Source organism: Elaeis guineensis, chromosome 6, assembly GCF_000442705.2.
Source record: "Elaeis guineensis isolate ETL-2024a chromosome 6, EG11, whole genome shotgun sequence".
Lineage (NCBI taxonomy): Eukaryota > Viridiplantae > Streptophyta > Magnoliopsida > Arecales > Arecaceae > Elaeis > Elaeis guineensis.
Window position 1 is genome coordinate 18,399,283 of NC_025998.2, and position 58,779 is coordinate 18,458,061.

At 38.1% G+C, this 58,779-nt stretch overlaps 2 protein-coding genes across 2 annotated transcripts; both read left to right on the forward strand.

The window, feature by feature from the left end:
* Positions 1–19,752: 19,752 nt before the first annotated feature.
* On the forward strand, positions 19,753–41,566 carry LOC105047029 (farnesyl pyrophosphate synthase). Its single transcript, XM_010925810.4, is given in 13 exon segments — positions 19,753–20,023; positions 21,444–21,468; positions 21,549–21,661; positions 21,800–21,886; positions 22,929–23,045; positions 23,130–23,218; positions 23,466–23,517; positions 37,845–37,889; positions 38,032–38,059; positions 38,062–38,120; positions 38,203–38,274; positions 41,212–41,269; positions 41,272–41,566. Coding segments are annotated over 13 exon segments (951 nt in total). The 5' UTR covers positions 19,753–19,885; the 3' UTR covers positions 41,340–41,566.
* Positions 41,567–42,042: 476 nt separating this feature from the next.
* LOC105047028 (histone deacetylase 6) lies at positions 42,043–52,164 on the forward strand. Its single transcript, XM_010925806.4, is given in 7 exon segments — positions 42,043–43,465; positions 46,286–46,514; positions 46,517–46,725; positions 46,808–46,950; positions 47,575–47,665; positions 47,758–47,897; positions 51,911–52,164. Coding segments are annotated over 6 exon segments (1,332 nt in total). The 5' UTR covers positions 42,043–42,913; the 3' UTR covers positions 47,866–47,897; positions 51,911–52,164.
* Positions 52,165–58,779: the final 6,615 nt, after the last annotated feature.

The window sequence follows — 58,779 nt, forward strand, 5'->3', positions numbered from 1 at the left end:
TAAATCAAAGGAGATAATCAACCATGGATTTGAACAACTCATGCATGTGAGCGCTTCTTTCTTTCTCCTTTTTTTTTTACTTTAGTGAATGACTGATCTGAACCTTTGTCCTGCAGATCATTGTTGACTTCAAAGTCATGTATGAGAACATAGTCTATCTACTAAAGAATAAAGAGGTCATGGACGCCAATCTGATCATTCTCCAAGAGGAGAAGAAAAAGGAGTCCAAACTCGCCGTCGGGCTCAAACATTAACTCGAGGAGAAGCTGAAGGCCTTGAAGGAAAGGAATCAGAACTTACTAGACCTTCAGCAAAAAGTCAACGAGCAGGAGAAGAAAATTTTTGATCTGCATACTATTACAGAGAAGAATAAAGAACTGGAGTCGAGGCTTAAAAAGATGAAAAAGTCCAATGAGGCTCATGAGAAGGCCATAGAGGCCTTGAAAAGTCCAATTAAGAAAGAGCAGAACAAGGCGGCCAAGGTAGTGAAACTGTACAACACTTCCAAAGAGTTCGAGGATGAAGTGTCTGAAAGCTCCAAGGGTGTATATGACTACGCCTTCAGCCAGTGCCGCAACTTGATTAAGAAGTTGTATCCCAAGGTAGGCATCTCTAAGGTCACTCCAAAGATAACCGTCGAGATGAGCGTGAAGAGAGATCTTGAATTGCCCTCCGAAGCGGTAGAGGAGCCAGTAAAGGAGTCTGGTCAGTCTCCTTTCGAGGTAAACACAACTAAAGCCATCACTGTGGAGTCCATATCTGTGGTGCCCCCAGTGGAGATTGAAGTCCTCGAGATCGATAAGAAATCGGAGTCCACCCCAGCCACGGAGCCTGCAATCACCGACACCAGGAAGCTGAAGCAAACTAAAAAGGAACCAACCAAGAAGAGCTTCGACACATTGGCGATCATTCAGTAGCAATTTTTTCTTCTTCTTGGAATGTACTAACCCGATGTAAGTCTTCTTTTTTTTTTTCTTTTTTTTTTGGAATATATAAATCTGATATGGATTCTTGCTTCTGTACTCTTCTTTAAATATCAATGCAAGAGATATTTTCTCAGGCATATTTAAGTTATGTATTCCAGTAAATTTTATCGCTTGCCAGAATAAAATAATCACATATATCTTTATAATTCAACATAACTAAAACTGGTAATCTTAAATTTTCCATCATCAATTAATTAAAAGTAAAGGATCGAGCATATCTTTATTTATATAACCATAGATTGATCAAGTTTAAAATTCGATTCAAAAATTGATATTTTCAAGAGAATCTACAGACAATCTCGCTCTAAAGATCAATATAACATTATGTCAGTTCAAAACCGATATAAGATCCCTTTGGTTTCGTAATCTTATATCGATTTAGTATCCAGCACAAGAGTTATCAGTTGATGGAGGGATCAAGTCCTCTGAAATATTTTTGGACTGAAATTTAGTTGAATACGTATGCCCTTCGAACTTTATCGGACTGTAATCCGGATTGACATATGTGCCCTTCGAAGCTTTATCGGATTGAAATCCGGATTAATATATGTGTCCTTCGAGGTGTTACCAGATTGGAATCCGGATTAATATATGTGCCCTTCGGAGCTTTATCAAATTGAAATCTGGATTAATATATGTGGCCTCTGGAGCTTTATCGGATTAAAATTTGGATTAATATATGTGCCCTTCAGAGCTTTACTAGACTAAAATCTGGATTAATATATGTGCTCTTCGGAGCTTTACGGACTAAATCTGGATTAATATATATGCCCTTCAAAATTTTATCAGACTAAAATCTGGATTATATTCATGCCCTTCGAGGTTTTATCAGACTGAAATCTAGATTAATATTCATGCCCTTTGGGGCTTTATCGATTTGGGCTCTATCGACTTAAGGATCGAATCTCGATAAATGAGGAGGACATGACATACAAGAAAGAGATCGTTAAAATAATTTTATTGATAATATTTTTTGAGATTTTCATAATTCTAAGTGCGGAGAATAATAATCCGTCTAAATTCTCAATTCTATAAGTTTTTGGGCGAACTGCATCAGTGACTCGATAAAATTCTTCCCAATCGGGAGCCAATTTACCTTGCTCGTAAGCTTTGAAACTTCAGCTCGTCTCAGGATGAGGTCACCCTTCTGAAATGACTTCGATTTCATCTAGACATTGTAATACTTAGTGATCCTCTGCTTGTAGGTTGCCATTTTGACACAGACTTGTTTCCTTATTTCATCAAGAAGATTCAGATCGGTCTTCAACCAATCAAAATTGGTTCTCATAAAAATTTCTGACTCTATCAGATGATAGGCCAATTTCAATTGGAATCATAGCTTCAGTCTTATAGATGAGCTTGAAAGGAGTTTCTTCTATCAGAATCCAATACGTGGTTCAGTATATCCACCATACACTCTACAGCTTTTTAGCCCACAAGTCTTTTGCATCAATGAGCCTTGCCTTCAAACCATGAAGGATAGTCGTATTGGTTACTTCAGCCTCACCATTTGACTGTGGATGTCCAACAGAAGTGAGTTGATGTCAATATAAAATTTGGAGTAAAATTTTTTAAACTTAGGGTTATCAAACTGTCGACCATTATTAGTGATAACGATCCGAGATAGATCAAATCAGCAGATTATGAATTTTCAGATAAAATACTGCATCCTTTTCTTTGTGATTTAGGTCAAAGGTTCTGTCTCTATTTATTTTGTAAAATAATCAATGGCTACCATCAAAAAAATTTTTTGACCAGTTATAACTGAGAAAGGTCCCAGTATATCCATCTTTCAAATTGCAAAGAATCAAAGGGCGATAATAGAAATAAGCTTAGCAGCAGGTTGATGTTGGATATTAATGTACCTTCGGTATTGGTTGCACTTGTTGACAATATCAGCTGAATCTTTTTGAATAATCAATCAGTAGTAATCTTATCGGATTACTTTAAAAGCAAGTGATCTATCCCCAGATAGTTTTCATATATCCTCTCATGTACTTCTCAAAGTATGTAGTCAGCTTCATATGATGTCAAGCATCGAAGTAGAAGAAGAGAATAAGATTTTTTATATAAGTAGCCTTCTTGAAGAACGTACCATGGAGCTTATCTCTTAATGCTTCTGGTTTTGGTTGGATCATTGGGCAGAACTCCTTTAGATATGTAGTCTATGAGGGGATCAATTTAACTCGGCTTATGACCGACCTAAAATATAGAGAGCACTTGAATACTAGGCCTGTCCAACTGTTCAATCAATACCTTTTGATTCAGTTCGAAAAAACTCAAAGGGCATGAAATACTGTCGAGCCACCATTTGATCGTCACACATTTCACCAACTCCTTCCTTAGTCGAAAAATATACCAGCAGATGGTAAGTAGAGACAATGGTCCTGAGAGCATTGAGACTAGATTAGTCGAGAATAGCATTATAAGCAAATGGGACTTGGACCATCAGAAGAGTGAGCTGTACCGTTGACTACCTCGGTTCCTATCCTGCTGTAATCGATAGAATAATTTTTTTCTCGATTACTATCGATTTTTTTAAGAACCGACGAGGAGAGTACTGATCCGTCTAAGTTGTTCGATCAGATTTATTTTTGAGAAAGTATCATAGAACAATACATCGACTGAGCTTCCATTATCAACAAGAACTCTTTTTACATCATATTTTGCTATCGTCATAGAGATGACAATAGCATCATTATGAGAATTTAGATTCTCTTTACATTATTTTTTTAAAAAAAAATAACATCTTCAGTTCTTTGCCTCTTGGGGGTTGGATGATGTCGGATACCATATTGATAACACCAACAGTTGATCGGTTGTGATCATCGAAAGTTTCTTCTACTAGAGGTCTGTACTCTCTGATTTTGATTGATCTGATATATTTATCGAGATAACCCCGACGTATCAAGATTTTTATCTCATCTTGCAGCTGTCTACATTCCTCGATGTCATGGCCATGATTTCTATGGAAGCGACAATACTTTCATTTGTCTCTCTTCTCTGAAGGGGCCTTCAAAGGATCAGACCTTCGGAGATATCTTTCTCCTTCAATCTCTATCAGAATTTGAGCTCGAGGGGTGGACAGAGGGGCATAATAATTAAAGCACCGAAGTGGACTTCTTGACCTCAAATTTTTTTGGGGTCGATTTGAATTTCAGTCTGCTCATTATTCTTCCTCGATCATTTTTTTTATTTTTATCCTTCTTTGCCTGTCTTAAAATAGCCTCCTCCTCGATCTGGACGTACTTACACATCCGATCAAGCATCTCATCGTAGGTGTCCAGAAAATTTTTATTCAAAGAAAAAATCAGACAATTACTCCGAAGTCTTCTTTTCAAAGTAGATATGGTAACTGATTCATTAAAATTTTTTACCTCCAGAGTGGCCGTGTTGAAACGAGCCACGTACTTCCAGAGATCTTCTCCTTCTTGCTACTGAACAGAGAAAAAACTATCCACATACCTCAAATGAGATCTGTTAGTACCAAAATAAATGACGAACAGTTTCTCAAGCTGCTTAAAAGAAGAGATGGACCTTTGCGGGAGTCTAAAAAATAAAATTCTTGCTGTCTTCTTGAGGTTTGCAAGAAAAGCAATATACAATCGGACATCAGAGTCCCTTGTAAAGCCATGAGGACTCTATAACCCTTGATATGATCCATTGGATTAGCAGAGCCATTAAAAGACTCGATGGCAGGAATCTTGAATCGACTCGAAATTGATTCACTCAAGATTCCATGAGAAAAAGAAGATCGTAGATTGAAATTATCTTTATTCTGAGATCGATCCTCTATCTGGAGCTCCATCAAATACCTCTCAAGATCCAAAATCTTGTGCTCTAGGTCATCCCCTTTTTGAACTTTTAGCAAACTGGGGACAAATTCACTATCAGTCTTATCAATATGGTATTCATTTTGATGGGCTGGTTGAAGATTGTGCTGAGACAAAGTGTTTGAGGGAGGAGCTTTCTTAGATGGTTGCTCCTCCTTTTAAAGCTGTTGAATAGCTGCTGTCAGAGCTTAGACTTGCTAAACAAGAAAATTGAATTGCTGAGGATCAATTGTAATTGACTGTTGTGGTGGCATCTCAGATGCTCCTTCTTTTGGAGCGGAAGAGGAATGTCGAGCTCGTGCTTTAACTATCTTTTTCACAAAAAAAATCAGAGAGTCCTCTTTCTAGCACCAATCTGTTACTGCAGGGCTCAAAATCTAGAATAGAATGAATTGACTTGGGTGAGATTGGGTGGGAACAATTCTTGCGATCTGGCGAAACTCCTTCAATTTGCAAAATCAGTCAAGAAATCAGATAGGGATCCTTCGGTTCTTGATCCTTCGATGCTTAAGTCAGTTCGAGCTTTGAGAACAGAGACGAAAAAGAGTGAAAGAGTAAGAAAAATTGAATAGAACTAGAGGAGAACTGGGTAGGAGCCAAGAGTCTAGCTTAATTTTCTACTGATAGAGTTTTTTCTAGTTTCTGAGAGTAGAACTTATCAATAGAGAATTTCTGATCCACTATTTATAGAGGGGTTGAGGAGGCTGTTCCAGAGTTTGTTAGGTCGTTAGAGAAGTTTGTTAAGTGGTTAGAGAGCCACCTGTAAGTGAGCTGGCATACATCTGTGCATATGAGCTGGACATTAGATCGTGGCCAACTGTAGCCTAGTTGAGAAAATCACCGTGGACGCTTGCAGAATGATTAAGTCCGTCACAATAATATCTCGCCTCGATAGATGACTAGGATGAAATAGAGATGCCATAACATTCATCCTGGATAAAAAAAAAAGTATCAAGATTTAGGTTGGTAGATATCCGACCTGAACATTTCTTTATCAGCTGAGACGTCATCCGGATAGAATATATAAGGATGTCTTTTATTCAGCTCGATAAAATTTCGAACTGAATCTGCTAATAGATAAATTAGTATACTGGGATCCGATATTTTAAGATTGATATCTCTTTGATCTCGTATGATAATGCTATGTATCTAGAGGCTGGTTTAATGCACCAACAATACGTATTTATATGTCAGCATGCGAATAGAGCATGCAAAATTTTTCATTCCTTATCCAATATTTTTTGAAATGCTATATATAAAATATTTTCTTTACTATTTACAAATTGATCTTGGAAACTTAGTCTAATATTTTAATAACACGTTAGAGATTAGGTTTGCTCGAATAGAATGGTGAATATAGTTTGTTTGAGCATCGAGGTAGGGCTCATATTAGTGGAGTAGAGCATTGTACATCTTTAAATTGCTGCCATTAGAACATAGATGACTATCAAACAACATGTGCCATATATGACATATCATACACTCTGTCTTGTTTGATAACCATCCATCTTTTGATGGTGATCATCCATGGTTATACAAAACTCTGAAATATCCCATGTCCAATGCAAAGAATCCATGCTAGGCCCATAATAACAAGGTGATAAGCTTACCTTGATGGCTTATTCTGGCTTTTCTTGCTTTTCATCATCTTTGTTGTTACTGTCAAAACACCCATGTCCATGGTGCCTCTATTTGTGGACACCCTCAATTGCTTTCTCACCACCCTCCATTGTGTCTTACATTACCCACTATTATTGTCCTTCCTTCCACTTCTTCCCTCCCTCTTTAATTATAAGCAACCGGTCGAACCTCTACTTCCTACTGCTTCTCTCATTCCCTTCTCTTCCTTCCATCCTCTTAATGGCATCTAGAGTAATTCCCCCTCCACCATATTAAAATGGCTCCAAGGAGTTGAAAGAAATGAAGTGAAATAGGATACTAATCAAACAAGAAAGGTAGGCAATTGAGAAGAAAAACAATAAAAGATAAAAGTAGTCTCACATCACCTAATTACTTATAACCAACATCTCTGAATATTTATATCTCTCTCAGCATATCCAACATGACCATTATTAGAGTGGCATGGTTGCAGCCCAGGGCTTGGGGCATTAGCAGATTTGGTGGTGGAGAGGAGGAAGGTGTAGGCATAGGAGGGGTCCCAGAGGTGGATGAGGTCTATTTGTGGGGGGAGCGGGGAGGGCAAGACAAGAAGAGTCTTGATTGCAAGCAATGTGCTAAGACATCGATGCAGAACTTCTTGAGAGGTGGCAATGCTTTTTGAAAAGCTAGGAACCTAGGGGTCACTGTCCCCATTGCCACATTCTGTATCTTTTGTCATTGTTGTTACCATCTATGGTGGATCAGTGATGGTCTTATTGCTAGGGTCGTCACATATAAAATTAGGCATCTAAGAGTGCTTCATCATGGTATGGAAGAAGATGAAGCTTTGTGAAAATGTGATAAGCACAACCTATTGACCATAAAAGGGAGCTATATTTCTTGAGCAACGGTGGGATCTAATCCTATAATACAAAAATATTATGGAAGCTTTTTATATTAAAGAAAACAAAAATCTTTAGCCTGGCGATACGGTAAATGTTGAGCCATCGATAACTCGAAGTGAACCAATATCAATAACACGGTAATCACGATCAACCACTTTCCCTACAACACAGCTCCCATGGTAACGCCATATGGTGCTAACGGTTCGGCGACAAAATCAGCCATCTGCACATAGTCAGACTAGTCAACAGGCAATGTAGGCCCGACGAATCTGAAATTTCGAGCTAGCTCATGATTTAGAGTAGAATTTTAAGACCTAACAATCTGCCAAAGAAATAGGTTCAAGTTCAACAGACCTACATTATTTGTAGATAAAAAGACAAATGCTCCAATCAATTCTTAAGTTGCACCTACTCTTAGATATTTTGAGTCAAAATTATAAAAAAAAAGTACTTAACAACCCTACCACAAACTATAGAAAAACTACAGTCCATTTGGAGAAACCAACTTCCACGCTACCATCTAAAGTCAGAATAAGATTGCATAATAGTTGCAACTTGCTAGAACATTTGGAAAGAATGAAACAAATGTATCTTTGCTTGAGAAGTAGACTTCTCTTTCAGACTTCTCCAAAAATACTACATGCTATTAGATGAATGACTGACAAGTAAAACAAATAGATCAAGGAACTATTCTTGCAGTTGTAGTTAGCTATGATCGATAAGAAAATAACCAATCAGAGTTAATAGTTTCCATAATCTCATCGAAGTTCTTAGCAACAAAGCTAAACCTCTTTTTTTTTCTTTTCTCTTTTCTTTAACCATGATAGATTTCTGAACTACCATGGTTATCTTTCTTTGTTCTTCATGTATATATCCAATATATATTTTTCTTTTAACAAAATGAGTGATTTTAACCTCCATTACAATCAAAAAAAGGGGAAGGATTTGTTTAGACCTCAATTTAGAGTAACCAGTGACAGAATAGTCATTTAGTATATCTAGTTAACTAATTTAGAAATTGTAGTTAAATGGATAATGGAAGGATACCAAAAGAAATTATTTATAATTTAAATTGATATATTTTTAGGTTGACTCGTAAAGTGTAAATAACGATAAGATGAGGTTCTATATGTAGTATTGATAAAATATTTGATGGGATATGCAAAAATTGAAAAAAAAATATCTAAAATATTATTAAATTATATTTGAGATCCTTCTACTCTTGATAGGCTATGGCAACAAAATTTAATTTCTTAGCTATTTTATCCATTAACTATTTTATTTAGATTAATTGTATACTGAGCAAATCACCTAGGTTCAAGCTAGTCTAAGGACCAATATCGGAATAAAATAGCCAGGCCCAAGCCTAAACCGGATTGATCTTGGGCCAAAAATCTAAAACTTGAGACTGTCATAACAACAAATGATATATGGCTCTAATCCAAGTTGACCAACCCAAGATTTGAGCAGATCTGACCCAACATAACTAGATAAAGAAAGGGTGCAGAAAGATGGATGTTGCGGATGACTTACAAAGTGGGTAAGGAAAGAGAGGAGGAGGAGGTGGCTAGTTGAGGAGAAGAGGATGAGAGAGAATAAAAGAGGAGAAATCGGTTAGGATTTAGGAAAGGAGGGTGACAGAGTGGAGGAAAAGGTCAGCTATGGGAAGAGAGAGAGATAGAGAGAGAAAGAGGAAGATAGCATGGGAAGGTGGTTGCTGACATTAGAAAGAGAGATGGGAGGACCTGATGGTGGAGGGAGGCAATGGAGGAAATATGAAGTTCTTTTCTTAATTAATATAAAAAAATATTATTTATTTAAATAACTTAATTTTTAATTTATTTATCAGAATGATGCAAAATTGATAAAACACCATTTTGAATGGCGTTTTATCATCGCCACGTAACCCCTATTTTCTACGTAGACGTTGTCAAAAAAATAAAAATAAAAATAAAAAACACCATATTAAATGGCATTTTTTATTTTTCCCCTAAAAAAAAAAGAAAAAACAACATCAAAAAATTAAAAAATAAAAAAAAATTAAATTTATAAAAAAATAAAAATTTTAATTTAGATAAAAATAAAAATTATCATTTAAAATTAGTATCTCCATTTTAAATTATATTTTAAAAAAAAATATCTGAAAAAATTGGTGTAAAAAAATTAAAAATACCATAAAAATTTGAAAAGAAATAGAAATTATAATTCTAAATTTAAAAAAATTTTAATTTTAATTTTAATTCAAATAAAAATCATCATTTCAAATTACAATATCTTTTTCAAATTAATTTTTAAAAAAAAATATTATAGAAGAAGAAAAAAATGAGAAATAATTGAGAAAAAAATAAAAATTATAATTTTGAATAATTTTAAAGGATAAAAATTTTAATTTTAATTCAACTAAAAAACATAATTTTAAATTATTTTATCTATTTAAAATTATTTTTTTAAAAAAATATCTCAAAGAAAATCTTAAAAAATTAAAAAATTAAAAAATACCATAAAAAAGAAAAAAATGAGAAAAAAATGAGAGCCAAATAAACATTATAATTTTAAATTTAAAAAAATAAAAATTTTAATTTTAATTTAAATAAAAACCATCATTTCAAATTAATTTCTCCGTTTCAAATTAATTTTTAAAAAATAAGATGTTCAAAAAAATAAAAAATTAAACAAAATAAAAGTGCCATAAAAAAGTCAAAAATTTAAAAAATAAGAAAATAATAAAAATAATAATTTTAAATTTAAAAAGAATAAAATTTATAATTTTAATTAAAATAAAAGACATCATTTCAAATTATTTTTCTCATTTCAAATTAATTATTTAAAAAATATTCCTAACATATAAGCTAAATACCTTAAAAAATTTCATAAAAATAGAAAAAAATGGTAAAAATGGGAAAAAATGAAAATAAAAATTTTAAATTATAAAAAAAATAAAATTTGAATTTGAATTCAAGAAAAATAAAAGGAAAAAAAATGCCATAAGAAAAGTGAAAAAAAATTATAAATTAAAATTTTTAAAAAATATTTAATTTAATTAAAATAAAAAATATTATTTCAAATTACTTTCTTCATTTCAAATTATTTTTTTTAAATATCCAAAAAAAGAAAAAAATTGGTGTAAAAAAATAAAAAATAGCATTAAAAAAGGGAAAAATTGAATTGAAAAAAATAAAAATTCTAATTCTAATTTAAAAATAAAAATTATAATTTTAAATTTAAAAAATAAAAATTATAATTATAATTCAAATAAAAAATAAAAAATAAAATTTATAATTTTAATTTAAAAAAAAATTAACTTTAATTCAAATAAAAATTTATCATTTCAAATTACTATGCTCATTTTGAATTAATTTTATTTATTAAAAAATTACAAAAAATAAGTAAAAAATTTAAAAATAAAAAAAAATAAAAAAAATATCAAAGAGAATGGCATTTTTGAAAACGCTATTCTTTGGCATTTTTGAAGCTTAAAATCCAAAAAAAAAATACCCCCTCTCTTCCTCTTCTCCGACGGTTCTCCGATGGCACAACGGCGAGCTCTCAACGATATTTTTTTATTTTATTTTTATTGAATTGATATTTTAATTTTAATTTTAATTTTTTTATAATTTAAAATTTTTATTTTTATTTTTTTCTATTTTTATCATTTTTTCTATTTTTATAAATTTTTTTAATATATTTAGCATATATGTTTGGAATATTTTTTAAATAAATTAATTTGAAATGAGAAAAATAATTTGAATTGATGTCTTTATTTTAATTAAAATTATAAATTTTATTTATTTTAAATTTAAAATTATAATTTTTATTTTTTTTTAAAAAAATTTGGACTTTTTTATGGCACTTTTATTTTTTTTAAATTTTTATTTTTTTGAACATATTTTTTAAAAAAATTAATTTGAAATGGAGAAAGTAATTTGAAATGATGATTTTTTTTGAATTAAAATTAAAATTTTTATTTTTTTAAATTCAAAATTATAATTTTTATTTGGCTCTCATTTTTTTCTCATTTTTTATGGTATTTTTTATTTTTTTTTTAAATTTTTTTTTGAGATATTTTTTTAAAAATTAATTTTAAATAGATAAAATAATTTAAAATTATCTTTTTTATTTGAATTAAAATTAAAATTTTTATCCTTTAAAATTTATTTAAAATTATAATTTTTATTTTTTTCTCAATTATTTCTCATTTTTTTCTTCTTCTATGATATTTTTTAAAAAAATTAATTTGAAAAGGAGATTGTAATTTGAAATGATGATTTTTATTTAATTAAAATTAAAATTTTTATTTTTTTAAAATTTAGAATTATAATTTTTATTTTTTTTTGATTCTTTTTTTATGGTATTTTTAATTTTTTTTACATCAATTTTTTTAGATATTTTTTAAAATGATAATTTGAAATGGAGATACTAATTTTAAATGATAATTTTTATTTTTTTATCAAAATTAAAATTTTTATTTTTTTATAAATTTATTTTTTTATTTTTTTATTTTTAAATATTTTTTTGGGGGGAAATAAAAAATGTCATATTAAATGGTATTTTTTATTTTATTTTATTTTTTTTGATGATGTCTACGTGGAAAATAGGGGTGAGGTGACGATGATAAAACATCATTCAAAATGGGTTTTATCAGTTTTGCATCATTCTGATAAATAAGTTAAAAACTTGATTATTTAGGTAAATAATTTTTTTTATATTAATTAAGAAAAGGACTCGGAAATGTGTGTGTGAGAGAGAGAGTAGGGATAGGACATTTATTATGAAATGAAATAAATTGTAATAATTATTTTTTAGTCAAGTAATTAATCATTAATGCATTTATTATCACAGACACATATATCCTTTTTTTTTTGTGATGATTATCGATTAGTGGTTACTTTAACTATGAATTTATTTCATTCTATTTGGTATTAACCAATGTTAATTCATTGGCATGCTAGTAAAATAACAATGTCCATTATTTGTAACTAGCACATTGATTAGTGCATCTATTGATAGTGTTCTTGAAAATTTCAATTGTTAGTCACATACTCAACCCATCCCAGTCTTTACATCAATATAATTATATAAGTTTTCTTTTATGGATCCAGAAGGGGCTAGTTTTCCTTTTCTGCCTTATGCCCATCCAACCCTTTGGGGGCCTGGATTCTGGGATAGAGGGTAATACCATCTAAATAAGTACATGGTGGTGTGCTATATATATATATATAGGCTTTGGGTTGGGCTTAGCTTTGGATTGGATCCTTGTAAAATATTTCTAATTCAATATTTGGTGCCATTTATTGCATTTATTTATGTGCCCTAGCCGTACACTTGGTCACACATCTCACGTCATAGCATGTGCCAAAATTGGATCCATGTCATGTTTTCCAAAAAATTAATTAATATAAAAATATAATATAAAAAATCAAAATTGAAAAAAGTTCATCAATCATAAGGTTTTTAATGTAGTCTTTTTAGAAGGGCTGAAAATAAATTACTTATTTTGATTTTTTTGACCTCATATTATAGGATAGGTCTTAAAAGATACGAAAGATATCCCTCCAAACTATACATACAATATTCATCGAATATGCTTACCACAAAATTTTATTAATTTGTGAGATTGAATATGCAATTCGTTTTGCTCACTTTAAATTAAGCATTTATTTCCCTCCTTTTCTTACTATGTTTGGAAGTCCTTTATTTTATATATTCATATGATAGAGTTCTTAGGTTTCTCAAATAGTGTGATGTAAAGAGAAGTGTTTTTGATAATTGCTACAAGAATGATGCCCATAAGCAATATATAGACAGATATTGAAAATATAAATACGTAAATATAAGTTCATACAATAGAAGAATAAATATTTTTTTGAGAAATAAAATAAAAATAAATTATAAGTGAAGTGTATCTAATAATTGATGATCATTCTATACACTGGCTAGCACTCTAACTCTTCAATCGCTGTGACACTAACTGGAAAGTAATTTTTTAAGAATTTTTTAGCATATGAAATTTAAATATAGCTCAACAAAAAATAATTAAGAAAAGTTACTATATTTTTTAAAATAATTAATAAGAGTTTATACATTTCTTAAAATGATAAGAAAATTTTGCCCTGCTTTCATATGTTTTGATGAGGATATTTTTTTGCATGCCAATAGGGATTGATAAAAAATAATGAAAAAAAATTTCTATATTTTCTAAAATAATTAATAATTTTTTATTTTTTTAAAATAAGAATTTCTAGGTAAAAGAAAATATTTTCTTAAATAATTAAGAAGCAAGCTTCTTGAAATAATTTTTTTCTCTAAAAAATTTCGAAACGAACAACTTTAAATAATTTTTCCTTATAACTTTTTTCCTAAAATAATTAAGAATAGTTCAATGTCTAGTGATATTTCAAATAGCTTCTGATGCATGGGGACTCTAAACAAATGGTATTCGAATATTTTCTAAACAAATGTATTTCTTAAGATTTCTATGCTTTCCTAAAATAATGTATGCATTGGGATAAATATTTTATCTAAAGTAATTTATATGTATGAACTATAAATGGATGGCTTTTTATCATTATATTTTTTAAAAAATAATTTGGAATATTTCCAAGCATATTTCTAACGTATATAGATAACTTTAACATACAAATATGCCTAACATATTAAGATAATTTAACATGTTGATTGTTTTTTAAAAAATCATATATTTTAAATATTTTTTTTATAATTTTTTTCTGAATTTTGGAGAGGAGTTCAGTTTTCCATCTTCTTTCCGTTTAATAGGCATAGATATGTTTAGCATATTTAGATATTTTAGATTTTTTAATGATTTTTTTTATTTTCTGAATTTTGGAGAGGAATTGAGTTTCTCTCTCCCTTCCGTTTAATAGGTAGAGAGAAGAGATAGAAGATTCAAAATAAGGTTACCTCCTCCACTTGGCATGTTGAAAAATAATTTTGATAGTTCCATTATGGCTAAGTTTGCTAGTATAGTATAGGGTATGTTATTAGACACTATATAGATGCTATGTTTTTGGCACGGGGTTGACGACTTCCTAGGTGTTTGGTGCCATGATCTTAAGGCAGCTTGGGAGGGGATGCACTTGGCTGCTTTCATGTTCCAAGCATCCCTGGTGTGATTGAAGAAAGCTCCTACCACTTTTCTTAATAAGATTCTGTTGTGGGCAGGCCGGGGGGATCTGTCTTAATAGTCCCACATCGGATAAACTCTGATGTATTATGTGCTTAAGTGGGATACGAGCACGCATTCCCTCACGAGTACTTTTTGCCTTTCGGTTGAAGGACAAAATCGTGAGGGGCGGCGCTGTGGTTTCTTGTAGCAGCACACGTCATTCCAGAGTGGACAATACTTCGTGGGGTCTGAGCGGCTGACTCTGACGACCCTTGACACACTGACGCATCAGTGGCACCCCAGGTAGGGGGCACCCGCCCCCTGAACTGCAGTACATGCACCCTCCAGAGTGGGGGGCTGTGTTGTGGGCAGGCCATGGGGGATCTGCCTTAATAGTCTCACATCAGGCAAACTCTGGTGTGTCATGTGCTTAAGTGGGATACAAGCACGTATTCCCTTACGAGGTGCCTTTTGCCTTCCGATCGAAGGACAAAACCATGAGGGACGGTGCTGTGGTTCTCTGTAGCGGGCACACGCCGTTCCAGAATGGACAATACTTCGTGGGGTCTGAGGCGGCTGACTCCGACGACCCTCGACACACTGACGCATCAGATTCAAAAGTGCCAGCTCTCATATACTCTCAATTTTTGTTGACGGATGTGTTATAATTGAAATAGGTTTTTGTGTTTCAAGGTTCCTCGCATCTTTAGATACGAAAATCGAGTAGCAGATTGGTTAGCCTCCATTGTGAGAGATGGTAATGTCGATGGGAGGAGGGATGTTCTTTTATCCCAACTAGTTGCTTTGCCAGCGATTGATGTATATGGGCTGTCTCTTATGCCCGGTGGTGATGAGCTGTTGATCTATTATCAATTGGTTGTGTCATCTCTTGTGATTTCTTTTGCTTATAGGACCCAAAAAGTTGGGGAATTTCCAATAGCCATCCTATGGTCATAAATGCATCTTACCCAACCTACGACCACATCTACTGTATTGACCCCTTATTTAATATGAACGGTGGATTGGAGGAAGGATGAATAAAAGATAAATGATGGATGAGGAAGAGGATAGATGTATTTGGTAAACTATGGAAGGATGGATGGGAATGATTCTCTTTTTTTATTTGGTATGGAAGGAATGAAAGAAAGAATGCATGATATTTTTATCAAACCATCCTTCGATGAAAAATATATTTTATAACACCTATTTAGGTAATACACAAATTTATAATTTTTACAATTTATAATCATGTAAAAGTAAAAATATAAATATTTAATTTTAACTTAATTTATTTTAATAAATAATTATATAAATTAATTATATATGAATTAATTTATATATGCTAATTATATGACTAATTATAACATTTAAAGAGTTAATTAGTTTTGTATAGATAGTTAACTAAAAATAATAAATATAAATAAAAAATAAAAGATAATTTTGATTATTTACTTAAAATTATGAAAATTATATGCTAAACTTAAAATATTTAATAGCAAAATTTTAATAGTAGAAGATCAATAGTTTAGGTGAAATAAAAATATATAGATAAAATGGATGAAAAAATGAAAAGTGTTATGATTTTATCAAAAAAATGAATAAGGGATAGCTCTATCAGTATACAAACCTACCCCTCGTATGCTCTATTAATCATTTATTGCATCCTCTTAATTTACAAGGACATAAATTGGTAGCCAAAATAGATAAGCAATTCTTCATTTTTATTTATGCTTTCTAACATTTTTTTAAAATAAAATAATGGATGGAGATATGGTTGCAATCAGATCAAGTATGGATCGGATACTAGCATATCCGTATTCATATTTGTTTTGTTCGACGAATACAAATATGATATGAATATTATTCAGATATAAAAATTTATATCTATATTTATTTTAAATGGATATGGATAAGAAAAGTATGGATATAAGTTTGATAATTAAACTTTATGACTATAGAATTAAAGATATTATTAAATAGATGATAATCAAGTTAATATTATATTTATATGGATATATATATATATTTAATTAATAAGTACTATATAAAATTATATAAGGTTACAGATAGATTTGGATATAGGTCGGATAATTGTCCATCCATATCCATATCCACTTTTATAAATATAAACATTACTCGGATCCTCAATTTCTTTCCATCTAAATTGATTCGAATGGATATTATTCATATTATTTTTATTCCTATATAAAGATTATCTATCCTTCTAATTCTATCCATCACTCTTTTTATAAATCTAATATATATATATATATATATATATATATATATAAGCAGAAATTTAGAGAAGATGGATTAGCCATTTAAGTACTGTTTGGTAGGGGTGATATTTCACATCACCCTAGTGATGTGAGTTAGGTGATATGATCACTTTGTTTGGTATTGCAAAATTCCATCTAGTGATGAAGGATCCAATGATAAATTCGGTGATAGCATCATTATATAATATAGTAATGCTATCACCACACATATACCAGGTGATAGCACATCACCAGCTACTGATGATGTGTTGATATTATTTTGGGATAAAAATATCCCTAATCAGTAAATTGAAAAGAAAATAAAAATTTTCTCGTCTTTTTCTATAGATGTCTATTATTAGATATGTTTTTTATTTTTATTGACAGATTTAGTTAAATGATATAGATACCTTTTATTTCTATAGGTAGATATGGTTAAGTGGCATGAATGGATCATGCTAAATCCTTCATGCTTTTTTTTCTCAATTTATTTTGATGGACTAAATCATTCATAATGGCAGCTCCGATATTGATGGTCAAAATTGACTGAGCCTAATCAAGCATGATTATATATAATATTATCGTAATATCATTTTAATAACTTCATCAATATAAATATCTATAATAATAATAATAAATAAATAAATATTATTATTATTACTACTGCTACATATTTTTGTGAGAAGTTATAAATGAAGAATGTTTAATCAAGTTGTAGAGTAATTATTATGCACTAATGTATAAGGCTATTTATGATATTTTATACATTATTGCCATCACTATTTGATGATATATCAAACATAATGAAATTTTATTTTCAGTGATATTCCAGTGATATACCAAATACAATGATCATATATCATCTCAGTATTTACACATCATTCCAATATTCATATTACCCCAGTGATCACATCACTCCAATGATTATATCATTGGTGATATACCAAACAGTACCTTAAGTTATCCACATAAGCAATATATTACTATCTATGAATGTCATTTGGATCAAAATCAACCTACAATAAGCCACATGTCTAGACTCTCCTATCAAATAATTTTTAATTCTTCAAGCATGAAATTAAAGTATGATGTTATTAAAGCCCATTTATGTGACTTAAATGATATTTTTAAAGCCTGATATTATTATCCTCTTGAAATAAAAATCACTCATATATGTAATTTAAAATATGAATGGATATAAAAAATTAAATAGATATTATTTTATTATTTATATATAATTTTTTTAAAAAATAATCCATGATTTAGAATCGTGCAAAATATATGGGCTCAAAACTAGTATTAGATAAAAACAAAAAATGTTACAAAGATCCCGATAGCCTTCTGAAAGTACACAACGTGTCACCATGGAGGATCGATTTGTTTCTACCTTAGCAAGCACATCGGATTTTCGTGCCCACAGTGAAATGGAAACATGAAGTAATTTCTCCCTACATCTAATATATATATAAATAAGCAAAAAGTGAGAGAAACTATATTACCAATCTAATCTATCCACATAAGTAAAAAATTTTATCTCTTCATGCTGTCTGGTACAATATCAACTTCCATTATCCACATCAACATAGAGCGACATAAATATTATGTTATTAATTACGGTATTGAAAGTACTTAAAAGTTATTTAAAATATTGAAAGCAATGGGTTGGTGTCTACTTCCGTAGACCTGGTTTCATCCTGATTGACCCCGCCTCTCACTTTCTTGTTAATGAGTTTCTTTGTCAGTCAACCCCTCAAGTGATTCCAGTTTTTTGATTTTAGGATCTCTAATCGTAAACTACTGAGGTGGGGTGGAGTCGTACCGTGGATCAACTTGTGGTGCGTTTCCTATTTCAATGGGCCGCACTTCAACCAACAGAAAGGGCCCGCCTTCTATTCAAAAGGCGAGCATATGGTCTTTCAATTCGATCTATATTCTGCTCCATTGATGAAAGGTTGGTCCCCCTATCAATTCTCAATCTATTAAGGGATGTTGGTGAAGTAGTCGACCAGTTGTACAGTCTGAAGGAAGCAGACATCTGGAGAGACAGACTGATCGACATTAAGACATTAAGGGGTCCAAAAGTGATGAAGAAAATCAGGTTCATTCTTATTTCATGTCTGGTTTAGACGATCGATGCGAATGTCCTGCAATATTCGATAAAGCTTTGAATAGAATGCTTCGTTTAGTGGTTTCTTGGAATTCTATTAGGCTCCTGAAAATTCTCAACCTGCCATATTAATGAGCTTGACCATTTCATTTTCCTAGAAGACCCTCAACTCCCGTGCTTCTCCTTTTGTATTTTCATTTGAATTCTATTAAGCTGCGCTCAACCTTCCATATATTAAATACACATTATTATCATTATAATTTTTATTTTTTCTCAAATAATAACTTATATGATTTTATAATCATGGCAAAAAATATTATAGTATTAAATGACTGAATGAAATTCATGAATGCGAATTAAATGATATGATTAAAGTATGATATTATTATATTTTTATAATTAAAATTTACTCATATATATATATATAAAGTGAATATATGGATTAATATTAAAAATTTAGATAGATATTATATTATCATATTAATTTATTAATTTAAAAATAATTAATTTTAAAAAATAATAAATGGTATGATCTAGAATCCGCATACAACGGACTCAAAACTAGTTATAATTAAGAAACAACAAGAATCCGGACGGCGATTCTTCCACGTATGTATTTCACGTGCTCCTAACTCTTGCGATTGGATGAATAACCCGGTTTGGCGCTAATTCCGGGTTAAGGCTTCGCCAAGCAATGCAATGCAATGCACATGACCCTCCGAGCCCTCCCTCTTTACACTCTCTTGACCCGCCCCTGCGCCCAGTTTTGCCTTGCCTGGCGCGCTGGACAGCTGCGTCACAACACACCAACAGCCATTTCTGGTTATCGTGTCAGGTTTCTGTTCGCTAGAAGAAGCCTTTTGCTGCTTTCAACGATACTGCTGATCGCCCTCTCGGAGAGGGCGGTGGCATTCCATTCCCTGGACGCGGTTGTTTCCTATCTCTGTCCCTTCGAAATCCGCGCATCTCCTTTTCCCTTCACCTCTTTGAGGAATTCCAACTTCCAAACTCCCCCTCCCCTCCCCTCCATTCCCCGTCTCTCTGTCTCTTTGTTGCTTGGCTGCAGCCGGTGTCATGGCGGACGCGGGGAACGGGAGGGCCGGAGGAGATGTGAAGTCGACCTTCCGCCAGATCTACTTTCGCCTCAAAGCCGAGCTGCTTGAGGATCCGGCTTTCGACTTCACGGACGAGGGCCGGCAATGGATCAACAGGGTATGAGAATGTAGCCCTCCTCTTTATCTCGCCCCCGCATTCTCTTATTTCCGTGATTTCGAGCGCTTTCTTGGGAATCCTTCGGGTGGAATGATGGAAGAGATTCTGGGATTTGGAATCTTGCTCGCTCTGGTTGATTGGCCCTCGGGAATTCAGCTTCCCTCTGGCGTTCTCTTGACAAAAACCGAAGTTTCGGTTTATTCTTTTTCTTTTTATTAGCCATGATTCTTTCCTGTTATTTCCGTGTTTTAGATATGGTCCACATGTATACCAAAGTATTCTGCTTCTTGATCTGGTAGTTCGATTGTTCTTATTTTTGGCGTTTAATCCTTTTGTTCTATTTCTGCTTGTTTTAATTTGATTTTAAGTTCTGTTGGAAGGTGAGGTTCCGACAAATCATTGATGATTATTGTTTGAATGGCAATAGATAGATTTTGTCAATACATTATGAATGAAATGCGAAATCACAGCTCATCTTGTTTTTTTCATCCTGTGAAATCATTTGTTAATACTGAACTAGAAGCTGATTAGGATAAAAAGTATAAGCGACCTTGGAGGTTTGGTCCCTAGTTGCATGTGATCAGGAAAGTAATTAAGAAGCATTAAGAAGCTAGGTTTGACAATTTATGCTTCATAGAAGGCCCTTCCTTTGTCTAACTTTTCCTTGCCTAGTAATTTGACATGTGAATTTTGATTGAAGTCGCCATGGCGGCAAATTAGTAACTTTCTCAAACTTTTTCAAAGTGCTAGTTTTTTGGTCCATAAGATATATGAGGCGTAATCAGGGACTTGATAAGTTTATTAACTCAGAGCCTGTGTTGATGCCAATGTTTTCCTGGTTCTTTTTTATTTCACATCATTAGTCTGGTTTCAGAAGGTACCGTTGATATTTGGGACTCTGGAGAGTGATGTTTACATGTGCCGTATTATCAGACGTGTTTTACATGATATTCTGTATCTCACGTAAATGTAGTAATGGATGAAAAAAAGGCAATACACCATACTCGACAGGTTTCACAATTATTAACTAACCTTTTCTTCAACAACTTCAACAGTTATTTGGCTTTGTATAGCCAGAATCAGTGACTTAAGTGTTGGGGAGGCACGGCATCCTAACATCCTGACTGTCAGGTCAGGGATAGGGGCAGGATGGCAGCTCCACTGTCCTGGAATATGGTGTGTCCCATTCCATGGAAAAACTGGGACTGCCCTCCCTTAGAGGATTTGGATCATTGGCCAGAATATATTTTTATAACTGCTCATTTTTTTTTCCTAACCGCTCATTTTTTTCCAACCAGTAACACATCTCATGGTTGTGGTTTTTAGTTTGTTTTTTCCCTCTTCAACATGTTAACAATGCAATACCATCTGTTTAATATCTCTGAGTGACTCTGTTTTCATCATGTGCATCCTGTAACAGATGCTAGACTACAATGTGCCTGGAGGTGAGAGAGCATACTGCCTACAAGGAGATGATGTGAAAACACATTTTTAAACGGTTCTTAATTTATGTCTTTACTGCTAGGGAAGCTGAATCGTGGGATCTCTGTGATTGATAGCTACAAGCTTCTAAAAGGAACTGAACTCAGTGACGATCAAGTGTTCCTAGCATGTGCCCTTGGTTGGTGCATTGAATGGGTAAGTAGCTTTTTTTTTTTTTTTTTGTTTTCTGTTATAGCCTTGCCACATTGTTTATTTGAGCAATTATGTCACAAATTGATTCAATGTTTTCTAATGGATTGGAGCCTGAACACTTTATGATTAAAATGTCTGCAGCTTCAAGCATATTTTCTAGTCCTTGATGATATTATGGACAACTCTCACACAAGGCGAGGTCAGCTTTGTTGGTTTAGAGTAGATAAGGTTTGTTATTTAGTTTTTCTTATAGCTTCCAAGGCTTATTACATCCAATTGTATTCTTACAACTTTCATATTCCATATACTGTCCTTTGTGTTCGTTATATATTATTTTTGGCTATCAGTTTATCATCAATGATAAAGATCAAATGTGTTAACCACTCCAAACATGGTTTTCTTCTTATGCTACCTTTTTTTTTTTTTCCAGTTATTGGCTCCTCTATATTCTGGTGTAGAGTTGGCTAAACAACTTGTAGAATTTTGTGGATATATGAGATTCACTGATAAACCTGGGCTGACTTATGGACTAATTTATGAGATGTGAGCTTTTTGTTGAAAAATCTGGGCTAATTTACTGTCAGTGACCAACATGGATATTTTGAGATGTGTTTGTGCTCATTAAGCAGCACATAGGAAGCCTGCTTATCAGTGGCCACATGATAGAGATAAATCAGAAATATCTCTTTCTAATAAATAGCCATTTGTGTCTGTGGGACCTGCTTATCGGTGGCCACATAATAAAGATAAATCAGAAATTTCTTTCTCTCTCTGATTGCCACATGTGAGGCCTGCTTGTCGGTGGCCACATGGTAAAGATGAATCTGAAAATTCTTTCTTTCTCTAATAAGGATCAAAAGTCCCATGTTCCTGTCACTAGACTGTCCGCTCCCTTTTTCCTTCTTGTTGTCTTTATGCAACCTTCTTTTCCTTTCTCCATTCCATTTTGTTTGTATTTGACCCTTGTTGTCATGAAAATTTCTGATCTTTGACTTACCCGCCTCTTTTTCTGCTTCCATGATTCATTTTCAGAAGGCATGGGGGTACTGCTGGTCATCATGATTCTCTTGTAATTTGTTGTGATTGTGGTGTCTTTTGCTAAAGCCATATCTGGATGTCGATAACCTTTTCAATTGCTAAGGCCATATCCAGTTGACACTAACTTGTTCAATTGCTACGAGCATGGGCATGCTTTTTTGACATATACTCTTTTGTTTTACTCTGCACATAGCTATGCAAGCTATTGATTTATCTTAATTTCTTATAATAGGTTGGTCTTATTGCCGCAAATGATGGGATCATACTTCGCAATCACATTCCCCGGATTCTTAAACGGTATTTTAGAGAAAAACCTTATTATGCTGATCTCCTTGATTTATTTAATGAGGTAACCATCTTCACATTGGTTCTTAGGATTTGATTTAGTTTGCAGATTGCAGGTTCTCTGACTAATTATAATGTATCCTTATAGGTTGAATTTCAGACAGCTTCAGGGCAGATGCTGGATCTGATTACTACTTATGAAGGCAAACAAGATCTATCAAAATACACAATGCCAGTGTATGTGAGGAATTTACTTATCACTATCTAGAACATGCCTAATGTGCTGTCACAATGTTATATGATCTGGTGTAACCATAGAGTTCTGTGAAAGTGATATGAGCTGTTTCCTGTACCATTGGATGATTTCAATGTTCCTGAATTAGATAAATATTTAATCATTTTATGCTAAATTCTCTTTATTTTACCCAATCTTCTGACCTACTTTGGTTGTTGCTAATCTATTTATAATTGAACTGGGATGCAGTTATCACCGCATTGTTCAGTACAAAACTGCCTATTACTCATTCTACCTTCCAGTAAGTTCAGATGAAAACTGTATTACATTGTAGGTGATATGATGCATCTGTTTACACATAATTTTTTCTTTACCTCATAAACATCTCAAGGATAAATGGTTCTCTTTTCTCACAGTGATATTTTTTGGCTTTTGTTTGTTGAACTTCATGATTGTTCGTGGTTATTAATGCGTGTGCAATATGCTTGTGAAGTCAGTTGGATTATAAGGTATTGATTGATGTGAAATATGCTTGTGAAATCAGTTGGATTATAAGATATTGATTGATGTGCGATATGCTTGCAAAATCAGTTGGATTATGAGATGCCTATGCAAATGAACCCTTGACATATTGTAACTTCACATGAGGGTCTGAAATGACTTGTGATTCATGGTATGTGCATGCATACATAGTGTATGTACTAGATATTGAAGCCAATCTACACATGAAATTTTCACATTTTCTTTTAGAGAGCAAATTTATTGCCATCTCTTTCTATTCTTTTTTTTTTTTTTCCATGAGTTGAGGGGAATGCACCTAATCCAATGAATCTTCACAGCTTCTAGAAGGAAAGGTTTTGGTAGAGAGAGAGATGTAACCAATAGATCTTTCATTTGAACAAGGTGGTCCTTGGCATAGATGAATTTCACTTGTTGCTGGTTGGTTAAGCCTGATTATGTAATATATAGTCGTAATTGATAATAGTTCTTGCAGTTGCTATGTGGTCCTAACTCCATCTGGTTTGAGCATTCCAATTAGTGATGCATGGGTTGGGCCAATCAAAAAAATATGTTGGGTGGCGTCTGTTTTTAGGCCTTTTGAGTTGGGTCATGTTAGGAATATAGGCCTAAAACCATTTTGGGTAGAGTTTGAGTTGACCTGACACAACCATGGCATGGCCTGCATATATGTAGTTTGTTATTAATATATTCATTGTGTATATTATAAATATATTTTAACAATGGACATAAATGACCGTCAAAATTTTAGTTAAATTAGGATTCAATAGATGCTTGTCTATGGTGATTTGTCCCAATTTGCATCATGTTTAAATATCGATCTTGCTAAGTTAGTACGAAACATTGACTTATTATTATTTTCATATGTTAAATTAACCAGTCTTTAGGTTTCTATTTATATATATTTTTTTATGATTTATTATTTTTGGGCTGCCTTCATGTCTAGGTGCTCGCCTAGCTCTGGCATTGGGTGGCCCCCTAGATGCCTTTTGCCGCTTGATATCCCATAAAATAGTGCATATTAAATTCCAAGTACTAATGAGATTGCATTCTCCTTTTTTGTTGTTTCCACACCTAGGCTGCCTTTTGAATCCATCGTTTCTTTGTTGGTATTAACGTTGGCTACTACAAGTGCAACTTGGGTTGGATTGATCCAGACATAATTTGATTCGATAATTTAGGTCAGATTTGGCCAATATAAACATTATAAACCTAATTTGGCTTGGGTTTGGGTTGAAAAATGTCAGTTAGATTTCAAATCGGATCAGGCTCAAGTTGAGATGCTTCATGGCCTAACCAAGGTTCCCGCCTAGGAACTGGATCCGTATAGGTTGGCTGGTGGTATGGGTCAATACGCCCCCATACCGGACCCCAAGTGACACAAAAATGAAAGTAGGGGAGAGAGAGAATCGGAGAGAAAGAGAGTGTGTGAGAAGGGGGAGGGAGGGAGAGGGATGGAAAGAAAAGGAGGCTAGTGGAGATGGTAGTGGTGGCCATCGGAGGGCTGATGATGCCTTCGAGGCTCCGCCCTCCTCCAGAGGAGAAGAGAGAGATAAAGAGGGAGAGGGAGAGTATGGATGGAGGTGAAGGTGGCGGGGAGGCTATTGAAGGATCATTGAGGCACCCGGACAATCGAAATCGACCCTACGACGCTCATGGGGTCAAAATGGGGGTGACCTACCCCTTTTTCATGCGTAATTTTTTTATGTATTCATAATGAAGTCGGCAATCCTATTGAGACTTATTATGAATTTGCAAAAATAAATTTTATGCATGAAACGGGGGTGGGTCGCACCTGTTTCAACCTCACGGACGTTGTGAAGTTGATTTTCGCCCTCTGAGGGCCTCAATGGCCCTTCGATGGCCTTCTCATCACTTTCCTCTCCGTCCATTTTTCTCCCTCCTTCTCTATTCTTCTCTCTCAGAGGAGGATGGAACTCGGAGGCCTTGGGGGCATCGTCGTCCTTTTTCTTTCTTTCCCTCCCTCTCTCTTTCTCCTTCTTAAAAATGGACATTAGTGAATGGCTGATCTGATCGGTGGAAAAAAGATCTCGACAACAGAAAGGCGCTTGCGGAGAGCTAGTTGACTGAAAGGTGCTGGCTTAGACCTATCAAAATGAGACAATATCCGTGGGAAGGGAGGATTGGTCCACGAGAGGGGGGAATTCCTAACTGGAGACCTAAGAAGGATTCTCTTTCTTGGGCTTTTACACGTCATTTCTAATGAGTTTTTCGAGTTTGGCCTTCCTCTATCCAGAAAGTTGCACAATTGTCCATGGATTTGGAGAGCTGGGAGTGGTGGAAATGGATAGATGCTGCATTTTCATTGATGTTCTGAATCAAACGCCTGAATTGGACCAGTAGGCTGTCGGTATGGTTCAGCATGTGCCGAACCTTCTAGTTTGAGGTGGTTCGACATTCCATGGATCTAACTAACCCCAAAGTTTTATGGTAGACCATCTAACGAAACCCAACCTAAGCCTGACTGATGCAGTGCATCGAGTCACTATTTTTATTTTATTTTATTTTATTTTGAGTGTGTTCTATCCTGATTTAATTTATTGGGATGGATGGTTAGGTTATCCTAAATCAAATCAAACTACTAACCATACCCAACAAACTACTTCAAATATATCCTTGTTCTACAACCACTCAAAACAAACCTACAACCATATCCCAACAAATCAATTCAAATATATCCTTATTCTACAACTACTCAAAACAAACCAACAATCATATCTAACTGGTGGCGTCATGTGGCAAAGGACGAGATGTATAAATCTGACATGGGAAGAAGAAAAAAAAGGGAGAAGAAAACTTTGGAAGGTTTAACCTATGCTTCTATCTTGAATCCTTCTCTTTCTTTTGGGATCGTCGTCGCTTCTTCCTCGCGGACGGACCGTCTTCCTTCTTTCCTTCTGTGACTCTTGGCTCCCTCTTCCCCATCTTGAAGCCTATCATCGCGGTGTTGCTCTCCTTGGTGGTTGTGGATACCCTACATCCGTGAATCGATTGAGACTTGAACCACTTCAACCTATTCCCACACCCAAGGTAACCAATTCATCCATAATCTTACCTCATGCTGCCTCTTATCCCATCATTAAAATCTTGTCATCTGAACTCAGTTTTGAGTCTGGAATGAACCTATTTTTTGGTATTTTATTTTGGAACTAGTATATGTAATTGGTCTTGGAAAGTTTGTCTCTGTCATGGAACTTTCGTCACTGTTATTTAATAAATTTTGAACATGTTGCTGATTTCTATTTAGTTCCAGCATTGGCCTTTAAGAGTTCATTTGAATAGATCGCATAGTATTTAGATTTACAACATATTGCATTCATTTTTTTTTTTTTCTTTATTTCTCTTCTATACTGCATTACTACAGTAGCACACTTAGTACTGTATTACAGTGTCTCTTTAAATACATCAAGTAGTATCAGAGCAAGTTTTGACCTTAGAGATTGCCTCTAGCTTACATTTAGCCTGCATTAGGTTGCATCTTATTCAATCATCATTGCATATTTGCTGTTAAAATTTATTTACTTGTAAACCTTTGTTTGCTGCTCAAAAATTTGAAAACATCGTTTGCTGTCTAGAAATTTAGAGAAAACTCTGTTGCCGTCCTAAAATTAGAATCTTTTAATTGGAACCATTGTTTGTTGTCCACAACTTCTTAAGCCCCCATATGCTCATCATAGAGCTGTTTATTACAATAGAATAGCAAATAACCACCCAGAAAATCTAGGGTTTGGAGAGAGGCCTATGAATGACAACAAGAGTCCATTAGAAACATGCAAATCCAACTGTACCAAATACAACAAATGTTAAAGGCTATGAATACTCGACGTCAACCTGGTGGGGAGGAAGTAATTGAATCGGAGAGTGACCCTGAGATAGAAGCCAACCGTCCTCTTAGGAGAAATCGACCAAACCAATGTCCAACGAACACCGCACGTTAGGATCAGGGTATCAAAGTAGATGTCGGTGAGTTCGAAGGTAGGTTAGAACCTGATGATGTGGATTGGATTGACAAGATAGAACAATTTTTTGAATGGAAAGAACTATCCGAGGATAAAAGAGTCAAATTTGTCATCCTTAAGTTGAAAGGCCATGCCCTAGTTTGGTGGAAGCAGGTACAAAATGATATGGTTCGAAGGGGTAAAGAGAAGACTGCCACTTGGGAACGAATGAAAGAGAAGCTTAGGAGTAAATTTCTCCCAGTTGATTATCAACAAACTCTATTCCAAAAGTTTCATAACCTTAAGCAAGGGTCTAAAACAGTGTAAGAGTACACGAGGAATTTTATAATCTTCAGGCCCGCAATGACCTTAGGAAGGATGAAGAACTGTACATAGCTCGCTATCTTGCTGGACTTCACCCTTAAATTCAGGATGAATTGATTTTTTACAATTTTCAGCGAGTAGATGTGGCTATAATCACGCACTTAAGGCCGAGTCTAAGTTGAAGAGAGACATTCCGACAGGATAACACTAGTGAGAAGTTTTCTATAGGAACCAAATCAGCCTTGAAAAATAACATCCAACTTCTTCAAAACCTATTAGTGATACTAAAGGCAAGGGATTTTAGATTTCAAACCCATGGGAACCAGTATCATTGTTACAAGTGTAGGCAACCGGGCCATAAATCATCTGAATACCTTTTGAGACAATTTCAGCCTAGGATCAACTTGATAGAAAATACTAACGAGAGTGATCAGGATGGAGTAGAAGTGCAAGAGGAAGACGCTGTTGAGGATAGTGAGGTCTAGATGAGACTGTCGAAACTACTGAGCCAAATCTTGTAATCAATTGAGTCCTTGTAGCACCTAAATCTATCAGGGACGATTGGAAACGATGCAGTCTTTTTCGAACTGTTTGCAACACTAGGAGAAATTTCTGCTCTGTTATAATTGATAGTGGAAGTACGAAAATTTCGTCTCTCAAGAGATGGTTGACAAGCTTTAGCTGAAAATTGAGAAACTTGCACAACCTTATTGGATTGCTTGGTTTAAAAATGGAGAGGAGGTTCCTGTCACGCGACGATGTCTAGTTAAGTTTTCTATTGAGAAGACTTATATTGACGAGGTTTGGTGCGATGTAGCACCCATGGATATGTGTCACCTGCTTTTAGGCAGATCTTGGCAATTTGACCGTAGCATCATACATGACGGGAAGAAAAATACCTATGTAGTCACTAAGGACACTAAGAAGGTTAGATTGATTCCACTTAATAGTACACCCAACCTAATACCTGAGCCTGATTCATCCCCAAAATTGTCGCCCATTGAGAGACAATCTGTGATGGTTTTAGATAAGACCCAATTTGCCAAAACTCTAGCGAGATCCCTTGTGGTTTATGCTTTAGTGGCAAAAGAAACCACCGCAACCCCTGGAATCCCATCAGTTGTTTAACCATTATTGGATGAGTTTTCCGACATCATGCCACAAGAACTCCTGATGGCCTACCCCCTATGAGAACATCCAGTATTGCATTGATTTGGTGCGGGGAATGAGTCTCCACACCTAGCCCATTCTAAGATGAGCCCAGCAGAACATGAAAAATTGCGTCAACAGGTCTTTGACTTGTTAAGAAAGGCTACATTCGGGAGAGTATGAGTCCATGGCTGTGCCTGCCCTTCTTCCTCCAAAGAAAGATGGGACATGGCGAATGTGCGCTGATAGTCGAGCCATCAATAAGATCACTGTGAAGTATAGGTTTTCCATAATAGGCTTGATGACATGCTAGATATGCTGGGAGGTGCAAAGGTATTCTTCAAGGTTGATATGAAGAGTGGGTATCATCAGATCCATATCCGACCTGGAGATGAGTGAAAAACAGCATTCAAAACTAAGGGTTATACGAATGGCTGGTTATGCCTTTCGGGCTGTCCAATGCCCCGAGCACCTTTATGCGCACCATGAATCAGGTGTTACAATTGTTCATTAAAAATTTGTAGTGGTTTACTTTGACGATATTTTGATATATAGCACAAACTCGAACTCCATTTGAACCATCAACGACAGGTGCTCAAGCTTTGAGAGAGAATCATTTATATTTAAATATCAAGAAGTGCACTTTTTTATCCGACAGCCTCATCTTCCTAGACTACATTGTATCTGCTGAGGGAATTAAGGTAGATCCGGCTAAGGTTAACGTGCTTCGAAATTGGCCCCCAAAAACTTACGGAGATTCGGAGCTTTCACGAACTTGCATCCTTTTATTGATGCTTTATTCGAAATTTCAGTTCTTTGATTGCCTCGATCACTGACTGTCTGAAAGGAAGTAAGTTTCGCTGGACTCTCGAGGCTGAACAAAGCTTCAAAGTGGTCAAAGACAAGCTTACAAGTGCACCCGTACTCGCTCTACCTGATTTTAATAAGGTGTTTGAAGTTGATTGTGATGCCTCACATGTAGGAATAGGGGCCGTGTTGTCCCAAAAAAATGCCCCATAGCCTTCTTCAGTGAGAAGTTGAACGATGTTCGATCACGTTATTCTACATACAATGTCGAATTCTATGCGATTGTGCAGGTTTTGAAGCACTGGCGACCCTATTTGATTCATCGGGAATTTGTACTTAACTCGAACCATGAAGCATTACGTTATTTGAATTCCCAAAAGAATCTCAACAAAAGCACGCCAAGTGGATTGCATTTTGCAGAATACACCTTCCATTTGAGACATAAGGGGTAACCAATTGGATTGCTGATGCACTTAGCCGTAGGACCCACCTCCTCATCATTGCCTCCTTGCAAATTGTGGGCCTTGAGGCGATTAAGGAACAGTACAAGGATGACCCTTACTTTGGACCTATCATGGAAAAATGTTTGGCTTTTAGCATTAGCCAATTCTCCGATTTCTGCGTTGAGTCTGAGTACCTTTTTAAGCGGTCCAAGTTATGCATTCCCGAAGGTTCATTGAGAGAGTCTTTGATTCAAGACCTACACAGTAGCGGATTAGGGGGACATTTCGGGCGGGATAAAACCTTGGGGTTAGTTCAAGAGCACTACTATTGGCCGAATATGCAAAGAGATGTAGAGAGATTTGTATGACACTGTAGAATCTGTCAAACCTTCAAGGGTCACTCACAAAACAAAGGTTTATATACTCCTCTCCCCATTTCTTTCACCCCTTGGGAAGATTTTTTATTAACCCTATTCTTGGCCTACCCAAAACTGCATGACATGTTGACTCAATATTTGCGGTTGTTGATCGATTCACTAAAATGGCTCATTTTATTCTTTGCAAAAAGATCTCTGATGCATCACATATTGCAAAACTATTTTTCAATTAAATTGTGCGTTTGCATGGCATTCTTAGGTCTATACATCTGATAGGGATACCAAATTTATAAATCATTTTTGGAGAACTCTAATGGCCAAAGTTGGAAGTAAATTAATTTCAGCAGTCCATACCACCCCCAAACCGACGGACAAACTGAGGTGGTAAATCGATCTTGGGGCAACCTTTAAGATGCTTGGCAGGTGAGAGATCGGCACAATGGGACTCAATCTTATCACAGGTTGAGTTTGCATATAATAGTTCCATCAATAGAACCATAGGAAAATTTCCATTTGAAGCCCTCTATGGCCGTCCTATACCTTACTTTCTTGATCGAATACCCATTCCATACCGGGTAGAGTTAGTGCAGATGTGGAAACTTACTTGAAACATGTTCCAGACGTACAACAAGTTCTCAAAAAGCTGCAGGATTCCACTACCAAATACAAGACAGCCGCGGATCAACACTGTCGAGGTATGGATTTTAATGAGGGGAATTGGTTCTGGTCTATTTCAGGAAGGAGCGATTTCCAGTGGAGGTTAAGCAAGCTAGGCAGGAAGAAATTTGGGCCATTCAAGATCCTCAGGAAGCTGGGAAGAACACCTATCTCATTGACTTGCCCCCAGGATTGCCTATTTCTCCGTTTTCAATGTGAGTGGCCTGTTCCAATATCATGGTGAGTCATCCACTTTTACCGATGTCGAGATCCTACCCTTCACGCAGCGCAGAGATCACATCAGAGGGCATAGAAGAGATTTTGGATATCGTGAGACAGGGACACGATGGGGTTCACACCGCTGGTACTTAGTACGTCGATGTGGGCGTCCAATTACTGATAGTAGCTGGATTTCTGAGATCGAGCTACGTCGACTTCGGAGGACCTATACCACAGCTATATGGAGGCTCTCTCGACGGGGTCGAGAATTTGCCCACCCGGAAGAACTGATGCAATGCATCGAGTCACTATTTTTATTTTTATTTTATTTTATTTTAGTGTGTTTTATTCTGGTTTAATTTATTGGGATAGGATGGTTAGTTATCCTAAATCAAATCAAACCAACAATCATACTCCAACAAACTACGTCAAATATATATTTTATTTACAATCACTCAAAACAAACCTACAACTATATCCAACAAACAATTCAAATATATCTTATCCTACAATCACTTAAAACAAACCAACAACTATATCCAACCTGATGGCTCAAGTGGCAAAGGACGAGATGTATAAATCTGACATGGGAAGAAGAAAAAAAGGGAGAAAAAAATTTAGAAGGTTTAACCTATGCTTCTATCTTGAATCTCTTCTCTTTTGGGATCATCGTCGCTTCTTCCTCACGGACAAACCCGTCTTCGGCTTCTTTCCTCCTATGACTCTTGTCTCCCTCTTTCCCATCTTGAAGCCTATCATCGTGGTGCTGCTCTTCTTGATGGTTGTGGATACCCTGCATCCCGTGAACTGGTTGAGACTTGAACCACTTCAACCTATTCCTGCATCCAAGGTAACCGATCCATCATAATCTTACTCATGCTGCCTCTTATCCCATCATTAAAATCTAGCCATTTGAACTCAGTTTTGAGTCTTAATGAGCTTATTCCTTAATGTTTTATTTTGGAACTAGTATATGTAATTGGTCTTGAAAAGTTTGTCTCAATCATGGAACTTTCATCATTGTTATTTAATAAATTTTGAACATATTGCTGATTTCTATTTAGTTCCAGCATTGGCCTTTAAGAGTTCATTTGAATAGATCGCATGGTATTTAGATTTACAACATATTGCATTCATTTTTTTTTCTTTTATTCTTTTCTTTCTATGCTGCATTGCTACAGTAGCACGCTTCAATATCATGTTACAGTGTCTCTTTAAATGCATCATGACCCCTATTCTTTGTAGGGCTTCCAACTTGAGCAAAACCAAACCTAACTCATATTTCCACAGTTAAGCTCCCAACTCACCATAGATATAAGACCTTGCTTTAAACAACCCAACCCAACCCACCTTATCAGACCCCACCCATATTGTATTTGGGTTCAAAATTTTGGAGTTGAGTTGGATTTTGGATTTAGTTTTGTGTATGGGTTAGGTTGAGTGCTTTATTAGTTGAGTTGGGCTTGGCTTGGCCCTCAACTTAACCCCAGCCCACTTAGTTGTGCCGCTACTCCTTTCTTTTAGATTCAGTAATAATGAAGTCCCATCTTTTTTAGTACCCAAACCATAGCAACCTTACTAAGCATTTTTTTATAATAATTTCATTGGTCGGTTATTCATGTGAGTCCAAAGCAGGCTCTATTAAACTTCAAGGTATTACCCTGCTTGAGGCAAAATAAGGCATGCCATAGCACTTTGCAGCTTTCTCCCTTATAGAACCAAGTCATGTATTGAAGATGACCCATTTCTCAAAACAAGTCATGTAAGAGCTCAGTACTATGTGAAACTGATCATGAAAATTGTACTAGTATGTCATGTAAATTATCACTTCGTGTTGGAATCAACCTTCCCACATTTGTTCCTTAGAAAATTTTTGCTCTTGCCGTACCTATGTTTAATGACTACTCCACAACCCTCTCATCCTTGTCATTGATCTGCTAGTTGACTCGATATTAATCAAAAGCAAATGAAAGAACTATAACATATTCTAAATATTTGAACCTAAACATGAATGTGATATCCAATAAATGTGATGATAAGTTAAGTTAATACATACGTTTGTTTGATTAGGTATTGTTGTGTTACCATACCATTCTTAATTATTTGAAACAAATGATTTCTTTGGGTACGTATTTTAGAATTTCTCCTAGCAATTTAAGGGTATATGCTGTACTTAAATGTGTCAAACTTAAACAACAAATTTGTAATACGACTGTTCATCATATAATGCATATAATATTATGTTGCGTGTGCATAATTCATAGATTTAGCCTGAAGCCACACAGCTATATCTGAATGCCAGCTGTAGTAGCCTTAAGATCTCCAGATCATATTAATTAAAGAGTGAAATTGCATAATTCATAGATTTAGTCTGAAGCCATGCAGCTTTATATCTGAATGCTAGCCACAGTAGCCTTTAGATCTCCAGCCATCAACATTGGTTAAAGACATGGAAGAATATATTTCGCATGTCATTGAGGCTAAAATATCCATATGTTGAGGCCTTCCAAAGTTAACATGAACTGAAGCATATGTGCCAAAACTAGCAATTTAAATCCAATTGCGGATGAACTCAATAATCAAAAAGCTAAGAAAAAGTTTATTATGACGAGAAAAATCGCTCCAATAGGGTTAGTGAATACATTTTCAGATAAAAATTGCGGAATTAACAATTCTCTATAAGATTTTTTCAGAAATGGGGTATTAGTTTGGCATGAAGTCTATCATTTAGCTGAATGGAAGTCATAGGAATGGGGATTGCTTTTGAACTGAGTATTTACTGATGCTTGTTTGGAGTTTGCATTTCAAGCACTTATTGCATGTTAGTTGGACGAAAGTGCAATACATGCACGATCAACATCTTATTATAGTCAAGTTTGATTAAACTTGAATTCTTCCAAGGCATTTCTAGGGTGAAAATTGCCAACATTGGACTTGACTTTGTCTGACTTGTAGGTTTGTTTTGATGGAAGTCCTGGCAATTGCAGTCAAAGTAATATATGGAATAGGTTGATGACCATTGATGGATGTTACATGTGCCGCTTTTCTACTTGGAGAATTTTGAATACTTTTGCACGTCGAGCAGACTTCATTGAAACAAGCCAACCAAAGTCTGCACTTCCATGGATATTGCATCATGTCCAACAGAATGACCTACAAGTTGTAGGAAATGCATAAGTCAAGAACAAAACACTGTCAGATCAAATTGTTTGACTGTAAGTGTTTCTCTGCATCAAGACCATCAAATGAAATTCCTTGATTGAGCACAGCCAGATGGACCAACGCTAAACTGATGAGGGTATAAGACTAATATAGTCAGACAGAAAAAGAGCAGAAAACAATATGGAGCTCTGGATGTTAAGACTTACTCTGAAGAGAGGATTTAGGCTGTTGGAGCAACCCTAGTACTGCTCCTAGCAGATGGAAAGGCAACAGAGGGTTGGTAGATTTGGATTTGTTTTGGTGCTGCTCCAGTAAGGTGCTGGAGGTGTTTGTAGGTTGAGTAGCACCAGTAGATATTAAACTCTGAGCAGCACATCTAGGGGTAAGACAGGTTGGTAGAGAGAAGTAGAACATTTGATTTTCTTCCATACCCTTTCTTCTCACCGAAACATGTTTGGAGAAAGGATGAGTTCACATTGAAGAAAATCAAATGGTATGGGCAATTAGCCAACCTATTAATGGACTGAATCAAATGAGTTAAAAAAAAAAAAAAGGTAAAAGGTATATCATGTCCTTTGCCCCAAAAAAGATTTAGAGGCAAATTTCTCAACTTGCTTGCTCTTGTTTCAGCATCTGCTCTTCACTTGCAATACCACTATAGAGGCAAATTTTGGCAGTGGGTTGATCTAACCTGGAGGAGGTGATTATTGTTCATCTTGCCATATTTTATTTCGCATACATTAGTTAATATCGGCACTTTCAACCACATAGGCTTGCAAAGAAAATTAGAAGCAGATAGCTACATGCATTAGTTTTATGGTTATATAATGATTGTATTCGACTTTTAAGAACCCACTTTATGGGTCTGTTTAGGGATGCTGCAGCTTTTGGCAAACGTTGCGTCTTGAGCTGAGAGGTTGTTTTAGGGCAAAACAGTTTTTTGTTATAAAAGTGTTTGGCTATAATCATCCAAAAACTGTTCTTAAGATGTAGAAGTGGTTTCTATGTGTTTGGTTAGTAAGCTCAAACCTGCTTTTGAACACCAAAATGATTGAAAAAAATAAATACCTAAAATCATTTTAAAATTGTTTAGATATAAGACAAATAAGTATCATGATGCAAACAAGTTTGATAAAAATCATATAACATAGTTTTTTTGCATATAACTAATGTGAAAAAATAAAATAAATAAAAAATATTGTTATGAACATTTCAACAAAAGAAGGTTACACTAATATTCTTCTGATATTTTCTCGCTCTTATCTGTTTGCCCAAACATTATCCAACCTCATGATAATATGCACTTTTCCTCTTACATTCTTGAACCTTCTAATCCAAAAAAAAAAAACCTAGCTTCAAAATGAGTTGCCGGTTGTTGTCATTAGTTTAGATTTTGTTTAAAAAATTCTTTCTCTGTGAGAATATGACATTTAATAATGTACTGGTTAGATAATTTTTTAAACAAAATTTCAAAATATTAATAGCCAGAGTGAAAAATAAATCAAAACCTTCTGTTAAAAAGGAAAAAATCATTAAAAAAACAAGAAATCAACCCAATCTAACTGAACATCAAAATATAATTTAAAAAAAGAAACTTTCAGATTAGGCTTAATTGAGATAATGAAAAAAAAGAGTGGGGGTTGTAGGAAGGAGATGGCAAATCTCATGATCGCAATTGATGACCTACTGTTCACTGAGGCTTTCTAGCATTCGAGAAAAGCTATAACACTAGCACGATCCCCGAGAATCCTAAAAGACCAAAATTATCAAAAAAGTTAAATTAAAAAAAAAAAAGCAAAACCAAGGGACCAGGTGAAGGGCAAGAGCTAAACTTGATTTTTGACGGTGGGTTTTTTTTCTGATGCCGTCAATGATGGATACCTTGCTGGTGGGGGGGGATGGGTGCCTCATGGGATGGTGCCAGCATCTGGCGGAGGCGTCGCTTGCCAAGGAGATCAAGGTAGTTCCGTCGGAATGTCGCAGGGGTGACATTAAGGAACTTGGTGTAGGGCACCATGGTGGGGTCAAGCTTTGATGTCGCCTCGCCTGCCGTAGCTTTGCTTTGTACACCATGAACTCGTACATGTGCTCCTTGTCAGCATACAACTTCCCAAACCGCCGGAGGAAGCTCAAGAAGTGGGCCTCCACGTTCAGCATCAACTCATCGTCCTTGGACTTCGGGTCCACCTGGAGGATCAGTGGATCATTGTCGGCATTAGATGGTGAGGAGGATGCTATGATGACGGCGAAGAGGAGTGAGAGGAATCGGCCATCTATTTGTGGTCGTTCTCTCTCTCGATCTCCATGGAGTCGGCTGGATTTCCTAAGAAAAGAAGACTGGGGAAGAAGGCTGGATGTGCGAGGGTAAGGTGGGGCAGTGTGTTTTTTTTTTTTTTAAAAGCCAACTTCTTGCAAATGCGATATTCAGCTTATGATGTTGTGTCTATGGGAAGCGAGAGAGGCTTAGCTTTACGTAAACTATGTTTGTGGAATTTTCAATGCGGTTCAGAATTATTTTTGGATTATAGCCAAACTTAAAATTCTGCCTTGGGTCCATAATCACTTTTGGAGGGTGCAAACACACCCCCAAACATGCACTGTATATTTTAGACAAAAAAAAAAAAACCTTTTGGAAAACTTGGTACATGCTGCTTGCTTTCGCATATAATTTTGCTCATATGAATTTTTATCTTTTTGTGGCTTTAGTACTGCTATTAGAATTGCATTGTGATGATTATTTTCTTATATGAATTCTTAGCAGTTCCATATCCTTGTTATCAAGAGTTTAAACATTTATTAGTCATATGATGTTTAGGTGGCGTGTGCCTTGCTGATGTCTGGTGAAAATTTGGATAATTTTGTTGATGTAAAAAACATTCTAGTTGAAATGGGAACATACTTCAAGTACAGGTGACTCTCTTTCATAAATAGGATGCATGCACCATTTTTCTTCTGAATGCCAGGGAGCTTTGCTTGTATGGAATCAACAATAAGCCTTTTTTTTTTCCCCAGGATGATTACCTTGATTGCTTTGGTGATCCTGAAGCAATTGGAAAGGTGAGTGCATCTGTGTGTGTGTGTGTGTGTGACATACACACAATTGTTGGATCGCGAAAGTTAATTTTATCATTCCTCTTAAAGGGTTTTCATTTAGTACTAGATTTTTTATTTCTTTTGAATTAAGATGTACTTGTAACAGATTGGTACTGACATTGAAGATTTTAAGTGTCTTGGCTTGTTGTGCAAGCCATGGCGCATGCTAATGAGAGTCAAAAGAAAATATTAACTGTAAGACCAATTATCTTGTCCCATTTTTGCTGTTTTTGTATAAAAGGAGCACATAATGTAATTTATGATTATCTTATCTCAGGAGAACTATGGAAAGTCAGATTCAGCTTGTGTTGCGAAAGTTAAATCCATTTATAAAGATCTTGATATCCAGGTTTGACAAGAATACTCTTATACTGTTAGACATTTAGATAGTATTTAAGATCTTGATCTACAGCTTTCGGCAACTTTTTATGTTGTAAAGTTTAATCGATTCCTGATGTTGATTATATATAGACACAGTATATTGCTATTTTATTTTTGATATGCTATCACCATAAGATAAATTATGATCAACATCGTGGTATACTGCTGGCACGTTACCAAATTTGGCTTTGCTAGGTTCATGTGTATACCCTTTTTTGGGTAGGAATTGCGCTGAATTTTATAAGCCAATTGGGTTTGCTACAACACAGATACTTCAGCATCTGTAAAATGAAAAAGAGGACAATTTTTTGTTGGGAACATGCTGTCTGTCTCAATCCATTTCTGTGATTCTACCTAATTAAAGTATACTCTTTTTAAGGTAAATGAATGTTTAGAAGTAGGCCAAGTCAGCCTTATAGGTGTCCTTAAATGTTTTGCATCATATTTGAGTTGTGATAGATGAGACTGATGTGCCAATTATTATCAGATGTTGTGATGTCGGTAGTTCTCATTGGGCTAGTACATTTTTGCTGATATGTTATCTTTAGTTGATGTTGGCAAGCCAATCATGGCCTTTCTTTGTTGAAGGCATATATGAAGTTTCAAGCAATGTAGATAATCGATCATATTGCATAGATTTTCATCATGGGGATTCTACACAGTTTGGGACTTCATATTAGTTTTCATTTGGGAATATGGATACCCAGGCATCTTGACTAATTCATTTGTTCTGCAAATTCATGTTTGCAAGAGGTACATGCTACCCAAAATGAATAACCACACATTAAAAGCTGTTGATCAAAGGGAAAAGAAATTAATGGTCTATACCCATAGAATAAAAAGAAAGTGTGTAAGGCCAAATCAGTTTTCCCTAAGCCACATCATTCCATCTTGACAAGAAAAAAGGATAGAAAATATGCTTTGTTAGTCGAAATAGAAAGGAAAAACAGATGGACAGGCAACTTTGTTTGAACAAAATAATTTGAAAATGTCGAAATTATGTAGTTCATTGTAGAGATTCATATTTAATATACAGGTCAACAAAATAAATTTTTTGATCAGTTAAGACAGTTTTCATAATTAGGAACCTAGAGTTGTTTGTTTTGTTGAACCTTTTGTGCTTAGTAAAATTATTTGTAAGTTGGATATGGGATGTCCTTTTCATTAGAATCATGTTTTCAAGTGGTTACCAGATTTTTATATGTACATATATGAGCCTGATTTCACACAGTTGACTTTTGATTAAAAGTGGATTATCAATTTCTTGTGGATGCTGTATGTGTGTCTGTGCATCCATCCTCAATCTCCTACAAAAAGAAAGGATGATTGTCCACTTTTTCGCTCTTTCAAAATCAATTACTACTTTCCACGCTTCTAAACTCATTGATATGCATTGAATGTGTGTAGCCGCCAAAGTAAGATATTTCTCTATTTTTAGGTATGGGAACTTTTTATTGCTTCCCTTGTGAACAAGTTATCTTATTTCAAACTACACGGCAGGCTCATTATCACCCATGTCTAACAGGCCCCTTTTATCAGCCTGTAATTTGATGATTAATTTCATCAATTGCTCCTTATTTCTGGCATCTTGCCCCTTTGAAATGTACCTACCTCAGCTCTATCTCTAGATAAAATGCCACTAATTGTTTTACATTTCAATATCCACTCATAAGTCATCAGCTAGTTATTTCTGTACTAGTTATTTTAGATTCATAGTCCATGAAATCCACTCTATATGTTATTTACCCATCTGTGTCCGTGACATCATGTGGTGTTCAATTTATCTCTGGTGTTATTTGAAAGAGAGATTGCTGATAACTGTCAATTATCTTAGTTATGGGTTATGGAATAACTTGATAGCAGTGACACATTATTATCTGGTGCGATAATCTCCTATTTATTGGTATGGAGAACTGATTTTCTGATATAACAGCTGGCTCCATTGTCAGCTTACTGGAAATTACAAACCTACGACCGAGGAGTGCTTTTAAAATTTTGAGTCATTTGACTGCATAGATATTTTTATGTAGGTTTGCATGCATGTACCATCAAATTTTTATTTTCCTAGTCCTTATACTAGCATAAATCATCAGGAGACGTTTCTTTTCTCTAGGATGGTTGGATGCAAAATTCTCGAAATAGATGAATTGTTATTAAGCTCAAAGCTGGTTTTCTGTTCTGGGTAAATGTTAATGGAATAGGTTTGATGTTTGGAGGGAAGAATTTTAAAGTGTCTCCAGCTGAATAACCATGGTTGGAGAACATTTGTATTAATTGTTATACGAGAAACATCTGAAATGCAAGAAGAATGCCTAGACAGTATTTAATACCACTTGGTATGGTACATTATGGTGACAGACAAGTATATCTTATGCAAGTATTCATTGAAGGTTGTACAAACACTGGATATGCCAGCTTGGCTGCCTGTTAAACACATAATATTCCCCTTCACCCTCACAGCACGATGCATGAATTTTACTCAAGCATGATGTCATACAGGAGCGGACAAGATAGCCTTGATAGGACCATGCAGACTGCATATGCAGATCTTGAACATAAATTTCTGTGAGATCAGGATTTGTACAGGAATTTTCAATACAAACAGTACTCAATATCATTTGTTAGTGCAGTACCATATAAATGAATATTTGCTGAAATATCATGTTAAATTAATATATATAATATGTGTATGTATATGAACGAACTTTCTAGGGGTGCCTAATCTGGATAGCAAAAGCAACTATTCCTTTTTTTGCAAACTTATACCTCTCTGTGGTTAATTTGTTTCCATTGCCCTTTCTCCAATATCTGAGTCTTCATTTCATGACCAATGAATTTGTATGAAACCTCTATTTACATTCTGCTTCAAGTATCAGATGACCTTCTGTTGCATCTCTTTTTCCAGAATATATTTTTTGAGTACGAACGAATGAGTTACGAACAGTTGATTTCATCAATTGAAGGCTTGCCAGGCAAGCAGTTCAGGAGGTGTTGAAGTCATTCTTGCACAAGATCTACAAGAGGCGGAAGTAGCTCTCTTAATATGAGAGTTACTAACCATTTCAGAGCAACATGGTCTTCCCTGTGATGACTCTTTCTTATTTTTGCAGCATTGGCGACTGGACATTTATGTTTGTATCAATCTCTGAAAAGCCAGGCGTCTGTCTCTTCCGAGTTGCCTGGCTTCAGTGTTCTTTTACCACCCATGCCTACTGATTTGTTGATCTTGTAAAATGCAGTCTCCTACTAGTCTTCATTCACTCGAATAGAGTTTGCTGAGTACTGCGGGTCATGGCCAAGGGTTAGATTTCTCATTTTCTGTGGTAGGTGTAGTTAATTTTTAACATTGCAGCTGAAACCAATATCTATGAGCATAGGCTGGGGGAGCATGGCCGAAGTTGTGCATTATGTGGTCATTTGAACAAGCGGCAACTTATGACGAACAAGTATTAAGGCTCGGTTCTGCGAGCCAGCCATGCCCGATCTACATTTTTCCCTTGGGAAAATACTTATCTACATGTTAAACTACGTCCAGGTGGATCTTATCAACTATTTAAACCTTGCGTGTAAATGCATAGTGTTGGATTTTTATGGTTATGTGCTTAGGTTTAGCCGTCTGGCTAGCGGGCTAAACTTTTTCTTGGACTGCCCGTACGCAGTGCAAAAGCTTTTCTTCTCAAGGGAATTGTAAATGCCTGAGAGGATCTAAATGTGTGAAGCGAGGGAAGGCGATCTAATTTGCCTGGTGACTGGCTGATTCCTCCTCCAATCAGATTTCGGGAGTGCCTTGCATTTGAGACACAATCTTTACCCCCTCCAAAGCTTTTAGTAAGATTAATTAAAACCGGAATAGTGCAGCAAAACCTGCCATGCGTGTCTTGCAGCGTTTCTGAATAAAACCAGCTCCCGAGTGATTAGTGACCATATAGGAAGGTCTGGGTGTCCGCCACATTTGTTGGGCCATACCTGACATCATGACTGGTAGCTGGTCACAGAGACGTTTTGAAAGAAAAATAAAAAACCTTCTTCTCCTCTGTCTCCGAAGTTTTTTTGGTGTTTTGGTGCTTCAAGGAACCCTCCAACAGGAGCGGGGTAGAGGAATCTTGTTGATTGATGGGGGGTTAGCCTAATTGAGCTTTGGTGATACTTTAGGAGTTCTAAGTTCTATGCTTTGCTTGTCGATGGGTGGCAAACCGTGATTAGTCCTCGGGGAGAACGAACGAAAACGACAGACAGCCATAAGTGGGACCTCCCTGGAAGATTTTTGACCTGTCACTGCCAATATCAAAGGATGGTGATGGTGTTCGAGTTTCCAGTCCACACCAACCTATCGTAACTCTAAGTGTTGGGCCCGGGTCGGCCAGTATGATAACCAACGTCAATTAACCCTTCTTTGAACAACGTCAACGTGCTTACAGGTGAGGCCGGTCGAAGGCTAGCGTCCTTTTCACGTTGAAAGCGCTCGCGCACACGGTGTCAAAGCGAGCCAGCCGCCCTGCCTTCTTCATTCTGATGGTTTTCTTTTTTTCCATTTGATTTACTGCCTACTACCACCACCACCGAGAGAAAGAAAGAGAAGAGGGTGAAGAAGAGCTCGAGAGAGAGAGATGTCCATGTCCGGATCCGGGGGGCCGTACGGGGAGGGGGAGGGAGCGTCGCTGGCAGCATCGTCGGGTCCGGACGCCAAAAAGCGGCGGGTGAGCTACTTCTACGAACCGAGCATCGGGGACTACTACTATGGGCAGGGCCACCCGATGAAGCCCCACCGCATCCGGATGGCCCACAACCTGGTCGTCCACTACTCCCTTCACCGCCTCATGGAGGTCTCCCGCCCCTTCCCCGCCTCCGCCGACGACATCCGCCGCTTCCACTCCGACGACTACGTCGATTTCCTCTCCACCCTCGCCTCCCCCGACCCCCGCCTCTTCAATCGCTTCAACGTCAGCGAGGACTCCCCTGTCTTCAACGGCCTCTTCCAGTTCTGCCAGGCCTCCGCCGGCGGTTCCATCGGCGCCGCCGTCAAGCTCAACCGCGGCGACGCAGACATCGCCATCAACTGGGCCGGCGGCCTCCACCACGCCAAGAAGTGCGAGGCCTCCGGCTTCTGCTATGTCAACGACATCGTCCTCGGCATCCTCGAGCTGCTCAAGTTCCACAAGGTCAGTCCTAGTCAGTGTTCTTGGTTATTTCTTTCTTTAACCACAAAATCTTTATATTATTTATAAATCCTGCTCCCTTCCCTATCTCAAAATTGTACTACTAGTTCTTCTAGCTAGCCATGGACGCGTTTTATATTTATTTTTTTTCGTTTTTCTAGGATTTATAATATGATTGTAGCGAGATGATTGCTGTCAAAGAAGACATGGTACCAGGGTTCTTAGGTAGATTGGTTTATGATTTTTTATCTCCAACACATCTTGTCAGGATGTATGTCTTCTGGCAAGAAATGATTTAGGTTTCTATTTTTGGTAAAACGGCTGGATCGTAGTTCTGTATGCAACACTTGATCTCGATCCACCAGTGTTGATCGTTATTTTGAACTGGTCGGCTACTTTTTACCTGAATTTGATTTTTGATCTGGGTACATTTGGAATATGGAAAGCGATAATTTTAGATCTACTGACGTTTCTGCAGATAATGATTGCTCTGATGTTCGGTCATATCTTCAGATTCTGAAATGGAATTGTATGTGAAATTGGAAACTGGGGATGGGTGGATGTCAGTTAGAGCAGTTAAATCATGGCGGAAACTTAAGTGTGGAGAAAACATGGAAAGACACTGAGAAGAAACTCATGGAAGACACTATCAAACTAGCTTAAATTGACATCTTCATAACTTTTTCCTGTTTTGCTTGAAAGTGTTCTTGTCACAATTGTTGATGCTATCATAGAGATAAAACATTCCTTGATATGGTTCCAGTGTAGTGGATTACAAACTTTTGATTAATGACTTTGACAAGGATGAAGTTTAGCTTGCAATTACAAATATGAAAGGGTAAATTGCCAGAAGGCTGGATGGGTTCCTTTTATAGATTTTTAATTAATGAAGAGCAAATGGTGGTTTACAAGAAAATTTTAGAGGGGTCCCCTGGGATGTGGCAGTCAGAGTGATTTTGACTAAGGATCTTGGATCATTATCTATTTTGACCAAGGATTTTGGATCATCGTTAGGAATAAAGGGCCTCCATCAAGAGGATCTTCTTTCACCCCTATTCAACATAAAAGTTGCTAAAGGAAATATTTTGATTAAGGATCCTGGATTATTATATATTTTTATATCTAGTTTGAAGGTGGCATTCCTGTCCTCTAGGGATCATGAAAATCATTTGTTTGTTTATCGTGAACTAAATTCACTATGATGAGTTTATATCATATTATTATTAGATTTACTAGATATGCAGGTGAGAAAGATTGTGGAAAATTAATTTATCCGACCTTTCAATCACTGTTTAGTTATCTATAGATTGGTGGACCCACTTAAGAATCTAGGATCTACTATTGTTCATCATACTTGATGGTATGAGAGAAAAACCTGATACTTGTTTCTTTGAATTAACGGGAAAAATTCTAAATTTCATGCTCACCTCTTCCATCGTTTGACTAAGCCCTGGTTCTTTTATGAACTTCATTCTAGTTAAGCTGACCTCTTTCTGGCTTTGGCAAAATGGGCCTAGAAGAGGTTTGGTAGTGAAGACGGGAACCTGAACATTTAAAGCAGGTTTCACTGGTTATAGATTAGTGTTTCACTAATCAGCAATTGCCAGAAGATCTACATTATGGGTGTTACATGATTGACAGGCATTTTTGATGAGTAAACTTGCAACATAATATGTATTATATGCCGTTGTACCATGTGGATAGATATAGTCAAACGACTCAAACCTTTTATCCTACTTAACATTATTGATATCGGATCTATAATAGGTCTAGTTAGTCAACGATATAGTAATCCCCACTCAAAACTGTGACATACTTATTTGTCCAGATAACATGACATCCAGTTTTTATTTGTCTGTTTTTTTGAACCCTGAACAAGGTTTGAAGATTTGGTTTCATCAGCTAGGCCTTCGAAGTTCTGATTTTGGTAGCTTTGCTATTAAAAAAAAAAAGTTTTGAACCAATAAAAGGCAATAAAAAAGCATAAGAAAAGAGAAGAAAAGTAACTGAACCCAAGAAAAGTTGTTATACCATTTTAGGGTATTTTGTGTTACATAGGATCTTTTTTGTATAATTTTGGTATGTGAGTAAAATTCATAAATATATTGCTAAATTGTACAGTGAACTCATTTCTCCATTTGTTCAAAAATTCATTAACATGGCAATTTGAAGCTTTCAGTTCCTAGTATATCAGTCTTTTTCTCCATCATTTTTGAGTATAATTCACAAACATATTGAAGCTGGCATTTCCTTCTCATATTTGTTGAGGTGATGTGGGTCTTTGACTATAAATGCATGTCCTTACAGAATGGTGTATTTATTTTACATAATAAACAAGACCTGTTATCATTGTAAATGATGATTTCTTGTATGTAGGTTTTCACATTAGTCTCTTTAAAATATTCATATAATTCAATATGTCCTTTATGTACATTTCATTTTCTTAATGCATAGTAAAGCACCTGTTGATACATAATATACATTTTCCAAATATATGAAAACTATGTGCTTTTTGCCCCTCCCTTCCTCTGCCTTATCTGAACCTTCCACAGTCTAGCTATCTCCACAGGTATTATTAGTTATTCTTATCTATGACCATATAAGTACAAATGGCATAACAATTGAAAAAGGGTTACATGAATTTCTTGTGAGAGTTATTTTTCACTTTATATCAGAGTTTTTTAGTGCTTGCTCATATTTGTCCATACAAACTACCTGAGTTTGTTCATTGTTTATATTATTACATCTTATTTTTGTGCCCTTGTTCTTTGATTTTTTAGGGTAAAATTTAGCCTTGTTTTTAACTGTTCAGTTGTTGGGCAGCGTGTGTTGTACGTGGACATTGATGTCCATCATGGAGATGGTGTTGAAGAGGCTTTTTTCACAACTGATAGAGTCATGACTGTTTCATTCCATAAATATGGGGACTTCTTTCCTGGGACGGGGCATATCAAGGACATTGGTTTTGGGCAAGGAAAGTACTATGCCCTGAATGTTCCGTTGAATGATGGAATGGATGATGATAGCTTCCGTGGACTATTTAGACCTGTAATCCAAAGGTAATGGAGGTTTATCAGCCTGATGCAGTTGTTCTCCAGTGTGGTGCAGATTCCTTGGCTGGAGATAGACTAGGCTGCTTCAACTTGTCAGTGAAGGGGCATTCAGATTGTCTACGATATCTCAGATCTTTTAATGTACCTCTTATGGTTTTGGGAGGTGGAGGTTATACTATGAGGAATGTTGCTCGCTGCTGGTGCTATGAGGTTTGTTGCATATATTTTGTAATCATGGAGCATCATTGTAATTTCAGATGGTTATAGAATGTTACATGTTACAATGGTGCAGACAGCAGTTGCAGTTGGTGTGGAACCAGATAATAAGTTGCCATATAATGAATATTATGAGTACTTTGGTCCTGACTATAATCTTCATATTGAACCACAAAACTTAGAGAATCGGAACTCTCCACAGGATCTTGACAGAATGAGGTAATTGTTAACCATGAGTTTATCTGATTATTTCGTTTATGTTTCATGATGTTGTCACATGAAATGTTTATTTATGATATGTAATAGCTGAATTCTTTTATTCAGTAGTTTATACACACACATATATGGTGTCTGAGACGATATGATATTTCTTGAATGTCATTAACAGTGCATCAAATTATATGCTGTGTTACATTTCGGTAGGTTCTCAAATTGGTTCACATTATGGTATTATGTACTACATTTTTGTGGTGAAAAAAAGTGGCAACAAATACTTTCTTGATCGAAAAGTTCTAAATGCATTAAAAATTGTGTGCTAATGAAAGATGCTTCTCAACATGTTGAACTTCAACTGCACTCTCTACTGGTTTTATGGAGAGCAGCATTTAGTTGCTTGAGCATCAGTGAGGTTTCTTGTTTTATATGAATGCTTTGTTTTCTTTTCACATGACTTTACACTGAAATTTATTATTTCCCTAGAATCAGAGTAGCCATGAACACTGGCCATCCCGTGACTGATTTTTTTTTTTCCATTCCTTTTTCCCTGCATTTACTTACTAGGAAACAGATATTTGTAATTTGAGATCTTGCTCCTTCTGTATTGACCAGTTTATAACATATTAGGGATGCTTTGTTGGAGCACCTTTCAAAGATACAGCATGTTCCGAGTGTACAATTTCAGGCCAGACCTCCAGATACAGAAACCCCTGAGGAGGTGAACCCTGCTGCAAGCAGTTTTACTTGAATCCTTTTAGCTTTATGTTTTTAAATGATTTTGTGTGACTCTAAGGACTTTATTTCATGTAGGAAGGTGAGGAAATGGATCGCAGGCCGCAAAGTCAACTATTGATTGGTGAATGTTATGATTCTGAACCAGAGGAGGCCAAAAGCCTCAACATGGACAGTCTACCATAAATAATATATCTGCAGTGCACTCTGACAATATGGTAACTTCAGCTTTTAATAAAACTTGAATTTAAACAAATCGGCAGTTGTGTTTTTTGTGCCATTCTCCCCTAAGCAGATTCATCGATGGAACTTTTAAATGTTTTCTTTTCCATCTTTATGTTAGCATTGATATTCAATATTAAGAAGTCAATATGTACTTACCCACGGCAATAATAAACTATCTGTGATTTTAAGCTACACTATAGTAATAGGATATTTTCTCTCTCATATTACTATGTGAGAACAATAGAACACAAGTGATATTCATACATACATTATGCACCAATAGACATCAGCATCTTCAACACCTTTTTTTTAACTTATGGCAGATTATAAACCAAGAGATTGCCATTAATACTAATAGGGCATGGTAGACTAAGAATGTTGCAGATGCTCTGTCCAGGAATAAAGTTGTTTGATCTTATGCTAGAATCACTATTCATTGTCAGGAGGTCATAGAAGTTTTGAAGGATTACTTGTTGATCTGATGGAAACAATCACAACGAAAGACATTCTACATATCCAATTTTTATAAGAGATGACCAGAGACCATGACACCATAATATGTGATCATGATATGGATTGGTGTCATTTTTATTGTAACAGCAAAGATATCATCGAGCCTCTGATTTGCAAAAAGTGATAAGCTTTAGAGTGATTTATTGAACCATCGAAGCAGCTGTAACTTTCTTGATCCACTTTCAAAATGAAGGGAACCTTATAAGCCACTACCATGAATTTGGTAATGCTGTATTGAACTGACAAAGTGGGTTTAACCAACCTGAGTTTCTTTCTACTGCTAGGGATCCTGCAGGAAGAGAATATCTTTTCTATATGTATTAATGAATGCCCTGGTATTGGTAGCTTGCCTTTAGTAATTGGAATCTTTTACCTGTGGCACCATTTCCCTTTTTCATGTTTTGCTTCTGCTCTTGCACCTGTTTCCTCCCATGTTTACCTTATCTAAAAATGAACAAGATTAATTAATCTTACTCCAATAAGAAGTGTGCTATCCAAGGTTTGCAGACTCAGTATTGGAACCTGTGCTGGCCAGCCGGCGATATGGGTTGGTACGGATCCATATCGGACCAGACCGGCGAGAACCGACATAGGTAAAGGAAGAGAACCGAGAGGAGGAAAAGAGAGAAAGAGAGAGATAGAGAGAGAGGGGAGAAGAAAGAAAAAGAGGGAGGGGAAGATGTCCACGCCTTCGGCTGTCCGCCGTGGCTGCTAAATGGCATACTCCACGCCTATGGCATCGCGGATGTGAAACAGTGGGCGATGCCTTTGTTTCATGAATTTCTTTTTTTAAAATCCGAAAAACGGTGAAGCCGGCAAATCCATTGTCGTCTTCATTGTTTTTAACTTTTTTTAAAAAAAATTCAAAATGTGAAGTCGGCAAATCTATTGCCGGCTTCACTATTCATTGGTTTTTTAACAAAATACAATAAAGGAATAGGAACGGTTGCCCCTGTTCCACGGCCGCGCTCCACCTGCATGGTTTCCGCTGCTTGGTGGCCATGGCGGCCAGCCGGCAAACTCCGACAGTGCCTCCGTTGGCTGCGCCTCCCTCTGATATGTCGCTCCCCTCTCTCTCTTTCTCGCTCGTTTAAAAGTCCTATTAGATGAGGCCAAGCGCGGAGGCTTCCGTGGCCCTCCGACGGCCGCAGTGGGCCACCGCCGGCCTCCGGTGACATCGTGTTCCCTCTTCCTCTCCTCCTCTCTCTCTCTTCCTCTCTTTCCCTCTCCTCCTTCAGTGTACCATTCTCCTTGATCGAATCGTCCCAGTTCTCCACTGGTCTGGCTCGGTACGGGGTGTATCGACCGATTCGGACCGGTACGAAATTCACTGGTGCTATCCATTATGTTATTATTTCTCTTCAGATTTTTATTGCATTTTCTAATACCATCTCAATTGTTTTCCTCACTTTTTCCTCCAATTCAACTTCGATGTCTTTCCTTTCTATGGCATATCTACTTCCACATGCATGTTGTTGCAACACAGTGTGTTTGGGCACTCATTGGCATTCAAAATCACAAACAGTTTTTGCCCTATTCGCATTGGTCTCTTAACTCCTCAAGAACAACTTGGTATTAAGTCCACCAATTCTGATTCTACTAGAGATGCCAACAACCATCTCTCCATCCTTTAGTATGATTGGTCTGAGATATTGAAACTGTTTTCACCTCATGGCTATGGTCTTTAATCACATTATTTTCATTTCTGTTCTGTTCCAGTAATTCTGTATATTTTCTATTAGTGTTAGACCCTTATCCCACAATATTCCTTTATAATTTCATTTTTGCATTCAAAATTATCGTTATCTCATCATTTGATTCTTTACTATCTGCAAATAACATACAAGTATGCCATCACTTTTTAATCAAGAATAGTAAGCTATCCTGGACATCATTCTTAATTCTTACTCTTTGTTTCATCACCATGTTTGGAGTTTCTCGACTTGTGACAATTACATCATGCTCCATCATACATGTGCATAAAATTTCAGTGAAACCTTTGTCTACATGTTTCTTCTTGAATGCCTATCAAATATCCTCATGGTGTATTCCATTATTTGCTTTCTCGAATTTGGCAGAGGATGGACATGAAAATGCATGATATGTGAAATAAAAGCAGGAATTTAGTGGTTAGTTTATCCAACGTAGAAATGGGACATGATGTTCTAGAAATCTTAAAAATCATAAGGGAAGCTGCAAATTGCCATTGATGACTTGCATAATACTGTCTTTAGCCATGTTGTTCAATGATTACCTAAAGCTTTTAGGCGACTATGTTATATTTCCCATGTGCTTTGCCCATTAGAATGCCTTACTGGGGTCCCTAAGAATTGTGCTTTTCAAGAGATGCATTTCCATCAACTGCAGAAGAGTCAAGGGAAGTTAATTGGTAATAACTAATGGTGCTGCAGTTGATTGATAATAATTAATAGTCTGAAAAACTTTGATTTGTTACTTCAGATAGCAGTTCTTGAATTATGCTGTCTGATTGCAGAAATCTCCTACAAGACTTGTACCCAATTCTGGGTTCTCATTCTCCTAGTACCTTAAATTGGTGCACTTATCTGGTGGCTAAACTTACTTCCAATACAAGGTGTAACTTAGTTTTTTTTCTCTCCACCTTTCTTGTTGTTCATTATGTTCAGATGGAGAAGAAACAATCAAATTATACATAGGAGATTTAGTTGAATAAAACTATCTTCTGGTTTTCTGCCCCTCAAACAAAATAGCAAAATGATTTAAGACAACTTGTTCAATGTTGCTCAGCAGTCGGAGAATATCTAGTTCATCTTTTGGTTTTTTTCAATCAGTTAAAATGACTTTAAACTCATGACCTCAAACTTTCTATGATCTTTTTGATGATCTCCAAATCCATGAAATGGCTTTTGTTTCTCCTAGAGGCAACTACATCAATGGGTTGGATCTGATACTGAGACCACAGCCTTCAAGCTCCCAAATTATCTGATACTCGGTTTATTAGCATGGCTTGAAGAGATGGCTCGTGTAAAAGGCATCATTTCCTCCCACAAACATGAATATTGTCTTAACAATGTAGTGGTGGAATTTCTGAAGAAATATAAAGAATTTTGACGTGGTGTTTATGATTTTTCCAATCAGGAAAAGATGGTTGTATTTATGACTAGTGAAGTCATCAGACTGCATGCCTTTTTATTAATGCATTTGATTGCTTAATAAATGATGAAATCTACCAAAAATTAAAATTTAACTTTACCGTGCTTGAAAGTAATGGCACCTTGCAGAACATTTTTGTTTAGCTCATTGGGCATGCGCTGTTATTTTGTGTTTGTAACCACTTGTCAGCCTTACAAAATATTGTATCATTTGCAAATTAGAGTTTGTTTTATTAAAAAAATATCTGCTGTCATTGATTTATGAGGCACTGGTTCTTTTGAGCTCTAAGATGTGGTTTTTATCTATTTAAAATTTAGACTTCAGCTTTAGTTTGAGGAGTAAAATTTTGTTCATAATGCAGGACCAACCATAAAAATTGGAAGCAGCTGAGCAAGCCAATTACCCTTTGTTAAGGATCTGCATCAAGATAGTACATGCACAAAGTCATTCACCTTGCCTTGGTGGACCTTGATGTATGAGGCATCATTACAATTGTACATTCATCTGTTCTGTTGTATCTGAAAGATGAAAGACTCGCTGACATTCATCCATAGGAAGCTGTCAACTCTTTTTGCAGGTGAGGAATGTATGTGGACAAACTGTTGTGCTATTGCATTTTGGAGACCCCCATCAAAATGAAAATAATAATAATAATAATAAAAAAAATTCATGCATGTTGTTGCGGCCAATCCTTCGTCGCCTGATCGTCGGGAACGAGCACCTGCAAAGGAAAGTCCACACTGACCGGAGATGCCTCCGGCGGGACCTCCGACGGTCAAGTCAGAGAGGAGACTAGGCAACAGTAGAGAGGAATCAGGGACTCAGCGATGGAGGGAGGGAGAGCCCCCTGTAAGCTGCTCTTACTTCGTTTTATAGTAGGAGGTGATATGGTCCCGCGTCGGTGATGTAAACAATTGAAAAGTTGTCAAATCGTCGGGGGTTGTCATGTCGTCGACGGGCTAACAGGTCTAGGAATTAATTCGCGTCTTTGGCAGGACAGCGCCTCAGGTTCCTGGCAGGATAGCGCCCCTGACGGTTGCATGGCCTGTCCTTGACAGGACTGCAGCCCATGCCGTTCGTTCGGTGTTTTTGAGAGGGGCCGACCGACTATATATATTGCTATCGGGATTTGGCTATCGGGCGGTGACTTGGGAGCACAGTCGGTGTCTAGAAGGGTCTGTAGAAGTCGGGCGTCGGTTGTCCAACCTGACAAGGAGTCGGCGATGTCCCACCCGACAGGGGTCAGCGATACAGGGTCGGCTTCGAGTGATCGGAGGCAGTGTTGGGCTGTTTGGCCGACACGCTCGGGCAGGGCATCATTGGCAGTTACTGTCGGTGTCGCCCATGGCCAGACGGGCAAAGTCAGTCGGTCCATCTTGAGGTCGGGTCGGCATCGGGATCCGTCGGTGAGTCGGCGTCAGGGTCAGTCGGTATATCAGTCGGTATATCTAAACAGTTGCCCCCCCACTTCTGAGCCTGATGTCACGTCAGCCCGCGTTTCCATGCGGGTGGGGCGTTGGGCGAAAGGAGTGGATCTTCATTGCGTCATGCCCTGATCCCGCTGATCTCACCAGTCGACGATTCGGACAAATCGATGTCCGACGATCCGGTGTCAGACGATCCGATGTCAGACATCTTCTGGAGAATGCAGACAGCCGTCTGGGGCTCCTTTGGGAGCGCAGACCGCCGTCAGGCATCCCATCGGGAACGTAGATCGCCGTCAGTGATTTAATTATGAGGTGCGATTTTTCCGCCACGTGTCGAGAGGTCGTTGGGTCGGAGTCGTTCGTGCGGATGAAGGCAACGTGGCCCGATCTGGGACGGATGCGTCGAATCGTCGGGTCGGAGGAGGGTTCAGATGCTGCCATGTGTCAATCATCCGAGAGGTCCTCGTCGGCGCGCCCTCATCCTGACCGTCGAGGGGCCTATATATATGGGGTCACTTGTATCCAAAACCTTACTTTTCATGGTTTTGCTGCAGAGACTTTGCCGAGCGGTCCCTGTCGTCCCAGGTAGCTGCTTCTGCTCCCATTTCTTGAAAAGTCCCTTTGAGACTTTTGTCTCCTTTCGCCTTCTCCTTGCTTCTTTTGGAATTCTCTCCCCTTCTTCTTCTCTATCTTTTCCTTCTTCCTAGTTCTGCGTCATGGCCAGGACTTCTCCTCGGGGAGCTCAGTCGGGAAATCCGACTGATGATCTTCGGTCGACCCCGGAGGTGGAGGCCTCTTCACTTTCGGGGCTGAATGTCGATCGGCTTCGGGATCAGTACTGTATCCCGGAGCAGTTCCGACTCTTCGCCCCTAGGGTCGGGGGACGGGTCAACAACCCACCCGCGGGCCAGGTGGCTCTATATGTCGAGGACCTCTGGACGGTCTTCGTCTCCCGATTTCAGAGTTTGTCCGGAACCTTTGGATTATTACGGACTTTGTCCGGCGCAACTGGCGCCGAACTCAGTTCGGTTAATAATCAGTTTTGCTCTGTTGTGTCAGCTTTTGCCGACTAACCCTCGAATCTCTCTCTTCCGGGCGTTCTTCGTCCTCCGACTCCACCTTAAAGTCCGAGGGTGGTGGCTCTTCAATCCCGGAAGGGTCTCTCTTTCATCACTGATCTTCCATCGTCCATTCATGGGTGGAAGAATCAGTTCTTCTTTGTTTCTTCTTCCTCTCCTTGGGGGTTTCCTTCCCGCTGGGGCGAGCCTCTGACTGGGCCGAACGAGAATAGCCGAGTGGAGGGGACGACTGGGAGGATTTCTACCGACTCAAGGACATGTCGGTACCGAAGCAGAGGGAGCTTGTTACCGAACAAGCCCTCTATGACGCTGGTCTGAGCCTGGTCCCCCGTCTAGGTACTGCCCGGTCCATCGGTTGTCTTTTCGCTTCTCGTTTGTCCCCGAACACGTACTGATTCTCTTATTGAAATTGTAGGTATGCTGCCGAGGATGAGACCGACAGACGTCGAGATCAGACAATATGCAGCGAGGAAGAGGCTGACATTTGAGGCCGGGCCCTCACGCCTGTCGAAAAGCCCCAGACGTTGACCCCGACCGCCACCGCATCGGCGGCCGATCATCGCGCTTTTGGCGCCGGCGGTGCCACCAAAGGAGCAGCCGGTGGAGGGAATGGCCGAAGGAGGTCGGCGGTTTCGCCGATGGAGGAGGCCCAGGGTATTGTTTGGGAGCTCGAACGTCTTCGTCGGCTCCCGTTGCTGCCTCGGGGGGAGCTCAATCAAGTTCGAGCTTCCCCTCCTTCCCCGATCTACGGGCCTGGGCGGTCGGTCAGGGGAAGGCTTCGATGGCCCCCGCAGACGATTCAAGGTCGGGGGGTCGCGCCACATTGTCTGGCGTCGGATCCCTGAGGGAGCGTCGGCCCTGGCCGACCATGACTTGGTCAGGAGATTATGCCAGGGGACCTCCTTCCGGCTGACATGGAGGTCCTGAAGACTCGGCGGGTGACCGAAATGCTGTCTTCCTTTTACCCGACCATGATCGGGGTAAGTTCTGTCTTGCCTCCTTTCTTCATTGTCGTCTTTATTATTCTATCTTTCTGACGGTCGGCTTCTGCTTGCAGTTGATTTACACCATGTCCGAATTAGAGGCCGGATACCGGAGGTTTGGGGACGTCCGGGCGGCCTGGAAGGACAAGACGGTGACCGTCGAAGCTGAGAAGGCGGTGTTGGTCGAGCAGCTGAAGCTGTCGACCGATCGGGAGGTGAGACTTGAGGATGAGATCTCTCGCCTCACTGACGCATTGGCTGCCTCGAGGGCCGAACTTAGGTCGGCCCTCGAGGAAGCAAAGCGCAAGGGTCGAGCCGCTCGCCGACGACGGCACGACCGGGATGGCATCGTCGCCGAACTCGAGGCCGAGCACGAGCAGCTCCGGATTAGCCTGGGGAATCTCGCCAAGGCTGAGGAGGACTTGTCAACCGCCCAAGCCGACGCTGACATAGCGAAGGCAGAGTCGGTGAAGGAGTTATTTGATCGGCGGAAGCGGAGACGAAGTTGGTGAAGGAGTCATTAGATCGGGCGAAAGCGGAGGCGAAGTCGGCGAAGGAGTCATTAGGTCGGGCGGTGGAGGACTTCCACGGCTCCGACAAATATCGGGAGGAGCTTCTGGAAAGCGGCTTCGTGTCGTACCGGGTGGGGTATGAAGACACTCGGGATGCAGTCCAGGCCTTATACCAGAGCTTGACCTCGACGGCATTGTCCCCCCAGGATCGGAGGACCAAGCCACAGAAGAGGTGGCCGACCCATCGTCGGGGGACCCTACTGCGGTGGAGGAAGCCGTCCCGGAGCAGGTCGCCGAAGGTGAGACGGCCCTGACCTCCGATCCAGCGCCGACCAGAGCGGACACACCGGCTGCCCCCGAGCTTCTCCGGTTGAAGAGGTCGACTCCGAAGAATAATCGGAGTTTCGTTGTTTTTGTTTTGGTTTATATACTTGTAATCGAGCTTCGGCCCAATTTTGTGGACTCGATGTATTTATGAGTGAAATCAAGAATTTTCAACTTTCTTCCCTTTGCGTATTAAGACGCATTCTGGACGTGTACTTCGTTGAAACGCTTCCCAAACGTAGAGTCGTAGACCCGACGTACCTTATTGGGTCGCTCGATAATATCCTGGTTCGTTAGCCGAGATAGTCGGCAGTGTGCGCCACGGAAAAGGCAAGGCGAGTTCTGATTATAGACCGGTCGTTCCGACGGTTGTAGGATGCGACCGTCGAAGGCGTGAGTCGAACGTCCGTCGCCCGGTCGTAAGTCGGGCGTGTTCATCGAGTCGAAGGTCAAAGTCGAGCGTACGTCGCCCGGACGTGAGTCGGGCGTGTTCGTCGAGTCGAAGGTCGAAGTCGAGTGTACGTCGTCCGGACGTGAGTCGGGCGTGTTCGTCGAGTCGAAGGTCGAAGTCGAGTGTATGTCGCCCGGACGTGAGTCGGGCATGTTCGTCGAGTCGAAGGTCGACCGACCTCCGGACATAGCCCGATGACTCGATCATTCCGTAGGGTCGAATGTCGTCCGATGCGTTCAGTCGGATGGCGTCCGACGCGTTCAGTCGGAAAAACGATGGCAAGTCGAGTTTTCATTACCCAGACTTGGTCGGGTACATACGTCATGGCGCGTGATAAACGGTGGCAAGCCGAATATCCTTCGATCGATCGTGACCTGGTCGGTAGGTCGCGAACGCGACACTGGTTGCGTTGGCGCTTGGCCTTTCTTGGTCGGGGCCAAGTCGGCAAGTTAGTCGATTGTTTTGCCCGAGAGTTTGACTGTAGAAGGAGTGTGACTCTCGTCGTTGTGGATATATCGGTCATCGTAAGTGTCCGATGTGTCGTTGGCGATCGGGCCGTTGATTCCCGATGAAACGTTGGGCCCAAATCGGGGCGTCGGGGCTTGTACTCCTGGCGAGCGCCGACCCACAGTTGAAGAGTCGAAATTTCGGACTCCGAAGTTTTGAAACTGAATTTGTATTCCGGACGAGGAGATACAGAGTTCACTGGTAGTATAACCTCAGATTGTCGGCATTCCAAATCCGAGGATGGCCGTTCCTTCTAGGGTCTCTAGTCGGTAGGCTCCCGGTCGGTAGGTGTCGGCTATCTTGTAGGGTCCTTCCCAGTTCGGGGACAACTTCCTCTGGTCCAGGGGCTTCGAGACTTCCGCCTTCCTCAAGATCAAGTCTCCGGGTCAAAAAAGCTTCGGCTTAACCCTGACATTGTAGTATCTGGCCACCTTTTATCGGTAGGAAGCCATACGGATCTGTGCCTCACGTCGGAGTTCGGGCAAGAGGTCTAAGTCGGCTCTCGACACTCGGAGTTGCCCGACTCACTATATTGCTTGACTCTGGTCGATGGTAGCCCGATCTCCAGCGGGATCATTGCTTCCGTTCCGTAAGCCAAGTTGAAGGGAGATTCTCTGGTTGGGACACGGGGCGTCGTTCGGTACGTCCATAGGACAGAGGGCAGTTCCTCAACCCAGAGGCCCCTGGCTTCATTCAGCCTGGTCTTCAGTCCGTGTAGAATGGTTCGGTTGGTCACTTCAACCTCGCCGTTGGACTGTGGATGCCCGACCGAGGTCAGCCTGTGCGCGATATGAAATCTCGCACAGAAGTCTCTGAAGTCCTGGTTGTCGAATTATCGTCCATTATCGGTGATAATGGTGTTCGGCAATCTGTACCTGAAGATGATGAATTTCTGGACGAAGTCTTCCATCTTCCGCTCGGTGATTTGCGTCAGAGGTTCGGCTTTCACCCACTTAGTAAAGTAGTTGATCGCGACGACTATGAACTTCCGTTGGCCGGACGCCGGAGGGAAAGGTCCAAGTATGTCGATTCCCCACTAGGCGAAGGGCCACGGGGCGACGACGGGAGTCAGCTGGCTGGCGGTCGGTGTTGTATGTTGGCATGCCTTTGGCATGGTTCGCACCTCCGAACCAACTCAGCCACGTCCTTCTTCATGATGGACCAGTAGTAACCCTGTCGTAGGATTTTGTAGGTCAAGATTTGCCCCCTAAGTGATTACCGCAGATCCCTTCATGCACTTCTCTGAGTGCATAGTCCGCGTCGGTTGGCCCCAGACACCTCAGCAAGGGAAGAGAGAACGACTTTTGTAGAGTCGGCCGTCCACCATCACATATTGGGAAGCTGCCCACCGGAGTCGTTTGGCTTCCGCGGGGTCTTCGGGGCTAGTTCCGTCGGTCAGGTACTGAACGATCGGATCCATCCAGCTCGACTCGATCGCCAGTTGTAACACCTCCTCAGTCTTGTCGATGCTTGGTTGCTCGAGACTTTCTACGAGTGTCCGGCCCAAAGTGCCGTAGTCGGATGTCGCGAGCCTGGAGAATGCGTCGGCCCGAGCGTTTTTCGCCCTAGGAATGTGGAAGATCTTGAAGTACTTGAAGGGCGCTACGAGATCTCTTACTTTCTGGTGATATTTGGTCATGGTCGGATCCCGCGCTTCGAATTTGCCTTTGACCTGCCCAACAATCAGTTGAGAGTCGGAGAAGACTTTGAGGCTTTCAACCCCGAGCTTCTGTGCCAACCCCAAGCCCGCGATGAGCGCCTCATATTCGGCTTGATTATTGGAGGTCTTGAAGTCGAATCGGAGGACGTGCTCGGCAACCACTCCCTCTGAGTTGGTGAGCAGGAACCCGGCCCGCTTCCTCGAGCGTTGGAAGCTCCATCGATGTGCAACACCCAGGTTGAATCGGGGTCATATTCGGAGGTCCCAACCTCTTCGGGGCTCCCCTC